Here is a 72,089-nt window from a genome sequence, read left to right on the forward strand (position 1 = left end):
GTGTATTGGATAGAAGAAATTAGTTATGATGATTGATTAATGAGAAGGATGGGTGTGGGTAGTATCAGGATAGTCAGATACTAGGTGCCTGTGTGTATGACTGGGTGAGGAGATGTTTGGGTGTGGCTAGGTGTAAATAAATCTAGGTATTATTGGGGGTGGGCAGGTGGGAATTGGGGGTAGGGTAGGGAAATTGAGTGAACCTGAGCGTAGCGAGGGTGAATAGAGCTGGGCGGAGCCGAGGACTAGGGATCCTAAGAGAAATAACCCTTGTGTTTCACTAGACTGTTTCTTTGTGCTGTGTAAGTCTGTACTTAATCAAAGTGGGTGGGCAATTGTAAAAAGCACAACATGGACTGCTCTTCGTAGTGCTCTAGAGTCAGAACAACATATGTGGGGAGAGCGTAAGTAAGAATGCATGGTTGGGATAGCTTTATTTCTATATATAGTATTTAGCTGAATATGGGGGACAGATGCAATAAGCAATCAAAAAATTCTGTGAAGGTACCCCCATGTCCTGTGTGCACACCTCAGCTGACCAACAGGTTAAGCTAGAGTCAAGCATTAAAGTTTTATCACGGTGAAAGCTCAATCCCTGGAGTACATACAGTGAATGGCAGGGCAGGCAGGACAGTCACCGTGAAAGCAGAGTTTGATTTATATTTTAATGTCTTTCAGATGGTTCCCATGTGTTCAGTATATCTGCAGGACAAAGGGATGAAATGTTGAAAAAGAAAAGTAATAAATTAGGGGATGCTTGAGAGGAAAGAGAATAGCAGTGATATGAATGCAGTGTGAGAGATTTACGGGAGAAGATGTATGGTTGTGAGGGCAGCATGTTAGAGTGAGTGGGAGTATGGAGTAGGAGAGTAAGGTTGTAAAATGCATTAAGGACTTGTTCATATATCCAAACAGATGCAGTGACATCCAATAGCTACTGTAAAACACTAGGTCTTCTGTGCATCACTTACTCTACTAGAGCTTATATATATATATATATATATATATATATATATATATATATATATATATATATATATATATATATATATATATATATATATATGTGTATATATATATATATATATATATATATATATATATATATATATATATATATATATATATATAGCGACTGCAGGTTGGGGGACTTTGGAATGACTATTGCCCACGTGATAGATGCCAACACTAAGTACTAGGTTAAAAACTAAACAAGGGCAGCAGCAGTCAAAGAGAGGACCCAGCATTTGAATAAACATGCACTCTCTGCCAATATTAGTGCTACAAACAGGCAAGTTTAACATCTCAATACATAGTGGCAGCTCTAAACATATGTAAGCAGGGCAGATCATGTGTGCAGAATCAGAGAACCGCAAATAATTAGACTGCAGTCACCAGACTAAGGTAGACCACTTACTAAATATTAAACAATTTGTAGTAGCCATGCAAAATATTTTTTTATAATAATGTAACCAACAAAGTATGTATGCAGACCTTTTCAACAGAACACGGGCAAACCACAAACATATATTGCACTGCTTATTTAACAGCACAAAAAGATTTACACTGCACCATTTCTAGCAAAGATGTCGTGTAGCCTTGTAGTAGTGTAATAATGCTCACAGTTTCTCTCTCCACAGGAACTACAGGTAAATGGGTGAGGTAGCCCATATTGTGAGTAGATAATTGTGTGTTTAGATGTTGCAGACTGTTAAAATCATTAGCAAGAATGTATTCATCAGCAACGTTTAGCCAGAAATAAAATGTGTAATCCAAGTATGGTTTTATGCCTGGAGTCTGTTAAAATGTTGCTGCAGTCAATTAATACATTCTATTCAGATGCCCACTGTAGTCATTGCTATTGGGTTCTAATCCCATGCCTGCCAATCAAGGCATGACAGCTGTTTAGTGTTTATACTGTACACATACATGTCTCTCAAGTGTCATGATTTCACTTTATGTAATTAATAGTGTGTAATCTGTCTGTCACAGGATTACCATGTAAAGGATTACCTCACTTGCAAAGTATCACCAAATCAGCCCACAGAACACCTTGGTAGTTATATAGGTCCACCTGATGTGCAAGTGTTTTGTGTAGTTGTGTAGCTACAGTTGTTACTGCTTGGCCTATGGTGTCCCATACAAATAGTTTGAGAGGTATGTATTTGTTACATCAACTATAGGAGACTTGTAGTCACTGTACACATAAAGAAAATACACATCCATAGAGCAGATAGTGCTGTTGTCAAGAAAACCACCAGCAATGTTACTAATGGACTGTTTCTCTTTCTCTCTTTCTCCCTCCCTCCCTCTCCCACCCCTTATTTTCATTTATTTATTATTGTTATATATTGGTTATGGTTTACTATTAACATATGTTGTTACATTAACTGTATTTTGGGACATGTGTTTCACTATTGTTATGTGTTTTAATGGTTGCATCAATCGTCTGATTAACATTATTCTACCATTTGGAGGTAAACTTGATATTGTGCAAGAGGCCATAAAGAAAAATTGGAATATCTTAGTTGCTGATGATAGGGTAGCTAGTCTGGTGGGTCAGGTACCATCCTTTACCTTCAGTAATATGTATAATCTTAAAAGACATCTTTGTAAGTTTCAGACTCCCTTACCCAGAACAGGCTTTGAAAAAACGAAAAAATGTGGTAATTGCCAGCAGTGTACTTACATTGATGAGTCTCATTACTTTAGACACCCAGAAACAAGGCATCTTTGGTCTATAAACTATGATAGTGATTGTGCTTCTAGAAACATCGTGTACGTGGCATCTTGTACGCGATGTTTCTCGTTTTATGTAGGGAAGACGAATAGGTCCCTCAGGGAGCGTATACGTGATCACAGCTATTGCCTGAATAGGCAACAAGAATGTAGTGCACTTGCAAAACATACCTTGAGGGAAGGTGACCATCATACCTTTTTATTCCAGGTGCTACAGGTATTAGAGGTAGGAGCAAGGCTGGGTGATATAGTCAATTTGACAGAGGAGGCAGAACTCAGATGGATATGTAGGTTGGGAGCACATAGGGGCAAAGGGTTAAATGAAGTATTATCTATAAAACCCCATCTTAAGGGTAGAACACTCAGATAGAAAGAGTCTAATGTATTATTTATATCACTTATACCTTATGCCATATATGCCCTTATACAGTTAATTCTCCCACAACCAAGGATTCTTATTGATTAGTATTTCTTAGTTGTTAGTCTTTTGTTCAGTTCAGCCTTCCTGTTCAGTTTAGCCTTTTGGAGATATTTATATATACGACCACCAACATTGTCTTCCCTTTCTAATAGCAGCATTAATATCTTGTTATAGATGTATTTAATCCAGATTATTATGCTCTTTCACATTCATGTCACACGCATTGAAATTGAACGTGGCGTTTGTGTATTTATCACTATATATTTTTATTGTTCAGACTACCTATATGTTAGTTTCCCTCAGTAGTTTAGATCATTAGATTATTACATTACATTACCATTATTATTATTATTTTTTGCATTTGACTGAGATAGTAATTATGTATGTATTTCAGTGCAGGCATAACATTTTGGATTTTGTTTTTAGTCACACATATTCATTTGTATTATGTAGGATGAACAGTTTTGTATTCAGTTTTATTTTTCAGATTTTATTTATACTGATTAGTTTAGCTTTATTGTCATTTTATTGTGCGTGCTGTTTAGCTCATACTTTGTGTTTGCTGAGTAGGATGAATGTTATTATTTTTTGGACTGCCGTTGGTGTTTCTAATTAGCTCAGATCATTATTTTTGAATACACTTGCAGACAGTAATTGTTTATGTATTATAGTATTCTACGTTTTTATCTTAGTGCAGCCACTATATATGTACCTAGCTGTCAGCTATACATGATTTTACATCCATCTGTATTAGTACATGTACCTTGCACGATATATGCATTTATTTCATTTCATAGAATATCTTAGGTTTTGCTAACGCTGATTAGCGTTTATTTTATCTATTTTATTAACTTTATCTATTTCAATGAATTGATATGATGTATTCTGCTTGTATAACCTTAAGAGGAGTTGTTGGTGATTGGTTGTTAGATAATGGTTTTGTATATTTAAACCGTTACTTTCCAGCCACAAACTGTTTGTCTGATGAAGCGGCGTGTATATGCCGTGAAAGCGCTTACTACAATAAAGGATTTTATATTTCAATTTTTGAACCGAATGGTTTATGTGCTTTAACTTGAAGTTTATCGTTCAAATTTGCTATTGTTTGCTACAGAATACCTTGATACATTGGGAACTGTTATTTTTGAATCTACAAAAGTGACTTTGTTTGCCTGCATTGAAGGTTTTTATGGTTCACCGCTGTACTGACAAGCCTCGGTGTTTTTAAATAAGTCCTAACTGCCAATTCATTGGGCGTGTTGTTCCACTGATATTTTATACTTGCTGAAAAGGACGAAGGTTGCCTCATGGACTATTGTTTTACTATCTAGTAAGTACGCTCGTATTGGCGTTTTATTTCTGCTCTCTCAGGGCACTTTGGTTTCATCGCATATATATATATATATATATATATATATATATATATATATATATATATAGCGACTGCAGGTTGGGGGACTTTGGAATGACTATTGCCCATGTGATAGATGCCAACACTAAGTACTAGGTTAAAAACTAAACAAGGGCAGCAGCAGTCAAAGAGAGGACCCAGCATTTGAATAAACATGCACTCTCTGCCAATATTAGTGCTACAAACAGGCAAGTTTAACATCTCAATACATAGTGGCAGCTCTAAACATATGTAAGCAGGGCAGATCATGTGTGCAGAATCAGAGAACCGCAAATAATTAGACTGCGGTCGCCAGACTAAGGTAGACCACTTACTAAATGTTAAACAATTTGTAGTAGCCATGCAAAATATTTTTTTATAATAATGTAACCAACAAAGTATGTATGCAGACCTTTTCAACAGAACACGGGCAAACCACAAACATATATTGCACTGCTTATTTAACAGCACAAAAAGATTTACACTGCACCATTTCTAGCAAAGATGTCGTGTAGCCTTGTAGTAGTGTAATAATGCTCACAGTTTCTCTCTCCACAGGAACTACAGGTAAATGGGTGAGGTAGCCCATATTGTGAGTAGATAATTGTGTGTTTAGATGTTGCAGACTGTTAAAATCATTAGCAAGAATGTGTTCATCAGCAATGTTTAGCCAGAAATAAAATGTGTAATCCGAGTATGGTTTTATGCCTGGAGTCTGTTAAAATGTTGCTGCAGTCAATTAATACATTCTATTCAGATGCCCACTGTAGTCATTGCTATTGGGTTCTAATCCCATGCCTGCCAATCAAGGCATGACAGCTGTTTAGTGTTTATACTGTGCACATACATGTCTCTCAAGTGTCATGATTTCACTTTATGTAATTAATAGTGTGTAATCTGTCTGTCACAGGATTACCATGTAAAGGATTACCTCACTTGCAAAGTATCACCAAATCAGCCCACAGAACACCTTGGTAGTTATATAGGTCCACCCGATGTGCAAGTGTTTTGTGTAGTTGTGTAGCTACAGTTGTTACTGCTTGGCCTATGGTGTCCCATACAAATAGTTTGAGAGGTATGTATTTGTTACATCAACTATAGGAGACTTGTAGTCACTGTACACATAAAGAAAATACACATCCATAGAGCAGATAGTACTGTTGTCAAGAAAACCACCAGCAATGTTACTAATGGACTGTTTCTCTCTTTCTCTCTTTCTCCCTCCCTCCCTATCCCACCCCTTATCTTCATTTATTTCGTATTGTTATATATTGGTTATGGTTTACTATTAACATATGTTGTTACATTAACTGTATTTTGGGACATGTGTTTCACTATTGTTATGTGTTTTAATGGTTGCATATTAACATATCTTGTTAAATTACCTATTTTGTTGGCATTATGCTGTAACTGTTACTGGCATGCTGTTAACATACTGAGTGTTCTTTTATTTATTGGTGTGTTTCACATAATATGCATTGACATGTAATTGGGTTATTTCCAATGTTCTGCCATGCTGTTATTACTAACAACGATTTGTTCACAACTAACCTATACTTATTGCTATACTTTTTTAACCATAGGATGTCAGAGTAGGCCAGTTCCGGCTGACTCACCTAGCTTGCCTCAATTGGCCATGGCACCGGGTTCTGGCACATCTGGGACCCAGAAAGGTGGTGCCCCCACTGCTGCCCCTACACCACATGTGACTTCAGGTGGGATTTCCTCAGGGGACAGGGCCCAGCCACCCTCTGGGAGTGGTGGCAGAGGGGCTGTTGTCATGCAGGATCAACCGCCAGTCATGGTACACAGGATTGTTTATTGCAGCTGCACCAGATGGAGAGCATGCTGGCCAAGCTGGTGGGGCAGCCTCACTCTGATGCCCAGCCTCCAGCACAGCCAACCTCAGGGCAGTGAAGGAGCAGTGGCAACAGTCCCATGGGTGGGGACATGAGTCACTCTGCTGCCGCCTGGAGACACATGTGACTTGGAATCCACAACACCCTTCCCATCCAAGGTGTTAACCCACCTTATGTGTTACACACTACCCCTGTCTGCTGTCTTGTCTGTCTGCAAATGCATCTTCTCATACCCAACTTACCTCCACACATGTACCTATGTCCCTTGCCCAACATTCCGCTCTCACCTTAATAAAAAAATATGGGCACTTGTCCCCCAAAAAATATATCTCCCCATACATAGCTCTCTATTTTGCACACATGTCCACTAGACACAAGTAATTTGGTCCAATTGGCTTGAAAACGCAGTTATGTTGTCCTCACCGCTCTCTCTGGGGTTTAAGAGTCCAAATTCATCTACAAAGTCTGTCAAAGTGCACAGCTGTTGCTGTATAAGAAATTGATAGCTATGATTCTTTCCTACACCATTCCTGCACATCACTACCTGCCTTTCACTTTGTTTTTGCCTCTGCTTGACTCCATTTAACCACTTTCCTATCTCCCTTTTTTCCTTTCTTTATATTTTTTAGTGCTCTGCTAAATAGAGTTTTAATGGACAAATGTATTTCTAACATTGTAAGACATGTACAAAATAGACACATCTGCCCACACCTCTCAGCCATACCAAATTCCTCAGTACTTACCAGTTTTGAGGGCAAAATAATGGGGTGCCATGAATTCCCAAGTGGTCCCTTTAATTCCCAATTTTTTTTGATTATTTTATTTATTTATTTATTTTGTATTACCACTGTAAATTTATGGCTGACGTCACCACACATCACCAGCCTACAGGGTCATGAGTGATGACATCAGCTACTGCCTGTTGGACTCAGTCAGATATTTATTTTGAACTATTTGGAGGGAATTATAGAATATAACAGCAATGGCAGAAGATAAGCTTTGCAGAGTCAGACCACATGGCCCAGCCTCTAGGTAAGAAAACAAGAATTAACAGGCAGCTTCTGTATTTTATCTGCTGCTGGCAAAGTGTGTGTAAGTCTGAGAACTGTATTTTATCTGCTGGAAGTTCTGAGAACTGTATTTTATCAGAGTAAGCCTCTGAGAACTGTAGTAAGTTAATGGGGCTGCTTAGTGGCTTTGTTTACTGCTGCAAGGTGTAACAGCCTTTAATGGCTTCTGTAGTGTGTGTGTGTGTGTGTGTGTGTGTGTGTGTGTGTGTGTGTGTGTGTGTGTGTGTGTGTGTGTGAAATGCCGCAATTAATTATACCTGGTGGTTAGTGTTACTCAGGCTCAAACCCTTTACCTTAGGTCCAAGGACCAAGAGCTTGAATTCACTACCCACACCATCACTTGTGTTCAATGTATCTTTGGTCTGTTCCTCTTAAAATGTGTGGTTTTCTAGCAAATTAGTGAGAATTGAATTCACTAAATAATGAGAGCCATTTAAGTTTCAGTCTTCTTATCTTCAGGAAATGTATGGTAACACAAAACATTTTATTCTAGAAACTTTTCTAAGATTATATAAGCAATGTTTAGAATGTGTCCCTGGTTTTAAGCCTTTGTCCCACCCACCCCCAATAAATTTTGACTTTTTCCAGATTTCTTGTGCTACATATTTCTTCAGAGGGAGAATAGTTTAGTGCTGCTTATGCCAAGTCTGCTTGTGTTGTTAGTAGCACAACATGTCAAATGCTTACTTTTGAGACAGAAGGCTGTGGGTTCTAGTCCCACAGTATGTAGATGGATTGTTGATACTATACTGTGTTGTACTTTTAAAGGAGGTAGATGCTGTAGTCTTGAGCATGTCCACTTTGGTGCAGATGCCTAGTAACTATGAACCTGTTATCAGCTTCCCATCCATTCCCTATTGCAATATTACTAGCTTATCATTTTGTTAATGTAGCATAGGCAAGTTATTCCTCAAGGGCAACAGGCACTTTATTTGTAGATGAAACAATGAAATATAAAGTTGTTTGCTATCAGCAAACTCTTCATTAGTTACAGATCGCTTTAATGTGGAATTATTTAGATAACTTTGGCTTCTGCAGAGATTGTGTATATTTACTGATACTGGTGGATTGTAGAAGTTTGGGTAGACATTTATTATGGAAATGTTCTGAACTGGGCAGTTTTGTCATTATTGGTTCATGTATTTTGTTTCATTTTTACTGGAAAAATGTTCAAAACAATACATTTTTAAAAGGCGCTCTAACAAGTGTGCTGTATTATACAAGGAATATAATTTAATGCAATCAGAAAGGTGCATCAAAGAGCACACGTATGTTTCATGTGCAAGGGACCTATGATTTGAAAACAGCCCAAAGGTACTTTATCTGCCACTGGCCAGATGCATTTTCAATGAATGTGGGTTTCAATGCTGTTTCAATGAATGTGACTTTACTTTCAAGGGCAGAGACGTTTTAATGCTAAGTCTATTTTCATTGTGAGACTGTATTGCTTTGTTTAGCAGATGACATATATTTGTGTTTGTGCTATAAAATGTGAAAAAAGTTTTAAATGAAATCCAAATTATTATAGAAGTAAAGCAGTATGCCCATTACAGTGTTTATGGTAAATGGGGTGAAATAGCCAAGTAATGGGACATTGGAATGGCTGCAGGGGGGATGACTGTCTATGGGGGGGGGGGCATTCAACCATGATTTCTTAGGGGGAAGGGCAGCAAACTCAAAGACAGCCCTGGTAAGCACAAACTCTAGCTACACCACTGATCAGTAGACCATGGAGAATGACTTTTGGAGGTCCTAGCAAACTATAATATGATTAGAATATTGTCTATCATTAAATGCCCTACTTTTACCACAAAACCCACATACTGCAAGTTACCAAAAACAAAATCCTAAGTTTTATCTTCTCCCTTCCCAGTGAACATCATTGCTACATATTTAAAAAAAAATGGTTACCATTTACTACAGGGTCTGGGATCATATTTTGGTTGTTTGTTCTTCAGTTTCCATTTGAAAGCTGGTATCCCATCGGAGTGGGTGGGGTTATGTAATTATGTACACAAATGTTATGTTAATCAGTGTACAGATTTGTACCTATTTTTCTTGGGACTTTGTCTGGATTTTTCATATTTCTAGGTATGCCTCTGCCATATTTCAAACCTGAGCCCATCACCGCCACAGCACACTGCATTAACCAGCCACACCATGCAGACCTTAACTAAAACAGGTGTTTTCATCAAAACATAGTGATTACCACTTACAGTTATTAGACATGTCTCAACAAAGCTGCGTGCTGCTCCACATTACACAAACTGGAATAAAAAATTAATGGGAAAAATGGGAGTGTACCTTGGACTCTGGTGGAATAATACACCACTAGACAGCCAAGGACATAAAATGTCTTTAAGTAAGGCCTGTGATATCAGGTAATGTGCCCCTGTATCAGCAACATGTAGAAAGACAACTGTTAAGGCATCAATGGCAAAGGACTTCAACTTGGACCCTGGTGTAGAAATACAGCCATAGAAAGCCATGCACATACTGATGAATGCAGACAATGTGTGTCACATCCTGCATGTCTGCACATATACCTTGCAAATGCACCTGCTGTAATAGTGACTCAGTAGCTCATTCCAAGTGCCTTTCACACAGTACATTTTGCCGCACAGTTTCCTGGATTCAAATCCATCTTGTGTTGTAGTTCAATTACATTATTGCGAAGACAGCAAATAATGACTTAATCATGCAATTTTTATCTGCACAGGTTACTACTAATTAATGAACTACTATCCAGTTTTGCAAGTCAACAGCCTGCAGGTAGCACATATCCATAAAGCATAACTATATGTCGCCTACTTCTATGTTATTGGCTCTGTTGCATAACAGATGTACCTTAATCACATGCCTCAGGTGGACTGTAAAGGATACTCTACCCTGGCTCCACAATGACAGGGCTGTCACAGCTGCCACAGTTACATGTACAGCTTGTGGTCCTCCAAATTCTTCACACTCCCTCTATGTGTTCTAGGCTGCTGCCTGTAGCACACATACCTGTATGTTAAGGTAGCTACTACAAACCTACCGTACCTCACAACCCCCTTGCATAAGGAATCCAGACACAACAATACTTAATGTGGGGGTCAAAGGTCCAGAGATTGGGACATAGTTTACAGTTTGCTCCTACATAGATAGTAAGTTGATAGAATAACAGCTATTGTATTAGCATGCATATTCTTTGAGTATGAAGTCTGACACTCAAATGTGCGTCTTCCATTACTGAACTCAACCCACAATGTTTGCCAGTGAATTGCCTGATGACCACAATGTCATGGGATACTGATCACACATATGAGGCAAATGTGTGGACATATTGCATAATTCTCTACAGTTAACAGTTATGGTACCTACCCTCTGTGATGCTGTAATCTCCACACCTCAGTAATGTCCATCTTAACAGCTAAGAAAGGGGCACAGGTCTACAAGAAGGCCTTATATATTGTACTGTGGTGGTATTTCATTGGCTAATGATAGTGCAATTCAGCTGATTTTGCTGCAATTACCATATCAGAGCCACATATTGGTACAGAGGTAAGTACCTGCCAATAACCAGTACCTTAAAAAGGCAAGCAGCCAACAAGCCTGTATGAGACTTACCTCACACAGATAGTGTATTTTCAAAAGATTACCAGAAGCAAAGTTTAACAAAGGAGTACTGCACTCCAACAGGTATGTAACTGATTTCACGATATAACATAATGCATATGGGAGGATGAAGGTATGTGGAATAGGGATTACAGCAGTAAGTCTGTCTTAGATCTATGGTAATGACATATCATTGTTACTCAGCTGTCCTACACCTACCAGGATGCCTCTCAAATGTCCCTGATTTCCACTCACATCTTAGCTCTGTCCCTCTTAATCCCTCCTACAATGGTTGGCTGTTGTAGGAAAGCTAGTGAATTACAGGTAATACACAGTGACAATATGTAAGGGTGTATACTGCTGTAATGTCAGATGATGTAGACTAATTCAGCTCCTCTCATTCTGTCAATGCCTCACATAAAAGTTTAAAAGTGTCGCTGATTATTCCTGATGTACTCTGGCTAATTCCATGATTCTGTTGACGTTTGTCCCTGTCTGGATGAGAGCTATGCCTAACATAGCTGTCAACCTGTTACAGCAAGAAATCTGAACAAAGCCATAATTAATGGAGGGACAAAGGCCCAAAATTAGGGACACTGTAACTATTGCTAATACAAAGTAAGAAAGTGAATAGAATAATACATATTACAGTAGCATAACTGTGTTCTGAAGGGTATGATGTCTTAAACTCAGATGTCTGTCTCTATTTTCTGACATCAGCCATCAATGATTGACCAAACTTTTGTCAGAAATCCACAATGTTGTGTGAAAATGACCAAAAGTATAGCACAGACATCTTGACATTCTGCAAACATCTGTAGAGTTGAAATGTATGATGCCTACAGGGAACATATTCTGCAGCATGTTTGTATTGCTTTATGTCATTGTGGCACACTGGTGTTGCTGGACTGTCCCCATATAGTGGTTGTAATAGCACACTGCTGTTTGTCTGGAAGTGGCCGTTTGACATAGTAGTGAGAGGTTGCCTGTAGGGGACACGTGACAGTACACTGCAGTGCTGGGAGTAGGAACATACAAATGAATCTGTCACAGCACACAGGGACATACTACACAGTGCTACTATCTTGCTGGGATCCACATATGTGGTATGTTGCCAGACTGTGGAGTTTGATGTGTGAGGAAGCAATGGGTAGTGCAGGCCATTATGGGCATGCTGAATCTGTACAAAGTGGATGTCCATGTATCTGGTCCTGTAATGTGTTCCCCTTATGTTGTCTTTCAGGAACCATGTATCACAAATGGCATGCCCCCTTCTCCAATGCACATCATGAGGTAATAGTGGATGCACTAAGGCAGCTTCATCAGATGTTGTTGTCCAGGGGGAAGCAAAATCATGAACAACGGGCATCATTGTGGACAGATCTTGTGCAGTATGTCAATCAGATTGGCCAGCAGGACAGGACCTGTGAGCAGATGCCGACACAGAGCCACAGATATGGTGAATTCTGCACAACGAAGGGAAGCTGATGTTGCCTGGGATTATGCCAGCACTGGTGGAAGGCCTGCAGTGGTACAACCACTCTCAGCCACAGAGGAATTTCTGCCGAACCTAGGAACACACCAAAGCTCCCAGGCATCCATCACAATACATCGTGGAAGTGGGTGCCACAGTGCACCCATCAGAGGAACATGCAGGTAAGCTTACTGTGTCCACCATTTTTATACTTTATCAGTCATTGTGGCAGGCTTTACATACCTGTTCATGGATGTCACATCTATCTGCATTGAGGGGTGGGGTTGGAGTTTAAACTCAGTTGTGCACACATACTCTGAAACATAGCAATGCAGCCAGTAACAGTGGCTGCTGTACAAGTGGATATATGCACATATTATCCTGCAGTGCTGCAACATATGGTGGTGCTGACAATACCTCTCCCTCACACTTTCATAGGTCCATCAGGAGTTGCCCAAGCCTGTGGTCCTGTACCTGGTAAGCATGATGCTGTTGCTTTAGAGATCATATATACCCTACAAAAGTTAAGGGTTGCCATATTGCACTATGTACAAATGTTGTGTTTAGCCAGATTAGAATATTTGTATGTACCATTCTGGAAGAGTTGACTACAGTTCATTGACTGGGTAATCACAGGTATGTATTTGAATGAACATTAACACATTTGCACTTATACTTATGAGTGACTATGCAGCCTGGTATACATGAGGCAAGTAATCCAAGATGCCTGTTCAAACACAAAAGGTAGATGTTACATACCTGAGGAAGTTACACTAGTACAGGCATATCATTCTCAAGATAGGTGCACTAGATTTAATGTGCAGTTCTATCCCATATAGGTTCATAGGTTCATAGGTATGTACTAGGCTAATGGCCCTAGAGCTGTTACAAACCTAGCCCACAGGATTACCCTGGAATTGTGCCACCTCACCTTAGTTCCCAGTGCCTCTGTCAAGTAGAGCCACTGGAGTGATCCTGGGGTGAATTTTCTATTTCCCATCCACTCATCAAGATTTCTCTTGAAGAGGGCCAGTGAGGTGCTCTGTTTGACATGTATGGGAAATCTATTCTATATCATGGGCAGTCTCTGGGTTATGAACCTATCCCTCCAGCTTGTTCTGTTGATTGTGGTAATGAGGATGAGGTCTCTGGAGTGTGTGGTGTGGAGGGATTGGTATTTCTTTAGATGTAGCATTTCTAACAGAGCTAGGTCAGACATGGCTTTGTAAGTCAAGCAGAGATTGCCACTAAGTAGGGAATATGAGACAGATAATAGTTGGAATTTTCTGAGTCTGTCCATATAGGACAAGTGTTTAAGGCCTAGAATCCTCTCTGTGAGGTACTTTTGTGGCCTCTCCAGTTGTTGCAAGTGTCTAGTGAGGTACATGCCAAATGGGGCATTGCACTCGATGATTGGCCTAATGAGGAAAGAGTAGAGGGAGACAATAACTTCTTTCTTCCTGGATGGAAAACCCTTAGTAATGAGATGTGCTACATAGAAGGACTTTCTGACCACAGTGGCAATGTGGTGGTCAAAAGAGAGGTTGCTGTCAACCTGTGTTCCCAGGTCACTTATAACACCTTCTGTGTTCAGTGGACTACCATCAAAGTGGTAATTCATGGGAACTGGGTTTTTCCCAAAGGGGATGACGACACATTTTTTGGCATTGAGCTTAAGGCCATGGTTCTGACACCAGTCGTTGGTCTCAGTGAGGCCTTTCTGTAAGATGTCAGCATAACTTGAGGAGTTAATAATAGCTTGCAACTTGCAATCATCTGCGAACTTTGTCAGCCAGAGTCCCTTTGTGTTGGCCTGGACTTCAGAGAAGTAAATACTAAACAGGAGAGGACCCAGGACTGAACCCTATGGCACTCTACTTGTGAGTGGTCAGCAGTCTGACTTGGAGTATGCTACTTTCACACTGTGGGTTCTATCTGTGAGCCAGTTTGCAACCCACCTAGTGATATAGGGGTTGATGCCTAGCTTACTGAGTTTTTCTATGATTCCTGAGTGGGGAATGGTATCAAAGGCCTTGGCCAGATCAAGGTAGGCTGTGTGAACCACCTTGCCTTCATCCACAGCTCTGGTGAGTGACTCAAAGAAGTTGACCAAGTTGAGCTGGCATGATCTACCCTTCACAAAACCAAACTGTGTGGTATCCAGAGTTTGGAGATTCCCTATATCCTTGTTTATTTAGTCCATGATGATGCATTCCATAGCTTTGCATATCAGACTTGTTAGGCTAATGGGGCGATAGTTCCCAGGGTCTGTAGTCAGTCCTCCTTTGTGGAGAGAGATTACTGTATCAGTACACCATTTGGTAGGGACAAAGCCTGAGGTGAGGCTGTGATTGAACAGGGCACACAGATGAGGTGCCAGTTCACTCTGTAGTTCATGTAGAACACAACCAGGGATACTGTCAGATCCCATAGAAGCTGTATTCCTGGCCTTGGACAGTGCTGTTTTAACATGTACAGCAGTAATACTGGGTGCCTGGCAATCTACTGTTAATGTGATAGGTCCTTTGCGAGGGGAGAGAGGGGTAAAGTTGACACTGAATCTGTCGGACAGTATATTGGCAATATGTGTTGGCTCAGTATAGGAGCCATATTGCAAACCTTACAGGTAAATTTTACTGGCAACTTTAACTGGATGTAACTGATGTGCATGTTATAAAGGCTTTGACTTGTATGTGTATGTTGTTGTGAGGTTGTCTGTTGTGCATGGGAGTGGAGATGAGAAGATGTGAGACTGGTAATGCAGTTGTGGATCCCTATTTGTATGTGTCAGTGTAGATTATCATACATAAAAGTGCAGGTAGTAATATACTGCTTTTGTCTTGGTTTTTGCAGGTGACCTCGCATAAGGATAGCCAATGTCCATTATGCTGCAAGGGATATACTTACACCCACAAACAAGCACACACTTAGTTGGCTGCTGTGAGATTAGAACCCATACCTCTTTACTGCCACACACTATAGCTCACAGTATCTATCACATGCACCACAGAGTTTATCTGACATTAGACTGTCAGCCAGCACTCTTAAGCTGGACGACATCAGCAGGACATGTAGAAGAGGGAAAATTAGAGGGCAGCAGCTAGTTACAGGGACAAAAATTGCATAACCATTGCATAGGGATAGCCCACATGGGAATGGGGTTGCCAGCTGTCCGTTTTTTGACCGGACTGTCCAGTTTTCTGACAAATTGTCCGGTTATGAATATCATTCAAAACCGGACATGTGAAGTCCGGGTTTTGTGCCACCGTGAGCGAGTGACCTCCCATTTTTACAGCTGCAGCAGGTACCGTTGATTGTGATTGTCATTGCGGTTTTAGTGCCGTCTTCTCCTTTAAGGAGAATCATGCGTGCTTACAACACCACACCAGCGTGGAAGTAATTCTAATTTGCAGTCACGCCAAATTTTAAGCTAGCAATTTTGTGACCATGAAGAGGGGGCTAAGTCCATGTGGCAGCAGGTGGGAGAGGATATTGTCCAGCATACGAGAGCTCTGGAGCTGAGCAGAGAGAACAAGATATGTACCTCATTCAGGGTCTTAAAAAGTTCATGTTCCTCGGTTCCACATTGAAAGGTTTGCAACACATTCAGTGGGAATTTTTCAACTGATATCTATGTGGTAAATAAAAATGAATCATATTAATTTATGAAAAAAATATTATTTTATAAGTAAAACTAAACAATATATTATCCTATGACTTTTCTAATGGAGTTGGTAGTAAGCTGTTAGTTAATATGTGTCTCACATTTTGCCCATTTCTTCCACAAAGTGAGTGCTAGTGTGTCCCTCATTTTGGAAATGGAAGGTTGAGACCTATGTATTGCTCCTTTAACTTTGATGGCTCTGTTTTTCTTTGAGAAGGCATCAACTCCCAAACATTAAACTCAAGTGTTAGTTGAAACTTGAAAATGGTGGAACTTTGGATTACATGTGCTAATAGATAATTTAGGGTCATTAGCCAGCCTTGTCTATCATTAAATACAGGCGTAAATAATTGTATAACCATACATTTAGTCATTTCCAAAGTACCCTTCAGCAGATATTTACGAGAACCTGTTTGGAACAAAGTGAATCACGATTGTAGGTTTTAAAAAAGCTATGTTTGAATGCAAATATTTATGCAGGTCGTTTATTAAGTTGTATTGAAGTTAATGAGCATACATTTAGTAAGCCTATGGATCAGCCATGGACAACCCCATATTCTTATTCTTTACCTGCTGCTGCCTAGTGCTAACTTGGATCTTTAGTCCCTAAGCATTATTAACTGTAGACAGAGAAAGAAGGATCAAGTAATTTGCAATTGTTTTTTTTGATCTAGACGTGAGCTGCCTGCAAACCACTAGCATATGTGTATAGATCAAGCCTGTCATCCCCAGATAGTTCTCCTAAACACATGGCCACTATCTGAAAAATAAAATAAATTAAACGTGTGCATAATAGCAGCTGGGTTTTGTGTCGATGAAAATCAGACAACTTTTTAAGAAGTTTTTGGACAGTGTTTGAGTTCTTGGTGTGCGCATGTCTGTTTGTCTGTACATCTCTTTCTCTCTCTCTCTCTCTGTCACTGCCTCTGTGCATATGTATATCTACAAACACACACACACACACACACACACACACACACACACACACACACACACACACACACACACACACACACACACACACACACACACACACACACACACACACACACACACACACACACACACACACACACACACACACACACACACACACATATATAGGCTAGCAAACGAATTGCAAAGACAAGGGGCAGGATTCACGATGGCTTGCACGGAGTCTACGAGTAGAGTAAGACTCCATGCAGGCATCATGTCCGACAAGTGATCCAGGAACAGTCTGTAGGGATGTGTAAGAGAGCTCCTAAAATGTCTCCTACATGGACAGGGCTGCGATATGCAAATTACCTCACTTGCAGTCAAAAGGCATGCAAATGAGGTAAATTTGAATCCAGGAAGCACAAACCTGTCCGAGTAGGAGACGTGTTTGCTGCAGAAATGTACTCAGTTGACAACTGAGTACCATTCTGCAAATAGCACAATGGAGCCTTGTCAGCTCCAAATAAAGGTTGCATATGGTTGAGGAAGCATGCCAATTGACCAAATATACGGCCATTGGAAAGTTTCCCAGATGCAAAATTAAAATAAAAAGATTTTTTTTCGGCGATTTCCGATGTTTAAGCATAGCGCAGTGCCATGCAAACGGGATGTGCTATAAAAATCATAAAATAAGACAATAAAAGCCACAAACATGGAATTTATGAAAATTGTTAAATGGCAATGAAAGGGAATAGCAGGCTGAAGACAACATGGCCACCGAGTAGGGGTTGCTAAGGGGAGAAGCCCAGTCTAAGACATGTAACCAAGCATTAGTAGGCAATCCTATGTAAATGAGAGTTAGGATAGTGAATTGCACTTTTACATAGCAAATGAGCACAGTCAGTAGAGTGTAGGAGTAGGATATGGGGAGGAACAGAGTAGGAGATAGGTGACATCACAAGGGGGGTATGTATGAAAGTAGTGAAGCTCATTGGAGCACAGTGGCATGTGTTAGGTGTCAGTTAGACATCATGGAAAGAGGTGTGTCAACAGGTAGGCCAGGGAAAGCCAAGAAATGGAAGGTGTATACTGTGGATAACACCAAAGCTTCTTGCTGAGCGGGTATGAGCATGTGTGCACACCTGTAAACTCGAGTAAGACAGAGTGCGCGCGTGGAAGCGTGAGTGCGAGCGTTTAAGCCGGAGTAAGCATGTATAAGGCTGTTTAAAGACCTGTAAGCGTGTTTGCTGTGGTGTGCGTGCATTTTAACCCGAATAAGCAAGTATTAGTCCATCTAAGCATGTGTGCACGCGTGTGAGCTGCTGTGAGCGTGTTTGCGCTTGTATGCGCATTGCTCCCCCCTGAGGAAACAGAAAGGAAAAAGGAAGCACAACAAAGAGTAGGAAGCTACCAGGGAATACTAGTAGAGCTAGCAGGTGCAAACAATCAGAATCAGGCAATTACAAAGGCAGAACACTAGCCCAGCCCAGCACTTAAAACTCTGCAAACAACAGTGCAGTTTGTTTCTCTCAAGAGACACTGCAACACTGGAGTAAGCTACTAGAAGTGAAAACTGAAAAAGCTACACTCAGACAAAAAATGCTAGGGGCTGCCATTGCTGTTATAAGGCGACATATGCAACATGCTGAGGGTAGTGACAATGCAAATGCTGCAAAACAACCCACAGTGAGGAGACAGAGAAGAGTGTACAGGCCCAGGGTCACCTACCAGGGGTTACATGAGCTGGAGATAGTGGAGCGCTATAGAGTGGACAGAGACCTCATGCAGCAAATTGTTGAGCTGTGCAGGCCACACCTCACACACAGAACCAACAGAGGGGAACCCATCCCAGTGGAAACCAAGGTATGTGTTGGCCTAAGAATACTAGCAACAGGTACCTTTCAGAGACCAACTGGTGATATGATGGGGATATCACAGGCATCAGCATCCAGGGTACTGCACCAATTCCTGGATGCCATGTCAGCACATGTCAGTGATCATGTATATTTCCCCATTATCCATGAGGTATTGGCCAGCAATATGCATCTCTTCCAGCAAATAGCAGAATACCCTGAGGTAGTGGGTGCAATAGACTGCATGCATATATGCATCAAAGCACCAGCCGGTGAGTGGGATAGTGCCTACATTAACCACAAGGGCTTCCCCTCCATCAACTGCCAGGTCATGTGTGATGCCCAGGGCATAATAATGAATGTGTGTGCTGACTGCCCTGGAAGCTACCATGATTCCCATATCTGGCATCTGACACAACTGTACCAGACATTTGCCGATGGGGACATCCCACATGGTCACTTAGTGGGGGATGCTGGCTATGCACTGGAGCCGTGGCTGATGACACCCATCAGAAATGCACACACACCTGAACAGGAACGCCATAATGAGGCACACGCACAAACACGAAATGTAATCGAGCATGTGTTTGGGTTGCTCAAGTCATGGTTCCAGTGCCTGGACACATCTGGTGGAGCCTTGCAATACTCACCAACTACATGTACCCATATTGTCATGGTATGTGCTATGCTACATAATATGATTCTGCAAAAACATCTGCAGCAGGACCAGCGTAGGCCTGGGCCAAACAGCCTCCCCACCAGTGCCAAGGCCATCACAGGCAGAGCATGACTCAGAGGAGGAACAACCTGAGCCTGCCCCAGTAGGCAGAAAAAGGCATGCCCAGTATGTCTTGGCCTTGGCAAAGAGGCAACGCATAGCACATATACTGGCTCAGTAGGAACCCTGGAAATGATACCTCTCTCTGACTTGCACATATAGTAAAAGGGATGCCTAACTTGACACTACCTGTTTCCAAACATGTATAGGGAGTGCAGTATGTGCATCTGACATAGGCAGCCCTGTAGCACCACCTGAGGCATGATTGCCATGTGTTAAGCAATGTAAGGTAGTGCTAAATAGCATTTACCACCATGTAGTATATGCAAACTTGATGACCTTGAGTATCATCCTACCCTCACCAAATATGAGGCCACAATATGAAGACAAGATGATCAATTACAACAATTGGCTTAAGTATTGGTGTCAGTGAAAGAGGATACAATGCCTGTCAGTCTGGAATGACATGCTTGACAAGACATGATGCTTCACTAGGGATGGATTTCACCTATCACCTGTGGCCTTTTGGATATTGCCAAAGGCTCTTGTCACCCCCATAGTGCCTTTTTTAGGTAAGGCTCAAAACACAAACCCACCTCCATAGGTATCATAAGGGATAAAAAACTATAAGTAATGCTACCCAATGCCAGAAGTCTAAACTGCAAGATGCATGCACTCCAAACTCTCCTCAGCATGGAGAATGTTGATATCTGTGCAGTAACAGATACCTGGTTCAAGGCTCCAAAGACCACCCTAGCATTAACAGGTTACACCTCATACCATGCTTTACAGCTGCAAAACATGGAGCAAACTACAAAAGGAGGGTGAGTATCAATATTTTTCAAAGATACCCACATCCCCAAGTTGGTGGCACAGCATGAAGCATCGGAGACTATCCATATGCAACTAACACTGGCTAAAACTGCCTTCCAGTTCATAGCCTGCTACAGACCACCCTCCTAAACCCAGGAACCACACTTGGTCGACTGGAGAACACATGAAAATATGATGGTCTCCCCAAACACCATTATATTGGGCGACTTCAACTACCCAAACATAGACTGGGAGCATTACCCTAGCCCCAACACCCTAGCCTAAAGGTTCCCAGAATTTATAAACCAAAATGCTATGGAATAACTTGCTACCACTCCCACAACAGGGGGAAACATACTGGACCTGATCATCATCAACATGGGGACTCTATGCCCAAGACCAGAAGTGTATCCCTCACTGATAAGATCAGACCAGAGAGTAATCTCACTGGATATTCACATCTCAATCCCAGCCCATGGCCAGAAAAACAGTGAAAATTATTCACTAAAGCAAATGTCACACTCCTCAAAACTGAGGTGGAATCCTTCACAGCCCCTGTGCCTGTGGAAAATATGGCCCAGACATCATAACCCTTTATAAACGCATTCTATGAACACCTTCAGGAATGCGTGGATCATGCAATCCCAAATAATACCAAGACCCAATCCTCCAAAGCCAGACATCCTGTCCAGTGGACCCCAGCCATAAACAAACCATACAATACAAAGAGGAAGCTACTATATGATAGATCAAAATCCCAAAAAGGGAAGGCATCTCTGATCAGTATTATTGAAAAACTACGGCCACACATAAGATCGTCTAAGGCCATCTTTGAGATAAAAATTGTACAGCACACCAAGGATAATCACAAGGCATTCTTTACTTATGGTAGGAACCTGTGTGGGAATCCCCAGATATGCTCAGAAGTAGTCCAAAATGACAAACAATACACCAAACCCACAGACATTGCCAACATCTGAGCTGACAGGTTCAGTGCAAACTCCCCCCCCCCCATCAAAAGGACAAATATCTATCCCAACAGAGTGCTGGCCCTCTGACATCACAGATGCTCAGGTAACAGCCAGCCTCTCAAAAGCAAAACACAAAGCATCAATGGGACCAGACGGTGTCCTGGGCTGTGTTCAACATGAACCCCAAGAAAAATTGAACACAAACATAAAACCACTGTTCAATCTCAGCCTTACCACAGGATATGTACCCAAAGAGCAGTGTACAGCAACAGTGGTCCCTCTCCACAAAGGTGGTGCCTCAATGGATACTGCAAACTAGTGCCCCAGAAGCCTGACTAGCTTGGCCTGCAAAGCTATGGAAAGGATCATCATGGACCTCAGAAATAAACATATTGGGGACCTACAGACACTGGATCCTACCCAGTTTGGCTTTGTTAAGGGCAGATCCTGCCTCTTAAACCTGGTTGAGTCATTTGAAACAGTCACCAAGGCCACTGACGAGGGGAAGGTGGTCCACACAGCCTACCTGGACCTCGCAAAAGCCTTCCATACAGTACCCCACTTGGTTATCATAGATGAGATCACCAGCTTCAATACAAACCCCTATGTCACTAGATGGGTTGCAAACTGGCTCAAGGACAGAACCCACATGGTCAGAAATGCTGGAGCCATGTCATACCCCAAACCAGCTACAAGTGGCATCCCACAAGGCTCAGTCCTGGGACCTCCCTTGTTTGGTATATATTTCTTTCTCATAGGTACAGGCCAACAAAGAAGGACTGTTGGTGAGCAAGTTTGTAGATGACTGCAAACTGGGCGCCATAATCGACCCTCCAGCCGTCACAAGCATCCTACAAAAGGGCCTCATAGAAACAGACAACTGGTGCCAGAGCCATGTCCTCAAGCTAAACGCAAAACAGTGTATAGTCCTCCCCTTTGTCAAAAACTAAGTGCCCACAAATTACCACATAGGTGGTAACCCATTAAGTATGGAAGAAGTGATAAGGGACCTGGGGACCCAAGCTGATAGCAATCTCTCATTTGATAACCACGTGGCCAAAGTGTTTAGAAAAACATTTCATATACCCCACCTAATCATGAAGGTATTCACATCTACATCAGGGGAGGTCATTGTGCCTCTTAACTCATCCCACATGAGGCCCATAATTGAGTACAATGCCCCTTGTGGGATGTACCTTATCAGACACCTGCAGCAGCTGGAAAGACCACAAAAGTACCTCACCAGGAGGATCAAAGGGCTCAAACACATGCCATTCGCTGCCCAGTTAAAGAAACTTCAGCTCCACTCAGTGGCATACCGCCTGCCCAGAGGCAATCTTTGTCTGATGTATAAAGCCATGTCCAACCTGGAATCGATGGACATGCTGCACCTCGGAATATCAGAATCCCATCAAGCTACGCGCTCAAGAGACCTAAACCTCAGGACTGAAATAAATAGGACATGCTGGAGTGACAGATTCATAACCCAGAGGCTCCTCCCACTCTAGAGTAAACCCCCACTCCAGGTTAGCCAGAGTCCCTCATTGACTCTCTTCAAGAGGAATCTTGATGAGTGGATGGGAGATTGTAGGTTTACCCTGGGTATCACTTCTATGTCACTGTTAGACAGAGGCACAGTATACTAACCTTGAAAAATGTCATGGCAAACTCCACTTAAAATGTGTGTTGAAAGGCAAACACACTCAGCTAGGATTATAAATGCCCTAGGGCAGATAGCCTAGTATGAACCTATGAACAGAATCACATAGTAGATTGGCATATGTTGTGCCATACTTCCCTGTGTATGACTGCGGTGTCCCATCATAGGCAGAAGCAATACATGTATGCTCTGTAAGTGGTACTGCTGTTGAATCCAGCTAACATATGAACTGTTGTACTACCTGATGTTGGAGACCTAAACACTACAGTATGGTGTATGTTCACATTTGCTGGTAACACTGTCTGGTGTGTTTCCTGTAGTCTGCACAGATTACATACCTCATGCATAGGTATAGGTATCTGTAAGTAGGGGCACACAGTATTATAAGGTACACAGTAATGCACATCTGTGTTGTCATACATTTGTGTGTTGTATGTATGTGTAATGTGTGTGTAAAGATGCCTGTTCCATGGCTGCAATCACATGTGTGTTACAGGGTATGTGTGTGTACCTGGCAGCATGTATACTCTGTGACAGCAATATGCTGGCTATAGTAAAAACTGTGCACATATATCAGGTAGGGGTATGTCATCAAAGACTAGGGTGGATTACCGTTGAAACTGTAAATGTGCATTGCATTCATTGCACAGGATGACAATATTCTTCATCCATTAGCGTGATACATACCCCCAGTGTGAGGATGTGCACTGTATCCCACACAGTGTGCCGAGTGCTTGTGTATACTAGTTTGTTGTATGGAGTGTGGCAGGCACTGTCAGACAGTTGTGGGCTGAGCACTGACATGTTGTATCGAACATGTGTATCCCCTGATATACAGAAAGATGTTATATATGGCAGTTAAGTGATTAGAATATTAAGTGCGCCACATGACTTGCTCACATATTTTTCTTTTCCTTCCAGGGTGATGGTGCATCAGCGAAACCCACCTTATACTGCAGCAGAGGATCAGGAGATCCACCAGAGCCTGGTGCAGAATTACTGTGTGCTGTTTTCCAGGATCAGCCAGAACCAGCATGAGAGGGCTGCACTGTGGCAAGATCTTGTCCGTCGGGTAAATGACATAGGCATGCATAACCGGACATATGAGCAGGTACGCCATCACTGCTGTGATTTAATTAGACATGTCCGGCAGTGTGCGTCTGATATCCATAGTCAACAGCTTGCCACAGGCGTTGGGGTACCTATCCACCCCCCCCTCACCAGTGTGGAGGAGCACCTCCTAAGTGTTGTGGCTCCAGGCCAACAACAGCAACATTGACAAACATATGTCACCATGGAGGCCGGAGCCACCCAGCATGTTGAAATGGAGCATGCAGGCAACATGCTATATCTGTAGTTGACTGTTCTCTGTACTGGTAGTTTATGCATCTGTGAGATGTGTACTGTTTGTGTAGCTGTTAACCTGCCTATTCTTCTGCAAGATTGATATTCTGAGCATAATCTGTACACCTGTGAAAGCCACATGTTGTACTACTATACTTTATTATACTCACAGTATCAATGGCACAGTTGTGGCCACTGGCAATCACTCTCATATTTTTGCAGGTCCCTCTGGAGTGACAGCAAGGCAGCCAATCCATGCTGGTGAGAGTGTAATAAAAATACTATTGCTAATGACATGTGCATGTCATATGGAGGTGTAGTCTGTGCACATGTAACACACCTCCGCATAATGCATGCTGTGCATGTTTGCTGTGAGACTATGCATATCCCATTATACTCAATAGCTGCCTCACTCACATGCAATACACAAAGCATGACACACATGTGTGGCAACACAGTACTGGACATTGTATAGGCATACCTGATACACATGTACACAACACACACATGTTTGGCATACACACTACACCTTAGCCTGCTACATATGTCGAATTATGACACCTGCTGTATGGCCACCCTTCAGTATCCCACTTATCATCTACGCAGCACACATAATATACCTGAGGGGTAGAGGCCTATCATGTATTTGTGCAACAGTCTTGAACAAATAATACATTCATGTTAGGCAATGCTCACTATTGGCCACCTTACAAACCCATGTAACAAGTGGCTGTGTAATTGTGGATGTAGTCATGTTACTGCACATCAGGAACAGTGTGCTAGCTGCCTGTCTGGCCCAAATTATTATTGTTGACTGACCACAAGAAGCATGTTGCACATGGCTCACGTTACTACACCACATCCAGTTCCACCGACCACAAAAGTGCACATAGCAGTCATTGCGTAGCACCATCATGTGTTTTGTGTGTGTGTGTGTGTGTGTGTGTGTGTGTGTGTGTGTGTGTGTGTGTGTGTGTGTGTGTGTGTGTGTGTGCAAATATATGCACCCACAGCTTGTAAAACTTGCACAACATTGTTATGTCCTTGTACACATTGTGTCCCAGGGTGGAGACAATCAGTGAACAACTACACACAAGCATCAAGTACACGTATACTGTTATTAACAAGGGTTGTCACACTTGCACTGCATGTTCCTGTGCAACATATAATCTGCATGCTGACACGTGTGCAGTGATGTTTTTCCATGTGATACTGTCACCCACCCTAAAACAGTATTGTGTATGTGTTGGATTGCAAGTGTGTCTGTGTTTGTATCTGCTGTACTGAGGAGTGTGCCTGTGTGCCTCTGTGCTTGTGTGCCTGTGTGCTTGTTCGCCTGTATGCTTGTGCGCCTGTGCACATGTGTGCATGTGTGCATGTGTGCATGTGCGCCTGTGTGCTAATATCGTGTACACATTTGTAAACTGTGTTTCCTATCTTCCTCTCACAGGTTCTGATGTTGCTCTGGTGGAGTGCAGCAGGGAACCTGAAGCCACTGCTGGGGATAGTGATTATGATGATGCATGTGTAATGGCACAGGAAGGTGTGACAGGGTCTGTTGTTGCTCAGCCAATTGACACTACACAACAGTCAACCCCATCAATGTGCACAGTCATCCTGCCGATACATCCATTGTCACCAATGTCCTTAGGTGAGGGACAGCATACAGTGGGCATTGACCAGGGTAGTGTGGTGTCATTGGCACATGCATCCCCTTACAGCAGCCATGGCCAGATTCCTGACATGGTACCACACAGGCAGATGTCCAGGGGTTCTCGTGGGAGCATCCGTGGTCGTACTGCCCATGTCAGACGTACCCACTGAGGTCTTTCAACCTCAGCTATGTTCCGGGCTGTAATGCAGACACAGGCACGTATGGAACAGTACACCAGACAGGATCTGAGGGAGCTTAGAGCACATTGCACTGCTATGAATGTCACTATGCGTGATGTTGCGTTTGCCATCCATAACATCAGCGAGGTCATTGATAGACATTGGGGGGACACATTAGATTTCTTCCACAACTACATGTCCAGGAGCCAGGACAGTGCAGGACGGTTGAGGCATCGACATGGACGTATGCCAGCAACATTATCAGCTGGCAGTCGTCACAGATGACAACAAACCCGCAGCCGCTCCCATAGTGCAAGTACCAGCCCCAGCAATGCTGGGTCTGTGCTGTCATTAGACCGTCCGAGAAGACCACGTGCACATGGCTCTGGACAGTCCCAGCAGGGACATGTGTCCAGTCAACAACCCACTGCTTCTGATGACAGTACCCAGTCTGGCTTAGTACTTGATACTGTCCGTAGCACCCCTGCCAGGCACAGGTACCGTGTCCGTGGCCAGAGACAGTGATCTCTATGACCTGGCAGGTACAATCTGTGGCTGTCCACAAACACCTATATATGGCAGCCATGTGGTGGAACTGTGTGCATGCATACACACACATAATGCTAACACCTAGGGCTAACACATACACACTCACACATTGCAGCAACATTGCCCCATGTTGTACTGTTGTCCCTCATTATCTCTCACACACACACACACACACACACACACACACACACACACACACACACACACACACATGCATGTCAATTGGACGTGTCATTGGCAGACTCTGGCAAACCAAGTACACACCCTGTGCATATGATGAAACTGTGCCACCTCCTGCCATCTGTAGCATTGATGCAGGAACAGGGTAGCATGGTGCTGATGCACAGGGTGACTACATAGCACTGTAGTAATATTATCATGTTGTTAACAGTACAGTGTAATGATATTGTTGTGGGTATATTCGAGCATGCATGATGCATTACCTATGTTTGTCATTGCAGTTTTGTATACACCAGTCTTAATTCCCAAAGTGTACTGTCTGCATATGTGCCACATGGCTGTATTGTGTACCTGTGCCTGCATGCGTTGGGGTGTGGACAGTACATGTGTGATGTTTGCAGCACTAAGTTGCAGGTGTACATTTGTGAACATGGTTAGCATGGAACATGACATGGTTTGACAGTATGCTGTGGGTGATACGGTTTCCAAATGTCAATGGTCTGCATTCTGAGAGTATACACAGCTTACATAGCCTGACATTCAGTGGTCATTGCATGGTGTCTCCTCAACTGATACACAGATGTAGGAACCTGGTGTCAGTGATATCCCTGCAGTACAACACTATACCAGTAGCCATTCTTACTGAGCCCCACATATCCCTGGGAACAATACTCTTTGGCATATAGCAGTTTCACGTACATGCCAACACACTACAGATATGTCCATCCACGACTGCAAATACATACAGTGGCCTACAATGCATTCTACACATGACACACCTAAACACCACAAGGGTATCATACGGACAGATACCTGTTGTCCAAGCCATGCTGTATTGCTGTAACCCAACTGTGGCATTGGCATCGGTATGTTGTTAACATAGTATTCCAACAGTACCATGTAGGTGGTAGCACCCATCATGTAGAACGGGTAATGGTGTGTACATGTGGACAAGTGTTATCTTGTCTTTCCTGTGATATTCACATTTCCAAAGGTATTCTGCAGTCCCTCGGTCTATCACCTAAGCAAGAAGGTGTCTGTATGCATATTGGCAACAGTTGCCATACACCTACACTGGGTGTCCATCACTCACAGACTTTGCTGTGTTTTAACATGTCTGACATATACTCCAGACATGAACCCTCACCCACAGTAATCTATCAAAGCTTTCATGGGTGTGTGTCACATAGTTGGCCTGGGACACAGATCACTGCAGTATCTTGCATTGTCACCAACATACATGTACGGCCTAAGGTCTGGTAAGCTGCATCAGATGCTGGCAAAGGTAACAACTGTATTCATATGGAGCAGGCTTCACACATAGGAACTATTAAAGGTCACAGGTACATATCTGTATGTGGCACACACATACCTGATGTGTGCAATGAAATTACTGTTATAATAATATGTCATACAATAATAAAAGCAAAACACACAACACATTGACAAACGCACACATGGCATTTGTAGGATTCAACCCCCTACCTAACTATGTTATGATATGTGAAAGAGACGCATTAGCACAGCGCACTATTCACATTACTGGATGATTTCTCTTCTCCTGCTGTATTTATAGGGTGCTGACATCATCAGTCTTTCCAAAGAGGAATGTACATCTTTTAGTGTGTTATCCCAGTCTTCAAAAAGGACATTCCTTTTACAGAGAATTGCATACATACACACAGCCCTGCCCCATTTATAGGGTGCTGACATCATTGGTCTTTCCAAAGAGGAATGTACATCTTCTAGTGTGTTATCCCAGTCTTCAAAAAGGCCATTCCTTTCACAGAGAATTGCATACATACACACCCCCTGCCCCATTTATAGGGTGCTGACATCATCAGTTTTTCCAAAGAGGGATGTACATCTTTTAGTGTGTTATCCCAGTCTTCAAAAAGGCTATTCCTTTCACAGAGAATTGCATACATACACACCCCCCTGCCCCATTTATAGGGTGCTGACATCATCAGTCTTTCCAAAGAGGAATGCACATCTTTTAGTGTGTTATCCCAGTCTTCAAAAAGACCATTCCTTTCACAGAGAATTGCATACATACACCCCCCTGCCCATTTATAGGGTGCTGACATCATCAGTCTTTCCAAAGAGGAATGCACATATTTTAGTGTGTTATCCCAGTCTTCAAAAAGGCCATTCCTTTCACAGAGAATTGCATACATACACACCCCCTACCCTATTTATAGGGTGCTGACATCATCAGTCATTCCAAAGAGGAATGCACATCTTTTAGTGTGTTATCCCAGTCTTCAAAAAGGCCATTCCTTTCACAGAGAATTGCATACATACACACCCCCTGCCCCATTTATAGGGTGCTGACATCATCAGTTTTTCCAAAGAGGAATGTACATATTTTAGTGTGTTATCCCAGTCTTCAAAAAGGCCATTCCTTTCACAGAGAATTGCATACACACACCCCTGCCCCATTTATAGGGTGCTGACATCATCAGTCTTTCCAAAGAGGAATGCATATCTTTTAGTGTGTTATCCCAGTCTTCAAAAAGGCCATTCCTTTCACAGAGAATTGCATACATACACACCCCCCTGCCCCATTTATAGGGTGCTGACATCATCAGTCTTTCCAAAGAGGAATGCACATCTTTTAGTGTGTTATCCCAGTCTTCAAAAAGGCCATTCCTTTCACAGAGAATTGCATACATACACACCCTCCTGCCCCATTTATAGGGTGCTGATATCATCAGTCTTTCCAAAGAGGAATGCACATATTTTAGTGTGTTATCCCAGTCTTCAAAAAGGCCATTCCTTTCACAAAGAATTGCATACATACACACCCCCTGCCCCATTTATAGGGTGCTGACATCATCAGTCTTTCCAAAGAGGAATGCACATCTTTTAGTGTGTTATCCCAGTCTTCAAAAAGGCCATTCCTTTCACAGAGAATTGCATACATACACACCCCCCTGCCCCATTTATAGTGTGCTGACATCATCAGTCTTTCCAAAGAGGAATGCACATCTTTTAGTGTGTTATCCCAGTCTTCAAAAAGGCCATTCCTTTCACAGAGAATTGCATACATACACACCCCCTGCCCCATTTATAGGGTGCTGACATCATCAGTCTTTCCAAAGAGGAATGCACATCTTTTAGTGTGTTATCCCAGTCTTCAAAAAGGCCATTCCTTTCACAGAGAATTGCATACATACACACCCCTGCCCCATTTATAGGGTGCTGACATCATCAGTCTTTCCAAAGAGGAATGCACATACAACTGCCAGATATGTGTGACTGATTGCTATATTCAGACATGGCCTAAGTGTGTGAGCATGCCCAGTTCAGGCTTTCCATGGTTTGTTGCCTGATATATGTCTCATTTATCCAAGTGTGTGAGCATGCCCAGTGTGACCTTTCCATATGTTGTGATCTGGAGTCCACTAAATTTCTGGTTGTGTGTGACATTTATACTGTGTGTGTTGGAAGTCATGTTGTGTTCTTACTGCCAGACTCCTTTGTGTCATAACTCAACAGGGATCATGCTGTGCCTGCAGGGTTTCCATGTGATAGTTTGCTAAGACTTGGCAACATTCTCTCATACTGGTTGAACACTGCAATGCTGCCATGGTGTAGTGGTTCAGTACTTTCACTGTGGTGCACAGTATCATGGGTTTGAGCCCCATCACTGCTTTAAATGTTCATACTGAGCAGACCAGACTGGTTAAGGGCCAGTTGGGCAACTATGCACACGTTGCCTTTTGTTCAGCTATGGCCTACTTAAACCAGGCTTGTCCGACATTGCTCTGTATTCACCAACTTGGGTGGACATTGCCAAACATTACTCCACATTGACCACAGTTGTACTAGTTGCATCCCGATAACTGACACATCTCTCTCTGGCCTCAAACCAAGGACACCAACTACCATGACAGACACAAACTCACACTAAGCTATCACACCTTTACAGAGCTTGCACACAATCAGTGTCACACTCATTCAACATCTCATAGCTGGTATTGCACTGAGTACATGTGTGTGTGCATTGTGTCATAGGTAGGTAATATGCTATTGGCCCTGGGCCTAGGGCAGCCTAGCCATATGCTGCCCTGCCCTTTGGGACACATGTAATGTGATTTTACTTGCTCCTGTGAAGTGGTTACACAGAGGTGACTACCAGGGCATATTACGTATCTCCATAACATTCATTAGGGGTATGTATGACATCCACTAATAAGGAGCCTTCTTTGTTAATGCTGGGTGATTTACTCCAGGGTATGGCATATTTGTGTATAGAAACCTGTACCTCCAGCATGTGCTGTTTAGTGCGGTGACAAGGATTAGGGACCTAGGTCATGTAGGCTGGATGGATTGTGAAGTGTTGCCATTGTGGTTGGCCAACTGGTATGGGTGTGACATAACTGTGTATGTCCAGCAGTGGTAACCTCTGTGTAGGAAGTATACAAGGCACTCTAGCTGTGGTTTTGAGAGTCGGTCTGCATAGGGAATGTGTTTGAGGGCATTATCAGTCCTTGTTAGATATGTCTGTGGCCTTTCCACTTGCTGTAGTTCTCATGGGAGGTACATACTGCATAGGACATTGTGAGGTGTAGAGGGGTACACTGACTTACATTTCCCTAGCTGACACACCTTTTGTGATGACACGTACCATGTACAGGGATTACAAGACTAGTGTGCCACTGTAGATATCAAAGGGGAGGCTATTGTACACCTGTGTGCCATGTTCCCTTCTGACACCTCCAGTGGTTGGCGGGCAACCACCTATGTAGTAGTTAGTGGGTAATATGTTTTGGAATAGGTATGGTACTGCAGTATCAACACTGGTGTTCAGTCCATGCCTTGTTCACCAGGCTCCTGTTGCAGTACATTTGCCCCCATGTCCCCCTCTCTCACTCTCTCTTTATATATATATATATATATATATATATATATATATATATATATATATATATATATATATATACATATATATATATATATATATATATGTATATATATATATATATATATATATATATCAATATATACATATTATATAGATATATATATATATATATATATATATATATATATATATATATGTGTGTGTGTGTACAGCAATGGATGATTAGAAGTGTGTGTGCATATATATATATATATATATATATATATATATATATATATATATATATATATATATACATATATATATATATATATTTAGACATATATATATATATATATATATATATATATATATATATATATATATATATATATATATATATGCGCATGCATATATATATATGCGCATGCATATCTATATATATGCGCATGCATATCTATATGCATATATATATATATATATATATATATATATATATCTTTACACACACACCACTATATATAACTATATGTGTATATATATATATATATATATATATATATATATATATATATATATATATATATAAAACTAAGAAATGAACTTTGTGACAATAAAAGCATTCAATAAAATAGTAAATAACACCAACTCTTGTAGAACTTTAGCGCTTTCGTCTTATTTATTATCAAGACTTCTTCAGAAAGACATGTTTCATAAGTATGAGCAACCATTTTCACTTCCTTTATATACATTAGTTCTAGCAGGCCATTTAAATTAACAACAGTTCCTTTCCAATAGAAAAGTGTGAACAAGCAGGTGCTGTGTGCATTTTAGCTGTCATCTTTCCTGGTCCCCAACCTTTTTTTTTGCAATTTTTTTTTTTTGCACACACATAGTCCCTTTTTTGCACACAATCCCTTTTTGCACGATGCCCACTATGCATTTATATATATTTACATGGCACCACAAGGCTATTACTGTCTGACCAATTTGCCTTATGTAACTGCAATTGTAATGTTAATAAATAAATAAGACGAAAGCGCTAAAGTTCTACAAGAGTTGTTGGTGTTATTTACTATATATATATATATATATATTGTCATATATATATATATATATATATATATCTTTACACACACATTTTTTTATATATAATTTTAGATATATATATATATATATATATATATATATATATATATATATATATATATATACATATCTATAGACATTCATATCTATCTGTATATATGTATATATCTACATATATTTCTATATATGTATGTATCTATTATATCTATATGTATATGCATATTCTATCTATCTATCTATATATCTCTATCTATCTGTACATACCTCTCTATGTACATATATATGCTGCTTTTGTAGGTATCTGCACATGTGCATGTGATGGCCTCTGCACCAATTGGTGGCCAGCATTTAGTAATTGCATGCAGTCTGCTGTGTGGTAATTGCAGTTCTCACTGTGATTTCAGGACACTGCTATAAAATGATAGGTTAGGTAGGCATAGGCCTTTCAGTTTTGCAAGGTGGGGACCATGCTTGTTTGCTGTGGACACTGTTGTGTGATCAGAAGGTTGGTATATCTCTCATATCTAATGCTGTGTTGTAGCCACTGAAATGCATGTTGTACTGAAACCTGACTATTGCTTCTTCCAGTTCACTCTTCTCAGTGTGTATGTTAACTCACACCTACTAATGCTAACACTGTTTACATGGGAGTATGTACTTACCTGTGGGATTTGAGGATTAACTGGCATACAACAGTAGTTCTTGCAATGTGTTGCTATGGCTTTTGTATTTTCCCTTTACATTCACTCCTTGTAAAGCCTGATATTTGTCTTTATTGGGATGTGTTGTTATGGCTTTCCTATTTTCCATTTACATTCACTCCTTGTAATGCATGATATATTTCTTTCAGCACTAAGTTCTTATATGTTTGTTGTGGCTTGGTGGCACTTCATGCAGTCTGGTGAGCCCAAGGTCTGGGGTTTGACACTTACAGGGGTATTTTATTTTGCTGCTGAGCAGTACTAGGGCCTTGTCATACAGAGTGAATAGGACACTTTTAAACAGTTGTAAGCAGGAAGCAGGAAGTCAGTGGGGACATCAGCTAGGGATGTGCAGGCTGGGTGTCGGGAAGGTCCATAGCTGCACATTTCTTTAACTGCAATAGCTGTACATATGTTTGACATTTGCTGTGACATTTGAAACCTTCCACCCCTGAGAGAGGGGTGAGGACAACTAAGTATATTGTACTAACAATTATGAATATCAGGCACATGCAGTGCTTGTGAACTGCTATGCTGTCATTAGTATGTTAGATGGCTACATCCTTTGATATTTCTGTGTTGTACTCCTACATAAGGGCATGCTTGTGGAAGTAATTCTACAGCTATTCACAGAGTATGTAACAGCAGACAGGCTGATAAGCCTGTGTGTTTCTGACACTTGCAGTCCTCAGATACTGTCAGATATATATTTGACCAGCCTCAGGGAAAGGTACATATCAGTGGGATACACACGTGATATATTTCAGATATTCTGCAGTTGTGACTGTGGGGTATTTTGAGCATATGTATTACTACACCATTTGTGACATGCAAGTAGTGTCTACTTTAACTTATTGACAGTTACCATTACATGGGATTCCCCCCTTTCTGCCTACTGTTAGTACATTTCACAGGGAGTCAGAGGGGCACAGGTAACAGTTGTTTGCAAATCAGGAACATCTCTGTAAATCAGTCACAGTTGGGAAGTCTGGCCTCTTACCTATTCAAATATGGTGGTGTTTATCCTGCTCTGATACTGTGTGGGGTTTGTAAGGTGCTACTGTAACATTATTACCTACTAGCATGGCTGTTTCTCTTCTCACACTAATGTAATGCAATTCCACAAGAATTGCCAGTAAAGATACACAGAACAAGCTTTGTGTAATGGCCTTCCTATTTTCCTTTTACATTCACTCCTTGTATTTCATATTTCTTTCAACATCAAGTTCTTGTATATCTGCTGTGGCTCGGTGGTAATTCATGCAGACTAGTGTTTTTGGGGTTCGAGACTGACAGGGGTATTTTATTTTGCTGATGAGCAGACTACAGGCCTTGTCATACAGAGTGACTAAGGCACTTTTAAGCAGTTGTAAGTGGGTTTGCGCGAGTTTGCACGACACTTAGCTACGCTTATCTATGCTTAGCTAAGTGCACACAAGCGCACACCCGCTGACTACTGCTTAAAAGTGCTTACTCCCGCTAATACCCGCGCTAATTTCTTTTAAAGAAAAGAAAATGGGGAATAGGAAAGTGTTGAAAAAGGGGGCACAAAGAGGGAAAGACAGTAGGGAAACCAGCTCGAGATGTGCAGGATGGGTGTAGGGAAGGTCCATAGCTGCCCATTTCTTTATCAGCAACAGCTGTGCATATGTTTGAAATTTGGTGTGAAATTTGAAACCTTCTACCCCTGAGAGAGGGGTGAGGACAACAAAATATGTTGTACTGCCAATTAGAATTATCAGTTATCATGTCCAGTGGACATGTGTGCTAATTAGGCAGCTATGTATGGGGCGTAAGTTTTTTGTGGGAACAGAGTGCCCTTTTTTATTTTTTTTTCAGGTGAGAGTGGAATGTGAGGTACAGGAAGTAGGTATATTTGGGGAGGTAGGTTGGGGAGGTTAACAGACAAGACAAACAAGACACATACAGGGGCGGAGTATGACACATGTTGGGGGTAAACACAATTGACGGGGACGGATGTTTGGATATCATGAGCCCATGAGCCCACAGAAGGCAACAGTGAAACTGAGATCCCCACCCATGGGCAGTTACCACTGCACCTTCACAGCCCAGGCTGGGGCTGTGCTGGGGGCTGGATAGGATAGGCAGGCAGACTCATGAGTTGCGCCACTCTCGCCTTGAGCTGGCGTAGGGGATCAGTCACAGAATGCCTGATCTCACTACGCACCACAGACCGGACCCTATGGAGGGTGAGTGGAGGCTCTCCTCTGGCCATGCTTGCAGAGTGGGGACGAGCCCCATCCCCTGCAGCGCTTCCACCCGAAGGTGGCACAGGGCCACCAGAGGAGGAGGTCCCCGCCTGGGCACTGGTGCCAGGTGCACTCGTCAGCTGAGGTGGGAGAGGTGGGTCTGCTGGAACCCACCTTCTCTGTTTTCCTATGTTTAGGAGTATTTTATGGCATTTTGGGTTAGTAACAAACAACGCCATTCAGAATTAGTTGTAACAGCATGCATCAGTATTCCCATTAACCAAACACCCATGAATTTTTAACATTGAGCAGCAAGCATAACACATGCATATATAGAACAACAGTGCACATTCCAACAGCATGCAGGGTTGATTGGTGGCAACAGGCCATCAGGTTTGGATATGTGAACAGGGCACATGCATCAACGTACATGCAGATATGTATGAACCAACAGGACAAATGTCCATGGGAATTAATTGTGAATACACATACCCAGTTTGGTGTGGAATGGCATAATTTGTGAAAATAGGTAGGGTGGAGAAATATTACATTAACAACTTAAACCACCTATACATATACTGTACATTCCTTGTAGATGCAGATATATATCCCCTACATGTATTAGTACAGTTTCCTGTATGTAACTTAGGAATGTTGTGATGGGGATGTTACTGCTACATTAATATACATTCCATTTTTATTCGTATATGTTCATATCTGGCTGTGTTCAGGTACAGCATCCTGCTACATTTGATTTATATGGGTCTAGACAACTGTGGATGTTCAGCATTTCATACAACCATACTATCTCCATAATGCAAGGGTACAGCAACATATCCAAATAGCGGGATGAACACAGTCCAGGTTCTGTACTTTATTTAAGACATTACACTCTTTGGTTGTGGCTGTCTCATTCATTTCAATGTGTAGTGACTGCAGTATACCTTTATTCCAGTCTTATTACAGCTTTCTTGGTAGCTTCAAACTGTCTTTCTCACACTCTCTCACTTATTTTATATTTACATTTCAGAATGGTACTTAATTCTAGGCTTATTTCACCTTTATTACTGGGTTACAACACTGAACTATTTTACAATCTGTCTCACTTATATTCTATAACAATACCAGCTAAATAATTACTAACCTGCCTGGTAGCGCAACCTCCGCAGCCTATCAGCATAGGCTCACCAATTCGCAGAACGAACACCTGTAGCTGTAATATAAATGAAGAAATATTGGAACATAGCTCTCCATACTATAGGTTAGGATAGCATTTCTTACATATGTAATTACATGGATACTTACTCAGTAGTGGGGCATTGGGCATTTGGCGGGCCTCCTGGATCCAACGGTTCAGTTGGTCCTCCTTACATCGCTTCAGGTCTGCATGGTGGTGATGGACCTGTTCACCAGTCTTCGGAATGCCTGTGGCACTGGTGAGATCATGTGCCAACTGGTTCCATGCCTCTGCCCTATATGCTCCCCATCGAACTTGGCCCTGCATGAGTTGTGCTTCATGATCATGGACTAGGAGCCAAACCATATATTTTGACTCCTCAACACCCCACCTTTGTGCTCTAAAGCGATTTCCCTCTCCTGCACCTGCCATCCTGACTGCAAATGGGTACCACAATCAGTTATGGTGTGTATTCCCACCTATGGGGTTTATATATGCCGGTTTTCCCGAACATATCTGTGATTGGCCATTTTGGATATTTATCAGCTTAAAGCAAACCTGCTTTGTCATGGTTCTATTTTCATTCATTCCTATATATATATGCTAATACTGTATTTCTCAGTACAACTGTCATGGCTTAGTGGTTCAGTACTTTGACTATGGTGCACAGTATCCTGAGTTCGACCCTTGGCATTGCTTTTTTATTTTACTACTGTCTAGACAGGCTAGGAGGTGTGTCTGTGTAAAGGAGGTTTTGATACAGCTAGCCCAATGTTGCCCGCCGGTAAGCTGGTTGGCACGCTGCGCAGCTCCGCACAAATGGCTTACACTGGGTAACACGGTATTTAGCTATGAGCACTCATATTACGCTGGGTGAAACACTGCTGTGCTATGGGCACTCATATTAAGCTTGTTAAAGCGCTGCTCACCGCCGGACACTCATATTAAGCTTGTTAAAGCACTGCTCACCTCCGGGCACTCATATGCAGCTTGTTAAAGCGCTGCTCACCTACTGGCACTGATATGCAGCTTGTTAAAGCACTGCTCACCTACGGGCACTCATATTCAGCTTGCTAAAGCGTTGCTCAGCTATGGGCAATTATAATCCTTTTTTATAAATTATTCTGTCGGATTTCTTCACAAATATATGGCCCATTTCATTACATTTTACTTAAATTATAGTTTTTTATATATATATATATATATATATATATATATATATATATATGTCAGGGGATTGTTTCATACTTATTTAAATAAAAATAGTGAATTATGTTGTGGGGGCTCCAACCGTGACTACCTCCTCTTTGGCCAATGTCTCTACTGCTACGCTATTGCTACTTGGCTTAATTTGCATATGTAGATCTTATATGCTTTTCAATGTCTGCTAACTGTGGCTGAGTGAAAGGCATACACGTGCAAACAAGTGCAAATGCAGGCAAACATTTTGGAAATTATAAAAAAAAAAATAAAACTGCTATTTTTACGTTTTTACACATTTTCAGTAGGGTTTAGTCTGTGGGGATGTGTGGTGTTGTGTTCCTTGACATTTCTAAGGACTCGCTCATGGGTGTTTACTTTCAGGCCCCTGACTCTTCTGGGGGCATGTCCCTTTGCAGTACTCGGCATTCGGACACGCCCCCTACTTTCCTACATGGACCGTGTTTGCCTAGGGTATGATTCAGCCCTCATGAATATGCATGGCATGCTGAAGTCATACCGTTCAACTGCAGCCTCCAAGTAAGACATATTAAGCCTTACACGGAGGTTTCGTGAATCAGGCCCAGGGAGTACACTGATTTCTGAGTAGATAATTACAATAAATTATGCTACAGCACTCCCTGTCTTTGCAATTTGTTTGCTAACCTGCTGCAAAATACTTTACCAAGTATTTTGCATAAATTCTTGTCTATAGACAGCTTCTCCATTAGCTTTCATTAGAATGAAATGTTGACCCTCCATTGTGAATCCATTATCAGTTAAATGTTTTGCCCACTGATTTACGAGCATTTCAAAATTATTTCCTTTGGTAGAAGTGCTGTAATACTGAGGTCAAATTGACAATAAATGCAGTTTCGTCATTACGGGGTCATACACTTTGCTTCATTGCTTACTGGAAAAATGTTCAAAACTACAACTTTAAAACACACTGTAACAGGTGGTGCTTTATTATACAAGGAACTACAATCAGGAAGGTGGATCAAAGAACACATACATGCCTGCATGGCCATAAAAATGTGTTCTAAGAGACTATAATTTGAAAACAGCCCAAAGGTAAACTTTAGTCTCCACTGGCCAGATGCATTTTATTTGAAGCTGGGTTTCAATACTGTTTCAATGAATGTGAGCTTCAATGGCAGAGAAGTTTAGTGCTTATGCTAAGTCTATTTCCATTGTGGGACTGTTTTGTTTAGAAAATGGCTATCGGTGTTTGTGCATTTTATTTTAATATCTGTAATCATTGTAGAAGTAAATAAAACAGCTGCTTACCTATTTAACAGTGAAGAAATACAAATAAACCAAGAAAGGTTTACCAATTTGCCATAAGCTCAGATCAGAGTTGTTGTTGTTGTATCTTTTGGCTTTTCCCAGTTAGGGGTCACCACAGCGGAACTCCAGTCCGCTAATGATAGGCAGTAGATTTTTACATGCTGAGTTGCCAGCCCTGATGCACAACCTTCAACGAAGGTACACCCATTCACACATGTCTCCACACAGAAGACGCTCTAGCTGAGAATTGAACAGGACAACGTCCTACTGTGAGGCGACAATGCAACCGCAGCACTACCACCGCAGTAATTTATTTAAAATAAGTAACACAGCTTTGCCTTGTGTTGTGTATAAGTAGATCCAGGGATTTAAATGTTGCTTGTGACATAAATAGGCCATGTTGATGAGACACAAATGTGTCTCAGAGGGTTCTCATGCACTGGAACAAGCTTCCCATCCATGTGAAGCAGAGTCCATCCCTAGCCCTATTTAAGCATAACTTTGACCAATAGGTGGGAAATTGGAAATCATCCCTGTTGCCACCTATCCATTTTTTTCTGGACTATCCACAAATCAATTAAATTCTCTGGTAGTCAGGAAAACACTGTACAAACTCCAGTATTCTGTTTCACAAAAGGAAACAGACTATCAGTGTTTGTTAAATTGGCTGATTTACTATGCTTTTTTACAGAAAAGCATAGTAAATTGGCTGAAAGCAGGCATCCGGAACAGAAAAAGAGGGTGTTCCCATCATCTAATGTCACGGTGATGTCATAAAGGGGTGGGGCATGGGTGGGAGAGGGGTGGGAATGGGTGATGCGAGGGGCGTGACCATAGTCCGGTTTTAACCACAAAGAAATCTGGCAACCCTAATTGTACTGCAAGGGGATATATTTACACATGTGCACACACTGAGTTGGCTGCTGTGAGATTAGAAGCCCTACCTATATACTGTTACACACTATAGTTCACAGTACTTATTGTATGTGCCACAGATTACAGCTGTTGACCACGTGATTGCAGGCACTGTACTTGTGGAATGTGCAAAGTAGGCTTGGGTTGGACAACATTTGTGGTATGCAAAATGATGTTGCTCAGTACTGTTATTGCATCTATTGTCCTAGGAGTAGGGTACCTAATAGCCCTGTTATGTGTGTACAACCACCAGTATGGCCACATGTGTCTGGTCACAGTTATATAGGCAAACATGTGGCCAGGGACACTTTTCCCTGTTGAAGACATGCGTTGGAACCATTATACATTACTCCACCTGCTCACCTGTCTCTGTCTACATCGGTGACATTCTGCAGGCACAGGGGTCTGAGGGTGAGTGGAATATTTACTGTTGTGGTCTTGGTTTGGTTCCTTTTGGCAACGGCAATGATTTGGGAGTGCAGATAACCACAGCTTTTGTAGAGTATGTAGGCAATTGATACATCCCCACATACATATATTTAAATGATTATAACAGGGATGTCTCTATAAATGACACTGTGTGTGTGTGTGTGTGTGTACATTATGTGTATGTGTTATATAGATATATGCACAGAGTTTATATATCATTGTAATATATTTAATAACAGTATTATATGTATTTGGGTTACATACTACTAGATACACTACTCATGTGAGTGGGGGATAGGGACAGACAGAATGTACATGTGGATGTCTGTATGTACAGATTTATTTCCACATAGCAGGTCTTTGTGATGGAGATGCAACAGAATTGCGCTCAAGTTAGCTAAGTGTAGGTGCATGCCCAGTGGGACTGTCAGTACTTACAAGACGACTCCTGGCCAGTGCTACCTGTACTCCAGTTTGGGATTTTGTGTGCTAAAGACATTGGCAGCTGCACCTGTTTCCACAGTACAGCATTTCCCTGAACCTGGCCATTGCATTCCCCACCTGTCTGCTGTACCTAATGAGTGACTAGGGTACATGATGTAACTCCACACACAGGGTGACAGTCTGCATACCTCTCACTGTACATGTTTTTGCAGAAAGTCCAGCATTTTTCTCCATATGTCTGGTCTGTTCCTCATATATTTGTGGTGCTCTGGTAACTTATTGTATAATGCAGTCACTGAATAGTACTACCTACAGACACATTTGAATGACGAACTTTACATCCTGCAGATATTCTATTACAATGCAGCTTGCTGATAAACAAGCCACCTTCTAGGTTAATCAGATCATGTGTAATGTCTGCTTGTAGTTATGGCCCTTTGTCCCCCCATTCTCTCTGACTTTGTCCAGCTTTCTTGCAGTAACAGATTGGGGGTATGACAGTCTGTGGGAATACTACCATATGACTACCTCACATGCAAAAGATGTGGATACTGCCAGATGCATACCATCAACACCATCACCCATGCTAATTACCCTAGTCCACAGAGCCACACAGACTGCCAGACATTCATCAAACAATCGACAGCATACAGACAGACATTTTCATCCCTAAGTTACATATGACATTCAATGTGTGCCCAGGTTCTATCTCACAGCCCTGAGGTTGGCTGGTCTACTGATATATCATTTCTGACATACTGTTACAGCAATTATATGGGAACACTGGTGTGATAGGGGTGTGGGACAAGCAGCCCATGATCTGCTGCATAGACAGTTGTGCAACTGTCCAGTGACCCCACTGTTTACCATCTCCCTTGTCTAATGTAGTGGATATTCCAGCCATGTGGCCTAGTGAATATTATGGAGCACATACTATTGGACTGGGTACCTGTTGTCCCAAGTGGCTGTTAGATCTCTCCAGGTATCCCAGTAGCCCACTATATTCCCTTGCCTACATGTGGCAGGTCCATACATATGCTACCATATTCTAGTACTCCTTACAAGTGGTGTATAGGTGAGTGACTTACCTTGCAAATGCAGCAGTTGACAGACTTGTAGTTTGAGGTTGACTGTGTCTGATGCATGCAGTACACAGCCAATACATGGTCATGTACAGGTTGTGTGGGCTGGCTGGTATCATTTTTACTATATGTATGTGAGTTGGAGTAAGGTGTCATTCCCTAGGGCCCTAGGTTGTCAGTGCATGTGCTATGCATTGTCTCTTGGCCAAGGCCAGGACATATTGAGCATGCCTACTTTTGCCTACAGGGACATCCTCAGAGGGTTACTTCTCCAAGTTCTCCTGTGGCTGTGAGTGTGGGACCTAGGCACTGGTGGGGGCTGAGTGTCCTTTCCCTTTACTGATCCGGCTGCAGCTGTTTCCGCAGAATCATATTGGGCAGCATGGCATATACTGTGAACATCTGTGCACATGTGGCTGACGAGTACTGCAAGCCTCCGCCAGATATATTGAGGCACCAGAACTGTGACTTTAGCAGCCCAAACACATGCTCTATGATATTCCTAGTTTGTGTATGTGCCTCATTATGGCATTCTTCTGTGGCTGCATGTGCATTTCTAATGGGTGTCATCATCCATAGTTCCAGAGTATAGCTAGCGTCCCCCAGTGAATAGCCGTGTGGGATGTCCCCCCCTAGCAAACATCTGATACTGCTGCAATGCATGCCAGATAGGCAAGTAGTTTTAACTGCCAGGGCTGCCCTGGATATTACATGCAACCTGGCAGTTGATTTAGTGAAACCCCTTGCAGTTGACATAGATTCTACCCTCCTCACAAGATGATGCCTTGATGTGTACATGAGTGCAGTTTATGGCACCCAGCTCCTCAGGGTAGTATGCTACATGGTAGAAGTGTTGCATATTGCTGGCCCTTGCCTCTAGGGTGAGGGGGAAATAAATGTGCTCATTTGCATGTGGTAGCAAGGCATCCAGGAAATGTTGGAGTACCTTGAATTCTGATGCCTGTGAATCCCCCATCTTGTCCACAGTTGGTCTTTGGAAAGTACCTGTGGCTAGTATCCTTAGAGCTGCACATACCTTTGTGTTCACTGGGATAGGTTCCCCTCTGTTGATTCTGGGTATGAGTTGAGGGTGGCAGTGATCAGTGGGTTGTTGTAGTATGTCCCTGTCCATTCTGTAGCACTCTACAATCTCTAGGTCATGTAGCTCCTGGAAGGTTATCCTAGGCCTGACCACTCTTCTCTTTCTTAGTCTAGGCCTAGTGTCAGCAGCAGCTGCAGCATTAACCTCAGCATCTAGCACATACAGATGTATTAGACCTGCAGCAGCCCCTAGCATTCCTTCAGTTAATATTCCTAAGTTTGTATGCCACTGGTGCAAAGTGTGGGGGAGAAATCAGATTGTAGGGTGTAATCAACGTTTATTAGGCTCTGCTGTTGTTGCAGGCTGCGTTATTGGCTACCTATGAAGCATTCCATCTGCCAAGTATATCATTAAGAACATTTAACTGCTCTAGTTTAAGTGAATCAGTAATTAAAATATCATTGGCTTTTGGATACACTCAGCACTGTGGCGTGCTGTGCAAACATGCAGAAATAAGTGCCCCGAAGGTAAACAAAGCTCAGCAGTCATTGTACACACACCCCAGAAAAGGCACTCTTAGCATGGTGGTGTAACACACAAACACATTGAAACATGCTCCCCAAAGGTAAACAAAGCTTAGCAGCCAGTGTACACAGCCCCTTGCTGAGCACAGCAGCACACCATGCAAACAGGCACAGGTGAGTTCAAATGAGCTTACAAGTCCTCAGACATACACACCCCCCTGTTGATATCAGGTACCTCTTCTGTGGACACCAACATGGTTCTCTGCCTACACAGAACGGATATGCAGACATGAATACCCATTTGTGCTATTCAGTAACCCCAACTCTTTTGCATAGGGTTCCATGCACACAACCTGGAAACTAAACAGTTCCAGGCACTACCTCATTAGCAACAGCACCATTCCACCATTGTGGATACTCCACCATACAGGGTGCTATACTATATTTCTATCACATATTATGAAATTTGTTTTTTTTATTATTTTTTATCATAACTGTATGTTTCTGCACTGAGGCACAGTGCACAAACATAACCAAATCATTATACAAAAAAAAAATGTTTAACTTACTTGCCTTACGTTCATGGACACACAATGGATAGTTTTGCATATATCTGTGTCTGCTATGCTATTTCTTTCCATTAAACTACACTTTTACAGCCCCTGCTGTCTGTTTAAAATCCTGTACACAAAATTTGATACAAACACAGGGTCTGGAGAATCCCTCTCTGCTGGCTGGATCACTTTACCTCCCTCATTTGTATGAAATTCACCTGCTTATGAGGTGATTTGCATGCCATGGATACTTCCATGTTGGGGTGTGCATGCATGCTGCACAGCTCTGTTTAATGGATTGCAAACCTGCTTACTTCCATGTAAGCAGCATGCCATGATGCATACATGGTAAATAAGACCATGTAGGCTTTATTAACTTCCCCCCGAGAGATAATTCATAACAAAATCAAAATCTTTTTTTCAATGGAAACTAGTAAATAAATATTTAATCAAAAAGTTACAAAATTCTTTGATGTAACTTTTTGATTGTTGCGTGTGATGATTCAATAAACCATCCAAATATAATAAAATTCCTTCTGTGACACTGTCTACATTGGAAACAATGGGCCTAAAGAGTGGTATATGTCCCTCTTTATGAAATTTTGGGATTCCAAACAGAAAACCTAATTTGGGTGTTCAAATTTAACAAAATAATAAATACTAGGTTTCAAATACCCCTGTTGTAATAAAACCAATAAGGTAATTTTGGCATCTTTGTATGTATGTATATGTATATGAATATCAGTCAAAGTAATTGAGCAAAATTCTTCAGGATTGAATAAAATTTCATCCATGACATTAATATATTGTTCTTGGTGCAAAATAACAAAACCACCTCAGCTGTCCACCATCATTAATCTAAAATTTCTCTCAGCCATCTCAGAAATTAATCTGCTTTGATTATTGATGGATTAAAAAATAGGTGCTTTACTTAAAGCATTTTTCATATCCCTCTCTCTTGAAAGGTTTGTAATATGGAGAGTAGTTGGAAAATTTAAGGTACACATTTTTTGCAAACTATAAAGGAGGACTATTTATGTTACCAAGTAATTAGGCTAGATTTAGTTTCCTAACATAAAGCTTGAAATTAACTATTGAGTCAACGACTCTTATTTGTTTGCTTGGTATAAATTTAAATCTAAGTTTAAAAATGTCTAATTGTTCAGACATTAGCCTCTCCCCAATGTAATTGTAAATACATTGTTTACTTTCAAAGGCACTATAAGAAGAAATGTTGATTTTTAATTCTAGAATATTCCTCTACCTCTCCCCTTCTTCTTTTTTGTTGTTGACACATCCTCAAGTTGAATTGCCTTGATTGACTACTGGGGGATTGGATCTGGATGCTGCTAAAGGTGAATAATTCAAAACATCATCCAAAGTACTCTGTTTTGGAGTTTGTGTTTTTATTTGTATCCTGTCCAATTGCTTGGGAAAAATTCTCCTTGATATATAACGGAAGTACATTCTTTGGAATTTAAAACATCATTCTCATCTTTCCCAAATTGGTTTTATCTTGCTGGGATGTATATGTTTTTTCCAGTGTTTTGCTTTTTTCTAAGGTGACTTTTTACAAAAATATGTGGGTGATTTATTTTTATATGGAAAAGAACAAAAGATAAATGTTATTTATTTGTTGAGCAGCTGAATGCTTTCATTTCCTTCCTGGTGTGTTCTATTGGAAACATCAGGATGAGGAACCGGATTCTACCCCTAGTTTAACATCTACATTGTTGATAGACACTGCTTTAAATGTTTCATGCCCCAAGTCCTTGCTTAGAATTACTAATGGTACCAGAACTTGTCAAAGACTTGGGATGCATTGGAGGCTTAAAAAGGCCAAAGTGGCCATTTGCCTACTATGCACCTATGAACCTACAGTCAAGCTAGCTAATAAAAGGCATAAAAGGCCTATCATCTAGTGTTGTCCCAGATATCCTCACTCATCAGCCCTAAACATGTCTGGAAAATTGTAAACCAAATTACCAGGTAGACACCATCTTCCTCCCACTTAAGAAACAGAAACTATATCATCCATATCTGGACTGTTTTCTCCTAAATATTTTCTCCAAGCATTTCCCCTTTCTCACCTGATCCATTGCACTCCACAGCCCCCACCCACAGTAGCAGATCCACCCCACACCCTTCTTCTGCTTTAAAACCATCTCAAAGAATAAATCAAAACTCTCCTTAATAACACCCTTTTCAATGCTCCAACTTGACATAGGATCCACTCATTTTTTATATCTCATTTGCAGAGACATTATTGTTGAAACACTCAAAATACTATGAATAACTGTTTCACCAACAACACCTTAACTTCTATCTGGAAACTAACACGAATAAAACCCCTTCAAATATACCCAGACCTTCATCCATCTCAGATGTTTGCTCCACCTTCAACTTACTCACCTCTGAAAGAATTTTTGAAAAACTAATTTATAACCAAGTATACAACTATCTCCAAACCTACAAATTCTCTTGCCCACACAGCATATCTCATGGATCAGCCAAAGTACCCACATTGTTATACACACACATGCATGGATGGGATCCTCCTAAACATTGACAAACAAAACTTAATGGTACCTGCCTTCTTTCACCTAACAATAGCTGTTACTCTTGTTGATGATCATTTGTTATTTAACTCACTTGCCACTGCAGAAATTAGCATTGAAGCTCTCCAGTTGTTGAAAAGCTTCCTGTCTGTCAGACACTTCATTATCAAAATTGGTAGTCCCTTATCAGACTCTGCACCACTATATTCAGATGTATGTACACCAAGGGTCAGTCCTTTAACTCATTCACTCCAACGAAGCTCAGGAAGTTTGCACTGTAACTTCCAATGGATGGAGCCTAAGCCTTTTGACTGAATCAAATTGTGTCCTCACATTTCAAACAAATGTTCATATCTCTGGAACCATAGGGATTATGAAAGAAGTATAAATGGCAAACTCTTCAGCACAAACTGTTATTATAGTGGTAGTATTCTTTAGGCTCTAGGTTTTGAACTTAATGTTATAAGTCACAGTAAACACAGTAACTATTACATTTGTAGTATTTTGTAAACAACTTACAATATCTCAGCAACCACTCAAGTTACAAACATAACTGTCAGCAGCATTTTATTCATCTAGCTGAGAGCTTTCATATGAGGTGAAGAGTAAAGGCAAGGAGAAATGGATGGAGGAATCCTATGCAAAAGACCTGCACTTCTTCAGTTTTTAGTTGAACAGATTATGATATGGAAAAAACAATGTTCAGCTCTGTGTGATATTTATCAGGATGATGTTTTCCAGAAGTGAAGATTTATTGACAATGCTACTGTAGGGGGTTACAGGAGGTATGCTACATTTGGTCTGCCTTCATCCTTCCTGGATGTACTAGAAAGACAGTGTCAGATGTTAATTCTTTGTTCTTTCATGCTGTTATCTGTGGTGTCTCACAATAGTCCATTCTATTTCTTGTTCTCTCTATAAATATTCTTCCTTTAGAAGAACTCATTAGGAGAGGTTTGCACTATCATTGTACAGTGGACACAAATTGTGCATATCCTTCACTCAGGACAAATATCTGCTATGAACTCATCTGGTGATAAGGTTGAAATCCATCTGCAACTTGATGACTTGTAATTACCCATGACTCAAGCCATCCAAGACAGTGGGCAGGGCTATTCATTTTACCTTAAGGAATTCCAACTCTCTTGAATTTTAAACTGACAATATTTTATGGTAACAATAACATGGAGATTGAAAACAAGAAAAAAAATCTTAGCATGGTTTTAGAAGGCAGACTGTCACCAAGTGACTAAGAATAACTTTTTCTTAAGTTATCTTGTTACCAGTTAAGGAACATTACCCATATCAAATGCCTTGCCCAACCTCAGGACATTTATGTGTTGTATCTGCCCTTCTCATTTCACATTTGGGCTACCATAGTGCTCTGTATGTGTACTTAAAGCTCCCTGCCACTGAACTTAACCAGTTGTAGGTGGTACAGAGCTGTGCAGAGATCCCCAGCCTGACCGCTTACTGGTACTTCAAGATACCTTCATATTACTCTGGATCTGTGGAACCTTCTCTGACTGCCAGTTTAATTACATATATATTTCAAAGTTCCCTAATCTAAAGGAGATGGTCCTGTTCCTTTACAGTCAGTTAAGTCCTTTGCATTTACCTCCACTGGATTATTGCAAGTTTCTCAAGCATGAGCAGGAAATGCTAGATCTAACTTTTGGGTGAAGAAGATGCTGTTGATGGCAATTTTAGGAGGACCGTGAAAGCATACCTTTTCACAGTGGCATATGGCTATCCACAAACATTTATTTTTATGTTTTTTGTTAACTAAAAACATAAAAATAAATGTTTGTGGCATATGACTATCTACAAACAGTAAAATTAAATACTAATAGGCAAAACGAAGCACAGCGAGCATATAAAACCAAATTGTACTTTATTCAGGGAAGCACTTTCACCACAACGTGGCTTCTTCCGACACATACTGATAAAACATACACTTATAAAATATTTCAAGTTTAAAGCATCCAGTCATATGCATTGCCCCCCCCCCCCCCCCCCCCATGCATCAATGACTATCCACAAATGTTTGTTTTTATGTTTTTTGTTAACTGGATTTCTAAGTAAGTTGAGCTTTATTTTCAATGGGAACCTGGGAGCAATGTCTGGTTAACTGACATGCCCCGTTACACTGTAGGCAAATGGATACTCAGTGAATCAAACCTAGGGCTACAGAAAAAAAGTTTGGCAGCAGCTTGAAGCCTTAATCATTTTTGTTAACATGCCTGACACTACTGCCTTACCATGTATTTACTTATATTGATCACTATGCAGTGCTACCTGAGCATTTTATTTAACTTTTTTTTTTTTTTGTATTGTGAGAGTCTTGTTTGAAGGCACTTAATAAACTTTGTTGCCATAATATGTTACTGGGGTTTGTAATCTGCAGAAAAGAATAGGCTGGCCAGGGAGCTTAAGATTCTAATTTTTAGAAAGCATTTCAAGTTACCAGCAGTGTGAAAATTTTCCACACTGGCTTCTAACATGTTCCATAGCATGAGCACAACAAGTACCACTATTATGACCAAACCATCTGTTCTGCGTGTGCCCTTTGATAATGTTAGTTATATTGGTATTTATACCACATGGATGGCCTGATGGAAAAGTTATTTACACATTAACCTTCTTCTACTTTCCATCAAGGACTAATCATCAATGCATTTGATATAACTGGAGTTGTGATCTTGGCCTCAGCCATGGGATACTGGCACAAGATGCTAAGCAGGTCTTGGACTCAGTACTGGATTTCACCGCACAGCATTCTTATAAACAGTTACCATTAGGAACATTAAGTCAGCAGTGCAGTCTGCATCATCTGTAGACATTCTGACAGCTGTTTACCCATCACCTTAAAATTATACGAAGTTCAAGTTTAATTAGACATAAACTATGTAAAAATATGCACATTTAAAGAAAATTATGATATATCTATATATCTATATCTTTCTCTCTGTCTCTCTCTTTCTCTCTCTGTCTCTCTCTCTGTGTATGGGGGAACTGAATATTGTCAAATCCAGATGTGTTCAACATCTGTGCAGCTGACAAAATTTGGTCAGCCATTCAGATCGTTCACAAGTGTGTGAGATCCCACAGTTCTTGGGGTTGGGGAATATTTCCTTTCCCTGACATTGTGCAATCCTAGAGTTAATATATATGTAATAAGCAGGACATGTGAGAGCATCCTCCCAGTGGGGTGCAGGAGGTTTTCTCACTTGCAAAAATAATGTTTTTTTCTTATTTTAGTTTTTTTTTTCATGTTTTGCATGTGCCAAGATTGTTGCTGTGTAGGCATACATTGATGTTTAAATTGTCGACCTTTCGTGGTCAGTGTATGACTGTCAAAGTTTAGGTCTGCAGATGTGAGTCAGTAGACCTATATATAAATATATTTTTATATATATATATATATATATATATATATATATATATATATATGTATATATAAATATGTATATGTATATATACATATATATATATATATATATATAGAGAGAGAGAGAGACAGAGAAAGATGAAGAAACATAATCTGAATTATCTGTGGTTAGCTTTTTTAGACTATCACCTATAAATAAAAAATAAATAAATGAATACATAAATAAGTAAATGAATACATACATAAACAAATAAATAAGAAATAAAATTGCAAACAATAAACAACCAGTTTTCAGTGATATTGTCCAGAAATGATGATTCTAAGTATATATCCATCCTGTGAAGTAAAACTAGTGATAACTACAACCATGACAGTGTAATGTTTCTTTTCAGCTCCTAATATTCAGTGAACAACTACATCTCAGAATAATGACAAACAGGTGATTGTTTTGTCTCACTTGTGAAACAAAGATGTCTTGCTCTATAAAGATAGCCTAACATAACTTTTGACAAAGCAGAACTCAAATGTATACAAAATTCTTGAGCTGATGTCTCAATGACCTTGCAGAACACGTCATGCCACTACTCTGAATATAGATTACAACAAAACCTGCATGCCATGTGTGACGATGTGAGTATTGCCAGCTGTACCAGGAGAAGTAGGGCAGTGGATATGGAACAAATGCTAGCACAGCTAGCTGGAATTTAATAAAGAATTATATGTTATTTGAATATCAAATTGATTTGTACAGGTGCTTGTGTTGAAAATGGATTTGTAAAGTTACTTGTGTTAAAAATGTAACAACAGTGAATCCTGACTGTATTGCAACTGAATTTTATATGTATATATATATATATATATATATATATATATATATATATATATATATGTGTGTGTGTGTGTGTGTGTGTGTATCTATATATATATATATATATATATATATATATATATATATATATATATATATATATATATATATATATATGTGTGTGTGTGTGTGTGTATGTGTGTGTGTGTGTGTCAACAGAGTATACTGGAAGAGAAGAGGTTAAGCTCAGGTGCAGCTAACTTTGGAAAATAGTAAGAAATTAAATTACTGGGCCTAGGTCATAAAGATGTTATCTCACAGTTTTGAATGAAGCCAGAGATGCAATGTCTGTAAGAAGCATGGTTTGTTAGTCGCTGTAGGAGGAGTAGAAATGTGTAATTGTTTTATGACTTCCATAAGCTGCACCAGATTTGAACAATGCTCTTGTGTGTGTATTATTGACATGTAGGTGCTAGATCCTGGCAGTTTCTAGCAATGGAGGGCTGCATGGGAACGAGAAGTCAGATGACCAAATGTATGTGATGTCATTCGCTACAGAAATAATGTTTTAAAATAAAGGAAGACAGAATTCTCATGGCAGTCTGGTTCTTGGAACCTGACATAGAAGGATCCCTCACATACGTCATCATGCCTTGCTCTATTATCAGGAAAATATAGTGAGAATAGTTATATAATATTTTTTTGTAACTGCGTGAATCTTTCCAGCAGTGTTATTTTTAATATTTCCTGTGTTTTAAACTCTGGTGTTTACTGTAAATAGATATTTAGTATTTTCATGTGTTTTTATTATTTATTATTAAATATATTTAAGCTTTTCATTGTGGCTGGTCCTTTTGAGAATATTTTAATCTTTGAGAGTACTTGTATCTATTGGTGACACTGTGGCCACTCCTGAAGCCTGGCTGTTTGGTCAACATTACCATTTGTATTAATATTAATTTCACTCAGTATAACTGGGTAACCTTGCAAGAACCTTAGGTAGCTGGCTTTGTCAATGATAACTACCTTATAGTCTGGGAAGAAGGCGGCATAGGAAGTAAACCTGTATAAGCTTTTCCCATGTGTGTTTATGTGTGTGTGTGTGTGTGTGTGTGTGTGTGTGTGTGTGTGTGTGTGTGTGTGTGTGTGTGTGTGTGTGTGTGTGTGTGCGTGTGTGTAAATCAAATCTCAAAGATTTTTTGTGTGTGTGTGTGTGTGTGTGTGTGTGTGTGGTGTGTGTGTTGTGTGTGTCAGCTGCTTGGGAGAGAGACGCAAAACACTGGTTTCACAGAGAGAGTGTTACAAAACTTGGCTTGAACACTCAGCTGAGGACTTAACTCAACAGCTGTGCCAGTGTTGAGCCTTATAGGGGGCCTGGGAGAGACAGACAGAGAGAAATCCAGACCCCGGGTTCAATGTGTTCCCTGTGTGCTCTTAAGAGAAATTGTGCTTGACCCAGAGGGCTGCATTTGGTAATACTGGGTATATCCATTTTTGTTCTAGGTGAATGTCCCTCTCCAGTGTCTGTGGTGAGGATTCAGGCTCCAGGATTAATGGCCCAGAGTGGGGACATCACTTATTGGTGAGCAGTGGTGTGGATATTAATTAAACTTCAGTAGCCTGTAGGCAGGTGTCACTAAAGGTGCGTTGTCTCAGCAGCCACAAGGTAAACATTCAGATTTTCATTTTACAATGGTTTTATTTATTTATTTATTCATTTATTTTTGTTAGTTTAAATTAATTAGGGAAAGCAGGCAAAGATGTCAGCAGAGGATTATGGTAAGCTGACAAAGAATCAGTTGGCCAAGGCATGCAAAGCCAAATGACTGCTGCATGCCATCCTGACTAAAGAGGAAATGATTTCAGACTTAGTCACATCTCAGACCAGCAATCAGGAGGATGACCAGTCTGATGATGGGGATTTGCAGACCTCAGAAACAGGACAGTTCACCTTTTCCTCAGAGGATTTAAAAACCTATCTGGAGTTAAAGAGACTTGAACTGGAGGTCAAACATTTGGAATTAGAATCTGTAGAGAGACTGTCGCCTTTGGAGGCTGAAGAAAATGAGGGACTGCGGCATTTGTAGGCCGAGAAAAATGAGAAGTAGCATCAACATGAGAGGGAGATGCTAACTCTTTGCTTGGGTTATGGAGGTAATGGAGAAGGGAATAACCAAACCTCAGAAGTAAGATCAGTAAATTTCTTCCACAATTTACAAAAGGGGATAATTTTGATAGGTTTATTCATATATTTGAATGAGTATGTAAACAGTATAATGTTGACCAAGGGCTCTGGGTACAGTTTCTGACCTATTACTCAATGGTAAAGCTGTAGCTGTTGTTTCTAAATTGTCTGCTACTGATTGTTTAAAGTATGAAAAAGTAAAAAAAAATGTTTACTTGAATGTTTTATGTTAACTCCTGAAGCTTACAGAAAAAAGTTTTGTGAGCATAGATAAAAGTGAGCGTGATTATATTGCTGAATTAAGCACTATTTTTCATAGATGGTAGAGCGGGTGCCAGGTCATCACTTTTGAAGGCTGGCAGACCTTTTGGTGAGGGAACAAGCCCATACCACTTTACCTCAGGACATGAGAATCTGGTTGGCACACTGAGACTGTAACTCTGCAGATGAGCTGGGGAAAAGGGGGATCTCTACTTAGCAGCAGCCATCACTGCACAGAAAAGGGAAACCCAGTGTTGCACATGGATATAAGGGAGCCCATGGTGGGCAGTCTAAGCCACCCCAACAAAGTCTACCAGTAACAGAGGAAGCCAGTAGTTCAGGTACACAGCCATGTTCAAGGGTTAAATGTTTTAAATGTAACCAGTGGGGCCATGTGTCATACAGATGTTCACAGAGGCAAGGTGAGGAAAAAAAGATGGGAGTGCTAGATAGTGGGAATAACAGTATGCCAGTGATAATGTGTTTGGAGAAACAGTGGTACCAAACTATCACAAGAAGTTATATCCTATCTTAGTGGATGGAAAACAAGCCACTGCTAAGAGAGACACAGCCTCTGTCAAAACCATTGTGAAGCCTGCAGTGGTTAAAGAGGAACAGTACTTTCTTGGACAGTGCACTCCAGACAGAGCTTTAGGAGGGACCCCATTCCAAATACTTTTGGCCAGGGTTCACCTTAACTGCAGGGTGAAAAAGGAAGCAAGCAAGTAAGTGTGTTTGGGTATATCCCTGCGGGTGTCCTGATAGGGAATGATTTTGATAATGAAGTATTCTTTGTGCATACAGTTACATGCGGTCAGGCTTAGAGACAGGCACGTGGGTCTGGTAGCCTGTGGAGACCCAGACAGATACCACACATGAAACTAGGGCTAGTGAGTTGTACTCTGTTGCAGTGTTCCTGAAGGTGAGCCACAGCTGCTGGTTGGTACTGATGTTATCTTGGACAGAGTGACTGCAATGGCAGAGGTGCATGGTAGTACCCTAGCTGACAGTCAGGCAACACTGTCAGAGGATACCAGACTTCATGTGGAAGGGGTGCTTTGAAGAGTGACAAAAGTAAAGCTGAGACAGGCTCAGCTCTCAGACCCTACATTACAAGGCTTGAGGGAAGCAGCTAAGGAGGCATCTGATTCTCAAGGAAAGCGAGTATCTGTATTCTGGAACAAATACTTATGATATAGAGAGTAGACCCCTGAGGGAGAGTTAGAGGGTGAGGTAATACAGCAGTTGGTAGTGCCTAGACCCTACTGTCTGCACTTCTAGCCATAGCCCATGAAATTCCATTTGCAGGTCATACGAGCATAAACAGTACCAAGAGACATATTATGCAGAACTTTTATTGGCCTGGGATTGCAAGGGTTGTAACTGGGTACTGCAGGACCTGTGAGCAGAGCCAAAAAGTAGGCAAGGCAGGAGATAAGGTCAAAACTCCTTTGATGCCTTTGCCTATGAATGAGGAGCCATTTCAGATGGTAGCTATGGATACTCTGGGGCTTCTGCGTACCCACAGGGGAGAAGTATATCCTGGTGTTAGTAGATTATGCTACTACATACCGTGAGGTGGTGGGTCTCTCCTTCATCGAGGCAGAGAACGTGGCAAATGCTTTTAGAGATTTTCAGCATGGTAAGTTTCTTTGACAGAAATACTGGCTGACAGAGGTGCCAATTTCATGTCAAACCTTCTGGCTTGTCTGTGGAAGCACTGTGGGGTGGGGAATCTAAAGACAATTCCCTACCATCCCCAATGGTCTTGTGGGCAGGTTAAACTCTATACTAAAGACCATGCTATGAGCATTTGCAGACAAGCTTAAGAGAGAGTGGAACAAATAGTTACCCCATCTGATGTTTGCATACAGTGAGATAACTGAGCAATCCACAGGTTTTTCACCCTTTGAGCTGCTGTATGGGCATAGGGTGAGGGTATCTTTAAATTTGATTTTTGATGAGTGGGAGGATGAGTGTGATCCCACAAGGTGTCTGCTGTGGCATATGTCCTGAACATCAGGACACAGATTAAAGAGCTCACAGGCTTGGCTCAGGAGAACCTGGCAGGAGCCCGACAGCAGTAAAAGGTTTAGTATGACACGAGTGCTTCAGCCTGAGAGTATGCTGTGGGACAGCAGGCGATGGTTCTTATTCCTGTCAGACACAATAAGCTGCAAGCAGCTGGAGAAGGACCTTTCAAAGTGGTAAGGAAAGTCAGTATTATTAACTATATGGTAGAACTGCTAGGCAGGGGCCCAAATTGGATCATGTTAACATGATGTTACCTTACCATGATTGGAAGGCCCTGGTGCTAAATATTTGCAGTAGAAGGCAGGAGGAGTCTGAAGGGGATCTATGGCTACAGCGAGTCAGCCAGCAAAATGGCAAGTTACTATGATGGAGCCTAGGGTTGCAGGCATATGATATGATAGTGCAACACTGTAGTGGGATCAGCAATACCAAGGCAGATGGCATCTCAAGACAGGTGGATAATGCATTCCCAGATAGGCTCATTCCTTTCAAGCAATGTTTCTCGAGGTCACTTGAAAAACTAGCTCTAGTCTTCAAAGGGTGGAGAGATGTGATGATGTGAGGTATTGCCAGCTATGCCAGGAGAAGTATGGCAGTGGATTTGTAACATATGCTAGCACAGCAAGCTGGAATTTAATAAATAATTATATGTTATTTGACTATCAAACTGATTTGTATAGACACTTGTGTTGAAAATTGATCTGTAAAGTTGCTTGTGTTAAAAATGTACCGACAGTGGTTCCTGCCTGTATTGTAACTGAATTAAATATATATATATATATGCATATGTTAACAGAGGATACTGAAAGAGAAGATGTTAAGCTCAGGTCCAGCTGACTTTGGAAAATAGTAAGACATTACATTACTGGGCCTAGGTCACTGTTTTGAATGAAGCCAGAGATGCAGTGTCTGTAAGAAGCATGGTTTGTTAATCTCTGTAGGAGGAGTAGAAGTTTGTAATTGTTGTATGACTTTCAGAAGCTGCACTGAGCAATGCTCTTGTGTGTGTATTATTGACATGAAGGTGCTAAATCCTGGCAGTTTCTCTCAATGGGGGTAGTCAGATGACCATATGCATGTGATGACATTCCCTACAGAAATAATGTTTTAATATTAGTTCAGACAGAAGTCTCAGGGCAGTCCGTTTCTTGGAATCCCTCACCTATTTCATCTTGCCTTGCTCTATTATGTAAGTAGGACGAGTAATTTTCTTAATCAGTCAAGAAACTATAGTGAGAATAGTTAAGTATTGTTTTTCTGTAACTGTGTGACTCTTTCCAGCAGTGTTATTTTTAATATTTCCTGTGCTGAAACTCTGGTGTTTTCTATAAATAGATATTTAGTATTTTTGTGTTCTTTTATTATTTATTATTAAATATATTTAAACTTTTGATTGTGGCTGGACTTTAGAAAATATTTTAACCTTTGAGAGCACTTGTATCTGTTGGTGACACTGTGAAGCCTGGCTGTTTGGTCAACATTTCCATTTGTATTAATATTAAGTTCACTCAGTATTATTGGATACCCTTGCAAGAGCCGTAGGGAGCCGGCTTTGTAGTGCATTTTGGCAGTGATAACTAACTTATAGTCTGCAAAGAAGGGGGCATAGCTTGTATTCCCAGGTATGTGTGTGTTTCTGTGTGTATATTCAAATAAAATCTCAAAGAGTGTGTGTATCAGCTGCTTGGGGTAGGGAAACAAAGCACTGGTTTCACAGTGAGGGTGCTAGAGAACTTGCCTTGGACACTCAGGTGAGGACTTAACTCAACAGGCGTGCCAGTGGGGGCCCTTACTGGGGACCTGGGGCAAGGCAGTGAGAAAAACTCAGACCATGGACTGAGTGTGTTCCATGTGTGCTCTTAAGGGAAATTGTGCTTGATGCAGAGACCTGCACCTAGAAGTATTGAGTTTATCCATTTTTGTTTCAACTAAACAGCTCTCTCCAGTGTCAGTGGTAAGGTTTTAGGCTCCTTGGTTACTGGCCCAGATGGAGATGTCACACCATGTGATCAGCAAATCTCAGAATGATCTGGTTGACATTTAGAAAATGGAAGGCCTAAATCAAAAATGAACTTAGAACTAGATGGTTTAAAACAATCATCAGTAAAAAAAAAAAAAATGGTTTATGACACCAAGACATCCAACACACTAAATGACCCTTTTGCCCATCATGAAATAATACAAAGATGCAAATTCATAAAAGTGAGCAGATGATGAACACTGTATGTTAAGTTTCAGTGCAAGCACTGAAAACTAAATATTACCCTAATCAAAAATAGCCAAAGCAGTGCTGCTTTACTGGGCTTCCTCTTTGCCTGTTTTAGTTCTTCCATTAATGTGTCTAGAGTAATAAACTCCTTCTCATCCGCCACTTCATTTGAATATAGATTCTTCGCTTATTTGAGCTGTAGGATAGAAGTGATGTGGTAGGCTAAAAAATATTCTATTACATTCCTCAGGTCTTGCATAATCTTGCATAACTCTGCTTATCTGGCTTCATTTATGACTTTTTCAAGCATTTCAGTCTGTTACTTTCAGGCAGTTTTGCTAGTTTACCTAGAAAGGATCACCTGTTCTGAGTCAAACCACTGCACACATATCCAGCAATTCCTAAGGAGTTTCTATCAGACATACAAGGGGCACTGGCCAGTGGGGTTGATAGAGGAACTAAATAGGGTTCTGCTTCAGATGATAGTCAAAATCATCAACTGTGAGTTATTTTGGCAGAAAATAGACACTGGACACATCCTTTGCACAACTAATCCATTGACCTTAATGTGCTTGAATGCCAGAAAAAAAATGTCATTTATTGAATAGTGTGCCATTGCAATTTATTTTTATTTACCCTTTCCGACCAGGTTAGTTCCATTAGGTTAATGAGCTGAGGTAGTATTCATATTGACTAGGAGAAATTTGGCCAGGTCACTTCTGCTCTTTTTTTTCGATAAGTGTCAGGGGATCTTTTTGCATCCACCTAAGCTATTACCAAGTCAGACAAATAAGACCTTGGCTTAACATTTCTTCTGAAGGATGCCATACTGAAGAGAGCAGTACCTCTGTTATGCTGCCATGCACTGGCAGTATTGTGTACCTGGTTTTGGAGTAGAACCCACAGTCTTCTAATCTTCCAGCACAAAAAGCAAGTGTGTTACCTGTGGAGCCACTGACACTGACATTGTTAAGATGCATGGCTTTGACCACTGTACAAATGATGTTACATAATGATGACAGATTCTCGTGCAACCAGTGACTGCTTTTTTAAGGAGTCCTGATAGTTTCCTTTCAACAAAAATTACAAATTTAAGCTCTTCTTTTTCCATGAAAAATGCAATCATCTGGAGATTGCTTCTCCTGGCCTTGTTTTCTAATTTGTTCATCTACAATTCTTTTTTTTTTATTTTGCTTAGGAAGTGTGCATGATCAGAAGAATTTGTTATTCTAACACATCTATTTGCTCTCTTCATACTGATAGTGAGCTGTGATAGTTGCTTCTGAGTAGATTCACTTACCTCCCATGATGTTTGAGTATTGTGAAATTGTGCCTTTTGACTTTTCCCGGTTAGGGGTCACCACAGCTGAACTCCAGTCCGCTAATGATTGGCAGTAGATTTTTACTTGCCGAGTTGCCAGCTCTGACGTACAACCTTCAATGAAGGTACGCCCATTCACGCATGTCTCCACACAGAAGACGCTCTAGCTGAGAATCGAACAGGACAACGTCATACTGTGAGGCGACAATGCTACCGCAGCACCATCACCGCAGTTTGTATTGTATTGTGAAATACCTCCTTGAATAAATCTGTTAGGGAGTTTATGGATGATTGCAGGTGCTGTATATCTGCAGCATTGTCAAGGCTTCCTAAAGTATGACCATGCTGCTGGTCCAAATTAGTATACAGATAATCAGGTATGCAAGTTCCAGGTAGTTCTAATACAGCAAACTTTCCACATTAAACAATCTGCACCCAGTTATTATCAGTTAAGTTATATCTGGCTAGAAAGTCCCCATTTTAAAAAGATGCCCTTCCTTGTACACATTTCAGATCACATCCCTAACCAGTACAAAAATTTAAACATAGACTCCAGCACTACATTGGCCTTTCCACAGCTTAGCAGAACAAACAAGAACCAAAGACATTATTATTCTGTCATTAGGTCTTTTTTGGGTCTTGTAGAAGTAATTACTTAGTGTTTCTCAATATGTTAACTCAGCATGTGTAGCTATGTGGCATATTACAAATGGATCCATTGACATAAAATCTCAAGTTTTACTAATTTTTTTTCTTACAATAACCATGATGGACTACCCCCCCCCCCCCACACACACACACACACACACACCTCTTGGGCAGGATTATGCAATTTGCATGTAATAGAGAAAGTATCAAAACACAGGGGAAAACTAGGAGAAGAGGGGTGTAGTAGTTTGTATGCATGATCTGCAAAATAAGTTTGCTCTGACATAAATGAGTACTTGCACATACCAAGCATGTAATTGTTTTGAGTTAAACTGTAGCATGTCACAGAAGTTTGATAATATGCATCGCCTACTTCACTGCAGAGTGAAAATGCAGTCAAGAGTCATTATCAGAGAGGGAGAGAGATTTACATCATTACTTGATACATTTATGGAAGACTTTCTGAAGCCACATTATACATACACTATTTGGGGATGGAGTTAATGTCAGGACATGGCACACAATTTAAGGAAAGTGAGAAGGCAGAAATCCTACAAGTTCTTTGTCATGTACTGTAGTTACTCATATGGCAGCTTTTCCTATTGAAAAGCTTGCTTAAGGCCTTTGTCATGACAGTGTGGCTTTCTAAAATCTTCCTTGAGGTGGATACAACTGCTGAAAATGCAATAATGATGACACAATCTACTGCAAATGTATTTGTAAGGCTTCAACATCTGAAGAAGAATTTTATCCTGGAGGTATTAATCTTTCTTTATCTGCAGAGCTTATTTTATTATTTTTGTCACCTGTGATAGTTTGTATATGTCCTTTTTACTGGGGTTAATGCTATCAGCAGCAAATAAAGCTACTGCTCAGTGACTGGAATTGAACAACCCACCCTCTCCGTAAAAGGATTTTGAGATTCTTAATGATATCTAGAGAACGAATTGTAAAAGTGCTGCCATAAATGGGTCTGAATACTGTGTGATTCTAATCATTTTTTTAGATTGTCTATACAGTATGTAAACTAGCAAAGAGTTATTCTAAATGACCATGATGATTGCAATTTCTGAAAATTTCCTATGAGTGTTTGTTGTCACTCAATAGTTTGTATAGCTGACTTATACCTCCAACATGCATCTGTTAGTCTTAAGATAATTTCATTTCACCCCGACCACATCGCTGAAAACAGAAATTACTGAAAACTAATTCCACTGAATCTCATTTCACTGAACTGAACTTAGTATATATGGCACTGTGCAGAGTACTGTAAGGCAAGTAAAAGGTAAATGGCCTTTTCCCCACTGTGGTGCAATCCTGGAATTAGTATATATAGTTGGTGGGTGGGGCGTGTGGGGCATTGCCCCCCCACCTTGTTTGTTTTATATTGTATTTTACCAAAACCTTTAAAAGAATACATTTTAAACAATAGACATGCGTAGTTGCAACACTAATGACTAAATCTCTCCTAAGACAATATGTACTCAAACTATGTCCTCATAATATGTACTTAAACAGTGCACCCCACAACCCCTATCTATATATACTAACGACTAGGAGAAATTTGGCCAGGTCACTTTTGCTCTTTTTTTCGATAAGTGTCAGGGGATCTTTCTGCATCCACCTAAGCTATTACCAAGTCAGACAAATAAGACCTTGGCTTAACATTTCTTCTGAAGGATGCCATACTGAAGAGAGCAGTACCTCTGTTATGCTGCCATGCACTGGCAGTATTGTGTACCTGGTTTTGGAGTAGAACCCACAGTCTTCTAATCTTCCAGCACAAAAAGCAAGTGTGTTACCTGTGGAGCCACTGAAGCTGACATTGTTAAGATGCATGGCTTTGACCACTGTACAAATGATGTTACATAATGATGACAGATTCTCTTGCAACCAGTAACTGTTTTTAAGGAGTCCTGATAGTTTCCTTTCAACAAAAATTACAAATTTAAGCTCTTCTTTTTCCATGGAAAATGCAAACATCTGGAGATTGCTTCTCCTGGTCTTGTTTTCTAATTTGTTCATCTACAATTCTTTTTTTCTTATTTTGCTTAGGAAGTGTGCATGATCAGAAGCATCTGTTATTCTAACACATCTATTTGCTGTCTCTTCATACTGATAGTGAGCTGTGATAGCTGCTTCTGACTAGATTCACTTACCTCCCATGATATTTGAGTATTGTGAAATACCTCCTTGAATAAATCTGTTAAGGAGTTTATGGATGATTGTAGGTGCTGTATATCTGCAGCATTGTCAAGGCTTCCTAAAGTATGACCATGCTGCTGGTCCAAATTAGTATACAGATAATCAGGTATGCAAGTTCCAGATAGTTCTAATAAAGCAAACTTTCCACATTAAACAATTTGCACCCAGTTATTATCAGTTAAATTATCTCTGGTTAGAAAGTCCTGATTTTAAAAAGATTCCCTTCCTTGTACACATTTCAGACCACATCCCTGACCAGTACAAAAATTTAAACATAGACTCCAGCACTACATTGGCCTTTCCACAGCTGAGCAGAACAAACAAGAACCAAACACATTATTATTATGTCATTAGGTCTTTTTTTGTGTCTTATAGAAGTAATTACTTAGTGTTTCTCAATATGTTAACTCAGCATGTGTAGCTATGTGGCATATTACAAATGGATCCATTGACATAAAATCTCAAGTTTTACTAATTTTTTTTCTTACAATAACCATGATAGACTACCCCCAACCCCCCCCCCCCCCCACACACACACACACACACTCACACACACACATACACACACACCTCTTGGGCAGGATTATGCAATTTGCATGTAATAGAGAAAGTATCAAAACACAGGGGAAAACTAGGAGAAGAGTGGTATAGTAGTTTGTATGCATGATCTGCAAAATAAGATTGCTCTGACATAAATGAACACTTGCACATACCAAGCATGTAATTGTTTTGAGTTAAACTGTAGTATGTCACAGAAGTTTCATAATATGCATCGTCTGCTTCACTGCAGTGTGAAAATGCAGACAGGAGTCCTTATCAGAGAGAAAGAGATTTACATCATTATTTGATAAATTTATAGAAGAATTTCTGAAGCCACATTATACATACACTATTTGGATGGAGTTAATGTCAGGACATGGTGCACAATTTAAGGAAAGTGAGATAGCAGAAATCCTACAAGTTCTTTGTCATGTACTGCAGTTACTCACATGGCAGCTTTTCCTATTGAAAAGCTTGCTTAAGGCCTTTGTCATGACAGTGTGGTTTTCTAAAATCTTCCTTGAGGTGGATACAACTGCTGAAAATGCAATAATGATGACACAATCTACTGCAAATGTATTTGTAAGGCTTCAACATCTGAAGAATTTTATCCTGGAGGTATTAATCTTTCTTTATCTGCAGAGCTTATTTTATTATTTTTGTCACCTGTGATAGTTTGTATATGTCCTTTTTACTGGGGTTAATGCTATCAGCAGCAAACAAAGCTACTGCTCAGTGACTGGAATTGAACAACCCACCCTCTCCGTAAAAGGATTTTGAGATTCTTAATGATATCTAGAGAACGAATTGTAAAAGTGCTGCCATAAATGGGTCTGAATACTGTGTGATTCTAATCATTTTTTTAGATTGTCTATACAGTATGTAAGCTAGCAAAGAGTTATTCTAAATGACCATGATGATTGCAATTTCTGAAAATTTCCTATGAGTGTTTGTTGTCACTCAATAGTTTTTATAGCTGACTTATACCTCCAACATGCAGCTGTTAGTCTTAAGATAATTTCTTTTCACCCCGACCACATCGCTGAAAACACAAATTACTGAAAACTCATTTCACTGAATCTCATTTCACTGAAATTAACTTAGTATATATGGCACTGTGTAGAGTACTGTAAGGCAAGTAAAAGGTATATGGCATTTTCCCCACTGTGGTGCGATCCTGAAATTAGTATATATAGTTGGGGGGGGATGCATGGGGGCATTGCTCCCCACCTTGTTTGTTTTATATTGTATTTTACCAAAACCATCAAAAGAATACATTTTAAACAATAGACATGTGTAGTTGTAACACTAATGACTAAATCTCACCAGAAGACAATATGTACTCAAACTATGTACTCATGATATGTACTTAAACTGTGCACCCCACACCCCCCTAACTATATATACTAACTCGAGGATCACACTGCAGTGGGGAAAAGGGCATGTACCTTTCCCTTGACTTACAGTACTCTACACAGTGCCATGTATAGTAACTACTGTTTAGTGAAATGAGATTCAATTAAATGAGTTTTCAATAATTTGAGTTTTCAGAGAAGTGGTCGGCGTGAAATGAAATTCAATAAAATGAGATTCAATGAAACAAAGTAGACCCATATATATATATATATATATATATATATATATATATATATATATATATATATATATATATATATATATATATATATATATATATACACACTGAAACCTTATCCAAGATGAAAGAAATGTTTCTTTGAGACCAAAGAGAGATTCCTATGACACAGAAAATCTATTATGATTTATTACAGCTGTAGGTGCCACAGACTGTGTCTATGTTTGGTTAACAAAAAATAAAAAACCCGAATGGCAAAATATCGAAGACAGAGAAACCAACAATTACTGAAGAATGGCATAATCAAAAAAGTCATATGGTCAGCCAACATCGCAAACACAACCAACCAAGGAGGGGGGCTGCACCCCCCACACCCCCAGTGTGGGGCATGGTGGCCCCCATATCCACAACTATATATACTAACTCCAAGATTGCACTATAGTGGGGAAAAGAGCAAATTTAAAAGCTTTCCCTTCACTTACTTTAGGCATCACATTACTTCCTGGTTGTTGGCCTATGGCCATTCAATGAATTTATTTTTGATGATGTTGTTGTTGTTCAGTATTTGTCAGTTTCGTTGTCTTCCATTCTATATTTTCCCATTTGTTTTTTTTTATTTTTCAGTAGCCAAATACAGACCTCACCACCACAGAACAGACCCCATCACCACAGACTTCACATTACCTGACAATCAGCCTCCTGCTTGCTAGAGGTCTCACAGGTTATAAAAGGTGTCACAAACACACAAGTAGCTGTTTTCTAATCCTAAAGCAGACCCAGCACTTATTTCTCTTTCTAAATCTGGCTCTGCAAAACAGACCACTGCTGCTAATCCCGCTCCTACTGACAAAGATGAGAAAGTAGAAGAAAAAAATGAAACAGGTGAAAAGCAATGTTCAAACTTGTAAACCAAAAAAAAAAAACAATTGCTGATACTGTGTTGTTATAAGAACAGTTACCCTAGCAGAATGAACTTTCCAAAGAATCTTTAAAAAAAAAAACAACACTCAAAACCATTTGTAAGCTAAATGTTTTCATTCAGTTTAATAGAACTTCATCAGAGCTAATACAAACAGTTTAAAAAACAGTATATATACATCAGAGATAGTTAATTAAACATGACTTCCATACTTAATTAAACAACAGTTTAAAAAAGGTATATACTTAAATAAAGTGGTAGTGTTGTTGCCTCACAGCAAGACGTTCTCCCGTTCGATTCTCGGCTTGAGTGCTGGGAGTACCTTCTGTGTGGAGTCTGCATGTCCTCCTCGCAGTTGGGTGGGTGGTCGAAAGACATGCATAAATGGGCATGCCTTCGTTGAATGTCAAGCTGGCACCTCGGCGTTCATCAAAATCTACTGCCAATCATTAGTGGACCGGAGTTCCGCTGTGGCGACCCCTAACCGGGAAAAGCCAAAAGACAACAACAACGTATACTTAAATAAAAAGATAAACAAATACATAAAATACATTAAATACATAATGACTTTAGCACTTAATATTAATGCTTTTATTCAAACCTGGACTTTTATATACTTGCAACATTATTTACCAATCAACTTCTTTTGCTGCAAGCCTGTTATTTAAATCTCCACCATATAACCAATAAACAACTTGATCAATCACAAAGAAAGAAAATTTATGAAAATCTTGACAAGAACAAGAAGCATGCTTTCCTAGTGCATTTCTAAAATCTTTATTTTTTAATGGCTAAAATGTGCTCATGAATTCTCTTTGATAATTTTCTAGTAGATTTTCCTATATAAAAACCCTCTCAGGACTCACGGGTAGCAAGATAAAAAAATCATACTAGAATTACAAGTAAATCTTCCTTTAGCCCAAATCTGTTTTTGTGAATATTTTAAAATTACATTAGACCATTCATTTACATATCTACAGTATTTACAGTTTTGACATTTAAACACACCACATTTGTTTTAATTTCATGCAACTTGTGCTCTTTCAAATAAACTTTTAAGGTTATGACTTTTCTTATAAGCAAGTTTTGGCTCCATATGAATAACAGAAGACAAGTCCTGAATGCCAAGTATAATTTTTCAATTATTACTAAATGACTGCCTAGTTTTGTAAACATTTACTGAAATTGGGAGAAAATGCCCTTAAAGTTTGCATGGTCCTTTTGTCATTCACCCTTTTTATTAAGCCCTATTGTAATAATGGGAGAACATTTTGTTTCCCTTAGATTTACAACTTAAGAAATAATTGTATCAAATTCATTGGCAGTAACCTATTTCTAAAAATAACTTTTTTGAAAATCTAATTTAATTTTCAAACCTAGTACTATTTGGCAGTTCTGAATGCCCGTGACTTTTTTCCTTTTTAAGTCTGTTATGGACAAATTCAGGCCAATATATCCAATGTTACCCCTATTACAATAGGTTTTAGGGAATATCACAGTAGAAAATCTAGCTTGATTAGATTTTTCTTGTATTTTTTATTGATTGTTTTTTTCTGTGCGACCCTGTTACTCATTGTTTTAGTTTATTAGTTGGGATATTTTGCAGATACCCTAATGGTTATGGACATCAGCTGGGTGTGACAACCCTGTCTTTCCAAAGATTAGCCAATAGTCCCCTTATGCTATGCTCACATGGCCATAAGAAGGCTGAAATATGTATGCCCACAGCGAGTGGGGTTGGCTTTATTGGCCTGAATTTGTCGGTAACAGATTTTGTCATGGAAATTTAGAACTGCCATATAGCTGAAACATCTGATGTCCTTAAGGGGTCATTTGCATATACCCCATGGTACCGCTGATACAAGAGGTTTTAAGGAATCACAAAGTGGAAAATCTTGCTTGGCTAGATTTCTCTTGTAGTTTTTACTAATTGGTTTGTCTGTGTAACTTTGTTACTCATTGTTTTAGTTTGTTAGCTGGGATATTTTGGGGACATCCTAATGGTTATGGACATCAGCTGGGTACGACAACCCTGTGTTTTCAAAGGTTAGCCAAGCAGTCCATTTATGCTGTGCTGACAAAACCATAAGATGGCTGAAACATGCATGCCCACAGCTAGTGGGATTTTGCTCTAGACTTAAAAAGGAAAAAAGTCATGGGCATTCAGAACTGCCATATAGCTGAAACACCTGATGTCCTTAAGGGGTCATTTGCATATATCCAATGTTACCTCTAATACAAAAAGTTTTAAGGACTCACACAGTGGAAAATCTAGCTTGGCTAGATTTCTCTTATAGTTTTTTACTGATTGGCTATTTAGGGAATGGTAAAAGGATGGAGGAAGTAAATAAAGAGTCAGAATTAATTTCTTTCTTTAGCAACAATTTTTCTTCAAGCTTTCTTTGTCTCAAAAAGTTTGAAAAAACAAGCTCTAAAATGCAACTTGGTGCATCTAGAACTCAGTGAGGTGTGTAGCTTAATTTATTTCCTCCTCATTTGTATGGTGTAATCAGGGACAGTTAAGATATATTGAAACACTATAGCAAAATACAGAAGAGTATAACAGAGTATGAGAAAACAAGAAAAAAGTAAACTAAATAGTGTGGCAAGACCAGGAAGGGGGGTTTGGGGGTAAACTGAGGAGACAGTGTCAGCATGGTGACCATGGAGCATATTTCCAAAGGTTTCATTTAACTAAGAGCCAGAATCCAAATATTCAGCACTGATAGTGACTGTCTTAAGTACATCACATAGTTTATCAACAAGGTCTCTTACCCTCCATAAAACATTTCATTACACTATAACACCTGGATAACAAAAAACATGGAATATGCTCAGTTTTATCAGATTTCTGGTACACAACAATCCTTTTAATTTGTATCTTTATTTACAGCAACATATTATATACCTGGTTGCACAATAGTGTTAAACATGTCCTTGCAAACACTCCTGATGCTGTTTAACTTAAGTGTAGCTAATAGGTTTGTCCCTGATGAATGGGATGCTGCAGTGGTGATGCCTCCTGGTAAGGGTGTCTTACAACTGACCTGTGTAGTTAAAGTCCTATCAACCTTATAAGCTTCATCTGCAAAACCACGGGGTCTATCCAAACTAACCTTATAACCTCTGACATTAAGAATCTTGCTTGACTTGACACCCCCCCCCCCCAACAAGTGTTTGGCTTTGTGAAGTGTAGGTACTGTATAGTCAACCTGTTAAAGTTCTACAAACAAGTTACAGAAGCTGTAGATGGTGGCCATGACAGTGTATCTTGACATGGCAAACACCAATCCCCATGCTGGCATCATACAAAAGCTAATTGCTTTAAAAATTGATCCATATGCAGTAAGATGGATAACATGCTGGCCGAAAGACAGAGCTCACACAGTACAAGTTGCCAATGCTTCATCAGTAAGTAAGAAATTGACCAGTGGTGTCTCTCAGGACTCAGTGCTGGGACTTCTTGTTTTTGGTATTTACCTCCCAGATCTCTAAGTGGAGAGCCAAGACTTATAGCTCTTATTTGAAGATGACTGCAGCAGGAAGTTTTGTTAAGTCACCCTGTGATACCTAAACTCCCACAAATGAACTGTCTCATGTAAACCCCTGTTGTACTAAATTTCATCTGAAACTAATTGTTGAAACATGTAGTGCCAGTTTTGGTAGGCAACTCCTCCCATCATCATACTACATAGCAAACACTGCTAAAAAATAAAAAACGTTGTCAGGGACCTAGATACTTGGGGTGATATCTCCCTCTCTTTTGACTATCATGTGACAGAAGTTGTCAAGAAATCTTTTTATTTATCCTAACTGCCAAGGGAATATCATCACAGTCTAAAGAGGTAATCACTCTCTTATACTCACCATTGATCAGGCCAATTATCAAGTACAACACCCCTCTTTGGGAAGCATGTCACTAAACATATAAAACAATTAGAAAGGCACCAAGGGTTCACAACCAATAATATCACAGGCTTAAAGCCCCTTATCTACCAAGAGAAGTGGTAAATTCTCTCCCTTTATTCAGCAGATTACAGCATTTTGAGGGGAGATCTGTCTTGCTTAGTGCACCATTAAAGACCCAGTTGTCCTGGAACCCCTGTTTCTCCACAAGTCCAATATCTTCACCAGTATTAGAACCTGGGACATAAATCTTCACCAGTAGATAAATATAGCACAGTGGGGAAGCATCCTTATAAGTCAGTACTTTCCAAACTTTTGGAATGAACTTTCCATACATGCTAAGTAGAGGTTGGCTGGGTATCCACAAATGTACTTTGGGCTCCTTATGAAATGAGGCACTCCCTGAGGGAGGATACTGGCAAGGCAGGAGTGGTCATAAGATTAGTTGGCTTTGGAACATTTATGAATCTAAACTGTTTTCATGGTTTACTCTCATAGCTTGTCAGGACATCTGTGCCTACACTCATAATCATCCCATGTGGCATAAAGTTAGTGTAAGAGAATGAATAAATAATTAAATACAGTAAAATGATTACTACATTGTAAGTGAGTCTAGCTCCAGTGAAATGTACCAATGTGAAAAATTATGTCTAAAACAAGCTACTAAACAGGACAGTGAAGGCCTATCCTGGTACTCAGTGGATGAAAGTCAATAAACACGCAGGTCTGCACCAACTTATGGAAATTAAACTTTACTTATAGAACATACTTCTTAACTGTATGAAGTATGCACATGAATGTAATAATTTATTGTACTTTTGTAAAGTATTGTTTCTACTGCTATTTAGACAGGGTAGTTTGTAAAGGGTCAAAAGACCATCCCACTTTCCTGGTAAGACAAATACCAATCAATCAATCAATCAATCAATCAATAAATAAACTGTCCAGAATTTTGTAGAACATCCCTGACCTTTTGCCTCATATTTTTGCCCTGTCTCTTGTAAAATATTTGATTTTCTGGCATAACACTTAGAATCATAACTGTAAGCTCTGCAGATTTTCTCAGAATGTCCAGATTATTGCCTCATGTTTTTCATCTGTTCCTCATAAAATCTGTGGTTTTCTGGCAAACCATTGAGGATTGTACTCACTAAATAATGAAACATATGCGAAGACGTTGCATCCTTCAGGAAATGCATGGTAATGCAAAACCTGTTTTTCAAACAGGTTTCTAAGTTTATAAGAGCAGTATTTAAAATCTGCCCCTGACTTTAGTCCTTCATCCCCCATTATTTTTTGCTTTGTCTAGAATTCTTAAGCAAAAGTTGAGAGATATGCAGAGAATTACAGTCAAGCACTAATGCCAGACATTAAAGTTTTGTACTTCTATTGTTCAGAAAATGCATGTTAATGCAAAACCTGTTCTAATAAAATGTTAAATGAATAAGTAATAGTTAACATTTTTACCTAGTTGTGAGTCTCCATTCCCCTGCTGCTTTTTGGCTTTATCCAAAACTACTGATAAAGATGTTGATTGGTATGCCTTAGAAACACCTGCATATATATTTTTGTGGCAACTGCAAGCTTGGCAGCTGGAAAAATATGATGTGTTACTCAAATAATTTTTTTCTGAATGCCTGAGCTTGGAGATATCTCTGAAATGCTAATGTGAATGATTCTATGTAAAATCTACTCCAGTGGCAGTTTCATGGTAAACCAGGTTGCTGTTGAAAGTGGGAGCTCTCACCCCCCTTGACCTATGGTTTTGGCACCCATGGCTAGGTCAGTACCCACCCTAACCCACTCTGGCAACCTTTCTATGTCTCTGAGATGGTTTCTTATCAAATGGTTGAAATTCATATGGTCTAACATTCGTTTGATTGACCCATATGGTTGGCACATTAATATTAAGTGGTTCATTTGGTCAACAGGAAGTGCATGCAAATTGCCTGTCGACATACAACAGGGCAAGGATATACCCTTGTCAGCACTGTAGTGTGATCTCGCAGTTGTAATATATAAGTAGCAGGGGGTGTGGGGGGGCTTGGCCCCCTGCAAAAACACTACTGTCAATGCTGCAGGTGTTTTTCGACCATTTAAACTTTGATATTTTTTGCAGTATTTTGAACGTTCGGTGTATTGACTTTCAACGTTATGACTGTCGATGATATGAATTTCAACCATTTGATAGTAAACCCTCTGAGACTTTTTTGTCCTCAAATTTTTTTCAGACAGTTAAGTTCTGAATGTTATCCAGTGGAAGAACAGATGGCAATAAGGATCCCTATTTCCTTTCCAAAAGATTCCCACTTGTCCATGGAACTACATGTCTCTTTTTCCTCCTTTCATCCCATCCTGCACAACACACTGTCTCAGGGAATGATAAAACCAGTGCCTGTCAATCTCCTAGGCAAAGGTTATTTTTCAAGAATTGTTCTAATTCACAAACCAGAAGTATTCAAGAGGCCAATGCTGGATCTTTTTCTTTCTTTCTTTTCTAAACCTTTTTGTTAAGATTCCTAAATTTATGATGCTATCACATCATCCTCTTGTACCTCTGATCCCTCTGGATCTAAAGTATGCCTGTCATCACATTCCTGTTGCCAATCATTACAGCCTTTTCTTAAAAATTGCTGTGTCTGGCTTACACTATCAGGTCTCTGTTTTACCCTTTGGACTGTTCACTGTACCAATGGTAGTCACATTTGTACAACTGCCTTGTCTTTCTGGAGTCTTTTTCCTGCTGTCAAGAGTCTCTAGCAACTGTTTATTAACTTCTACTTAGCCTGAGTTTTCAAATCTACTTGTGGATGTCTTCTGTCCAGTCTCACAGAATGATTGTCTTCTGTCCAGTCTCACAGAATGATTGTCTTCTGTCCAGTCTCACAGAA

This window comes from Protopterus annectens, chromosome 6.part0 (genome assembly GCF_019279795.1).
Source record: "Protopterus annectens isolate FY-2018-M chromosome 6.part0, PAN1.0, whole genome shotgun sequence".
Taxonomy (NCBI): Eukaryota; Metazoa; Chordata; order Ceratodontiformes; family Protopteridae; genus Protopterus; species Protopterus annectens.